Here is a 67,429-nt window from a genome sequence, read left to right as displayed (position 1 = left end):
ATAATTCTAGGATATGAGAACTGTGTTGAAATAGATTAGAAATACATATAAAGCTCTAATGTGGGAGAAAAAACTAAAAATTTATGTCCAATTTTTATTTTTGTTTAGTATTCCTTATTTCTGATTATTAGGGTAATGTATGTGTTTATTGATGAAAATTATCAAATGCCCCAAGGCATAAGAATATAATTCTCAATTCCAAACTCCAAAGAGAAGAGCTCCATGTTTGAATTCATTCTGTATGTATTTATTAATATCCTGCGTTCTTAGTTAACTGGAGTGTGAATTTTTCCATGTTCTTAAAATCATTTCTATTTGTCTTTATTAATGGTTGCATAGTACTACATTGTTTGGTGCCATTAATATATAGTTGATAATTCCTCTACTGTGTACATATCAATTGTTTCTAATATTTAACATTTTAATATATATAGTGTAACTATATATATTATATATGTATAAACATTTCTAATATAAATTCTATGATGGGCTCTCTATGATTATATCTATTTCTCTATATTATTGACACGAGATTATTGGCTCCGAGATTACGCATTGTCAGGCTGTCATGATCCATATGGCCAAAGTGGCTTCCAGAAAGTCTCTACTAGCTTAGACTCTCGGAAGCAGCACATGGGCTTGTCCATCTCACGCATGTTCACCAACATGCATTTCTGTTGCCTTGTCTCTGCCTGACATGTAGTTGTCCTCAATGTGCTGTAGCTGAATCTGTTACCCACGGCTGCAGCTTCTGCCTTGTTCATTTGTGCTTGTTCCTGCCTCTAGTGCAAGCTTTAATTATTGCTGATGTTGGTTTTCTTATCCAATGTCTTTTCTTGTTTTCATTCCTTTTCCTCTGTCTTTTTTATCTTTTCGTCTTATCCTGTTGATTTTTCTCCTTAGTATGTTCTTATGACATTTCTCACATCATTTTGCTTAATGGTAATGCTTTTGATAGTATGTATTGTTAGAACAACTTTCGGAGGTTCTCTCCTAAGACGCTGCTTCTACAGAACCTTTGTATAAGCCTGCTACTTCGGTACTTCACCTAGGAACAAGGGAAGATTCAGTCACTCAACATCTTTTATTCAAACTTTATGTGCTGGGCACAGTTGTAGGGACTGTAGATACAGCAGCGGATAAATACAAAGTCTTGGCGCTGATTAGGCTTAGATGTCTAGTTAGGGGAAATACCAATAAAAAAAAAATGTGACGTATATATTGTGATAAGGACATAGAAGAACAAAGGATCAGGGGAAGATGGACAAATGCGTGCTGGAAATAGAAGGTGGTCATGCTTTCATACAGAAGGTACCAAAAAAAATGTATACACATTTTAAGAAAGGAAAAAACTATTAAAATTGTAATACTCAATATATACTGATAACAACAGATGGATACAAGTTACGTTTGACTTCTTCAATTACAAGAGGAGCTCAGAGTGGTTACCATCCGCGTCCAGACACTTCTGATTACGGGGAACTACTGTTTGAGCAACGTTGACCAAAGTGTCCATTTGTATACATTTCTTTGGCACCCCGGGGATATTTGAGCCAAATCCTGAAAGAATGAGGGAACAAACCTTCCAGTTATTTGAGGGGGAAGTATTCCAGACATAGGGAACAGCAAGTGCAAAAATCTTGAGGGAGGAGAATATTTGGTGTGTTCAAGAAGTAAGCATGTGGTGGAAATGGAATGAATGAGAGAGGGTGGAAGGGGATGTGGGGAGGGGAAGGCACAGGTCAGCAGGCACTTGCAGGACGTGGCTCTTACTCCTGAATGGGACAGGGGACATTGGAGGGTTGGGCTGAGGAGTGAAATGAACTGACTTATGTTTTGAAAGGGCTACAGACCACCACAATAGATTGTAGAAGGACAGAGGGGAATGCAGGAGTCTTGGAGTTTGGAGTCTTTTGAGATTGTCCAGGCACATGAAGTCTCTTCAATAGGATAAGAGCAGGGAAGGTAATGAGGAGTGAGTAGGGGTGTGTGTGTGTGTGTGTGTGTGTGTGTGTGTGTATGTATTTTGAAGGTGAAGCTGACACACTTTGGTGATGGATTGGATGTAGTATGAGAGAAAGGGAAGAGTCAAAAGTGTAAAGGGTTCTGAGGAGCTGAAAAATGGAATCAGCATTTTCCAGAATAGATAGGTAGTAGGTAGAGCACATTTGTGGTGGGACCGGGAGATCGAGCTCTGGTTTTTAAACACGGTGAGCTTGAATAGTTTATTAGATAAATGACAGTATCCAGTAGGCAGCTGGCTATGCAAATCTGGACTTCAAGGGAGAATTCCAGGCTGGAGATAGAAATGTGGAGTCTTCAGTATATACATGTAATCAGGACATCATCTGGGTTCTGACTGGAGCTACAGCAGAGATAATGTCCAAGGACAGATGCTTTGGGGTCCTCCAGAGTCAGAGATCAGAGATGCAGAAAGTATCTAATGAGGCAGAAGAAGAACCAAGACTCTGGTGCCCCGAAAGTCAAATTAAGACCTTATTTCACAGAGGAAGGGACCGGTTGTTTCAAATATCACCCAGAGATCCAATAAACTGAGAACTGAGTTGACAATTGGAGATCATGCACCTATTGGTGTTGGTGGATTGCCTTTCGTGTATACAGTACTTAGCCCCATTTCCAGTGCCTAGCAACCTTTACAAACTCTAATATTTTTGTCCATTTTCCCAGAAAGATGAACTGAAGAAAAATGTGGAAAGCTGTTTCCAGGCCACTTTGTATCCTTCCACATAATGTGTTAGGAATAAGAATTGTACTTTCCAGTGTGTTATGATATGTATGGTTCTTTCCCTTCACTCCCTGTCCTGTAGTTTGAAGGAGAGTTTCAGAATCTTATGCAAAGAGATGTACTGGGTTTGGAGTATACTGGTTGCCTCCAGAGGCAGAGTTAGCCAGCTGAGTGGCAATTCCATTCTGCCATGTTCTGATACACAGACTTTGGGTCTCTTAGCCAATGCACAGGCTATGGTCACTCTGACTTGTTTCAAGCTACAAATAAGCTTTGGTCCTTACATTGTGATTCACAGTTCAGCTTCATGGTAGTTGATGGAAATCGCCCCCACCCCACTTCTAGCATTGGATTGCCAGTGTTAGGTCTCAGTGTTAAGGATTTTCATCATTTTCCATGTCTCAATACATGCTTTATGGAAAGCAGAGAGAGGCTGAGTCAGAAATTGCTGTCCAGATGCCATATTAAGACATAAAAAAGTTCCATGTTTTAATTTTCACAAATATTCCTGAAATGTACCTCTTTGTATCCTTAAAGAGGCAGAAGGTAAAATGTATTCTTTAGCTATTCATTTCTTCAGTTTATACACTTGAGAATTATGTGTGTGTGTGTGTAGGATCAATCTTACCCCTCTTTCCTCTGAGTGCTGGGTCAACTGAGAATCATTATAGGAGGTGAATATCAAAAATATCAGCTTCATTTCTTCTGAGAAACTTCCTACTTTTCCCCACTTGAATTGAGTTTAACAAGTGAGTAGCAAAGAGAAGAACTCTTTGTCCTCCATGTTTGTGGACTGTGTGGTGGAGAGACGACAGCACAGGGTCTGCACAAGCAGCTTCAAAAAACAAGATCAAAGAAGAACTGAGGGGCCAGGCCATGTATGAGTGGCAAATTCTAACATTCAGTCTGTCCCAAAGAGGGTAGTATTTGTCACTCTTCTCGCAGGAGAAGGGATGATTCTTCAATGTTTTTGAGAAAGTAAATGTTTTTCTTTTAGGGTTAGGCATGACTGTACAGAAGGGGAGAAGATAATTTTACCCCTTGTACACATTAAAACCTGAAACTTCGGTAGTGCTAAATTCAAGAAGGAAAGTAGCATGAAAATTAAATTTGTTCTGCTCAAGGATTTAATCTTGGCATTTTATTTGAAATTTTCATTTATATCATGGGGTGAGAACTGGCAACAAGCAAACAAACAAACACCTATCTGGATTCCAATGAATAAGCATGGAATACTCGTAATAACTACTTTCTGATTATTAGAGTTGAGAGACATGTCTAATAGGTTATGTCAGTGTTGGGATTTTACTTGTTTAGCACTTTAACATCAGTCCTTATAGTCTGGACACAGGGATTAAAAGGCATGCTAACACAAGTCCCAGTTCATGCCCATAAAAATAGCTTAAAGAAAACCTAATTTGTGTTTAAAATCTATGTGTATGGGACAGGAAAAAACCAACTTCCAAATTCTTGTCATAAAACATGTAGGCGCTGGGAGTATATTTGATGAATGTAAAACAATTCTTATTCTCTTATGAAGGAGAGAGGCACCTACACAAAGGATTCTTGTACGAGGTCGATGAGACCAGGGCTATGAGAGAAATACAGTGTGAGAATCCAGACATCATTTATTCACTAAGGAAGTAGAAGTGACTTCACACTAGAGTTGATATTTGAACTGCTTCTTTCCGTGCAGATACAATCTTAGCCGAGAAAGCATGCAGATCCTTTTGAGTTGGGATCAGACCTCCGGAGGTTCCTCTCTTAGTGTGTATGCCCATCAAAACCGTACAGTTGGCCTCTCTTGCAGAGGAATGAGAAGGAATTTAGATATGTTACGTGTGATAGTATATCCATGAAGGGGTGAGGATCTGACCTAGTGAGACTGCAAAAAGGAAAAGGAAGATGGATGAGAGATCACAACGCAAACACATGACAGGACCTAAACGTAAGTGGAAGAATAACTGGGGGACCTCAAGCCAGGGTAGTTTAGAGACTGATACCATGGAGAAAGGAGATAAGTTCTGTTCTGGTTATACTGCAGGGTTGACAAATGAGCAGAAGGATCTAAAGCTACCTGGGTGTGGGTGTACACAGGAGAAAGAAATGGCGTCCATGAATATTGGTTCATTTGCATGCTCAAATTGACTTGAATGTAAAGTTTATTTTCTCACCTGAGAGGAAGTCAAGAAGGTCGATTCATCTAGCAGTTCAATGATATGGTCAAAGACCTCTGTCAGTCACCTCAGGCAGTCGGGCCACCCACAGCAGTGGCCTGATACTAAGGTTAGTTACTACCATGGTTGCAAGCTGACTCACAGGCTTCATGCTTCCTTGTTAACATACGTACTCTGGAAGAGAGACTGACTTCTCATTGCTCTTAAGTGGGTAGGGGAACTTTCTTAGAAGCCGTTAGCAAAACCCATCTCTTCTCACTGGCCAGACTTGGGTCACTTGCCCATTTTTGAACCAAGGGTAATCCCATTCCTTGGCAACCAGGACCCCTTTAGTTGAGCTCAACTTCCAAATCATGCTACTGCTAATTAACGGGAATGTGATGGAATCATTGTTGGGGAGGAAACCACATTATTTACCATAGTTAGCCTGTATGAACGCTCTTGAAAATTATTTGAGTATTTGCATTATACAAGAACTTGCCTTGCTTTCATTATTAAAATCTTGTAAATTAGTGAGTTTCTTAAGGAACAATATAGAATGAAGAGGGAAGGGTACAAGAATATTTTCTTCAATCGGATGCACCAAGGATCATGTGAGGGCTTAGTTGATAGAACTAGCAAATATAAAAGATTAGCTCATGGTGGTGATGAGGTGAAAAATTGCGAACCAGGATAATCTGTGAGTACTTTGTGACTATAAAGTTGAGAAACAGTCTCATACTTTTTCAGGATTCTTTTTTTTTCTTAAATTTTTTTTTGGTTTGTTTTGCCATTCAATATTAGTTTCAGGTGTATAGCATAGTGGTTAGACAGTTATATGAAGTAATCCCCTGATTAGTCAGGTTTCTCACATAAAAATTCATGAAAGGAAATCATGGGTTGAGTACTCATCTTTTTATGATTATTTTCAACTTCTTAAGATTTTGGATTTTATGTACTATAATCCCGTGATACTGTTTAACACAGTAACTCTGTTGACGAGTCTGTTTGACAACTCTGTGTGAAACTCTTTAATGCTTACACTATAAAGATCTTCAAAGCTCTCCATGCATAGTATTTTTCAACTCTGGTTTTACAACACAATTCTGTAAGAGATTATTAAAACTCCTTGCTATTAAAATTAGCTGGAGAAAAAATAGGATTTATTTAAAATTCCATAGGAGAGGCCTATTAGAACCTGGAAAATAATGCAACAGTGTTTTCTAGGTTACATTTCAGGCTTTAAACTTACATATTTTTGCATGCTACTTGCTGTTATTTATTTTATTTTTGTAACTAAAGTGCTCTGTGTCACTTTAATGAATGAATTCAGTGTCACAGACCAGCACATGAGGCATTGATCTGCTTGTTGCTATTTCAGGGTAAATAGAGAGTTCCTCTTACATTTGTCAGAAACTTGTTCTCCCTTTCTGTTCTCTGGCAGCAGGAAAACGTCCATCAAAGATGGCCAGAACTCCCAGGTCAAGCTTACAAGTCAGGGTTGACACAGATATGCCTGTCTTTATGGCTATGTTAGTCACATGTAACACTGAGACCATGAGGTATCCTGAGGGCTGAATGGAAGTTCCACACTGTTGAGGGGTTGACCATGGTGCCTTCATTTGGCACGTTGTGATGTGTTAGAAATTACTACAATATCACCTAGCAAGCAAGATTTAAAAAAAAAACAGAACATGAAGAGCATGGAGAATCTCTATAATTTTTTTAGTGATGTTTAAAGTTAAGTCAAATTTAATCCATCCTTGGCATACTACATACAATGGAAAATGTTTACAAGAGTCTTTTGCAGATGGTAGAAAGGCAAATACCCTTGTTTTTCCTACTGAGGTGAAAATGGCTGTAGTAATATACTGAAAATACCATGGAAACCTACACAAGTGTATTCCTTTGTCAGCAAATATTGCTGGAAGAGACAGAGCAAACATCACTGAAGTCAAGAAGAAACAAGTATGAGAACACACAGTACAGTGTGGGAGGTTTGCTACTTAGTATAGGTGTCTCCATCATATCTCAGCTTATGGTATTTGCTAAATTGTTTTAGTGATGAAATACAAGAACTATTTATGAGTCATCAAAAAAACATTTTAGAAGACATACAACAGTAAATCACTTCTTTTTTTTAAAAAAAACAGGAATTTATTGTAAAACTACATGTTTACCCACAGCTAGCTATTTTGGAATAAAAGAGATTCCAGATTACAGTTACAGCAAGTCTCACATATTATCATTATTATTATACTATTTTTACTGCATTGTTTATTGCAAGTTTCAACTTCAAAGAAATTGTAGCCAGAAATTCGCAAATGTGGTTAATCTTATAAAAACGATCTTTTTTTCAGCGTAAAGATTGTAAGATATTTAAAGTATACAATGTGATGATTTGATATACCTATACATTGTGAAAAGTTCCCCCCCTTGAGTCAATTAATACATCCATCACCCCACATATTTACCCCTTTTTTTTTTTTTGGTGCAAATATTTATGTTCTGTTCTCTTAACAAATTTCAATTATACAATACAGTGTTATTAACTATAGTCTCCATTTTATTATACATTAGGTCCTCAGACCTTATTCATCTTATAACTGAAAATATATAACCTTTTACCAACCTCTCCCTATTTCCTCCACTCCCCAGCCCGTAGCAACCACTTATCTACTCTGTAAAAACAAGATCTTTACTAGAGTAGAAATAACTCTTTGCAATGAGATAGGGAATGATGATGAAAATCTTTTTTTGCTATCCTGATGGCAGCATGTTTGATGACTTTGACTTTGTTTTTATTATTTTGTTAGGCGGTAGTTGAAGATTTTATGCATTTTTTTCCTTTGCAAAAAAAGTGTTCCAAATTTGTTGACCTTTACCCTGATAAGTGGCTGTCTGTAGTTTTCCTAGTAGATATTTTAAAACACAAAAACAGAAACTTAATCTTGTAGAATAAATATAATAATTTAAAAATGAATAAGAAAGTAACTCCTTTTGAAAGAAACATATGCTATAGAGAGAAGTGTTGAAAATTCATGAATAAAACGTTTCCATTGTTACATGGTGTTACAAAAAAACTGTGTAAAGCCTTTGTGTTCTCCCTCTTTCTGCTAACATGGTGGCCTCAGCAAAAAAGACGAAGAGGAAGACTATCTCCCTAATAGACTTTCTGTCCGAGGATGGAGGGACTGGTGGAATAAGCACCTATGTTCCCAAACCAGTTACCTGGGCTGATGCGACAGATGACCTGGAAGGAGATATTTCCACTACTTGGCACAGTAATGATGATGCTATATATAGGGCACCTCCAACTGACCGTTCCGTCTTGCCCACAGCTGCACAGCTGCTCTGGAACCTCATATTGACAGGAGCTATCTTCCCAAATCACCACCCTGCACTGCTTTTCTAGGAAACCTGCCCTGTGATGTGACAGAAGACTCCTTTAAGGAATTCTTGAGAGGATTAAATATCAGTGCGTTGCATTTACCACATGAACCCAGCAATCCAGAGAGGTTGAAAGGTTTCGCTTATGCTGAGTTTGAAGACCCGGATTCCTTGTTCAATGCCCTGAGCCTCAATGAAGAGTTTCTAGGTAACAGAACTCAAGTGGGCGTTGCTGATCAAACACAGGATGAAGACAGGGGTGCTCGTTCTTTTGGCCAAGATAGAAATTGGGATTCTAGCAAACCAGATACAGAGTGCAGGGCCCGTCCTGCCACAGACAGCTTTGAAGACTACCCACCTAGAAGACATGATGACAGCTTTGGAGACAAGTATGGAGATGGTTATGCTTCAGACCAATACTGCGATGGGTATTGGGACAGTTATCATGATGGTCCGTACCGCGATGTAGGTCAATATAGGGGCTGGATCACTATGATGACAGAGGCAGTAGAGACTACAGTAGAGGCTATGATTCCAGGACAGGCAGTGGCAGAAGAACATTTGGTAATGGGTACCGTAGGGATGATAACTACAGAAGAGGAGGGAGCCTCTATGGAGACAGGTATGACAGACGTGATGATTGGTCACGGAGCTCCAGAGATGTTTATAAGGCGTGATGATAGAGGTCCCTCCCGAAGACCCAATTTTGAATCTAAAGCCTCAGAGCACTTCTATGGAAGGTGATTCCTCTGGTAGCAAGCACCTTCCAGTCCAGTCGAGCAGCCTCTATCTTTGGAGGGGCAAGGCCGATTGACACAACTGCTAGAGAAGAACTAGAAGAGCAGTTACAGAAGGAACAGGAAAAATTGCAGCAGCATCTGGATGAGCCAAAACTAGAACGACTGCCTTGGGAAAGACACAAGCGGGCGAAGTCAAGAAACACAGGACCGTCAGTCCTAGGTTAGACCCTGTCCAGCCTTGTGGGGGTGTTGGATTAGGAAAGCTGCAGCAGTGGGCATAATGAATCATTTACCCAGTGGACATAAAAGACATACCAAGTGAAGTAACTTTAACAATTGGTTTGGATGACTAGTAACTAGAAAGTGGCTTTTAGAGAGAGAAATACCCAAGATTGAAAGGGTTTTCTTTAAAACCATTTGCTAGAGATGATGAAAAGCTAAGGTTTGCCCTCTTTGTGTTTCCTTCCAAATATTAATAGTTGTATCCAAAAAATGGTATTTTTCTCACCCCCCACCCTGTCCGCCATTAAAACAGAAACGGATTTTTGTCCCCCTCCTCGATACATGTAAAATTTGTACAAAAACATATTCTGTGAAAATGATTTATAATCTGTAGACTTAATACCTGAGAGATGTGAATCCCATCTTTTGGGTTGTGAGGTTCTTTGTTTTCTCGAAAAAAATCTGATTTTTAAAGTTAAAAAAAAATCTGTATAAATATCTTATGCATAATAATTCTCACTGGAAACCAGTCTGTTTAAAAATATTTTCAAATGATGTATTTTAGCAGAGTTTGAACCAATCTTTTTAAAATATACACAAAAGAAAGAGTCAATGAGTGACTAGTGGGGTGGAAATTTACTAGCTCATTTTGAACAAAACTTCTGTCTAAATGGTAGATAGCATTGAGCAATGAGTGCCATAACTTAGGAAAACAGTCAAGGACAAATTCTTTCTACCTGCCCCTTTGTGACAGCTGTGCAAACCAAGGATGCCCTTACACTAGTCCACAACGAAATCTTCCAATCTTTCTGTCACCAACCAAGATATTTTGTAAAATTAGAGAATATTCAATCATACTGTTTTCATAAAAATATCTAGAAAACTACAAATTTTGAGGAAACTTTTTTATTCCAATAGTTTAAATTACTGCTTTTTATATTTATATCTTCTCCCCTTCTAGTTTTAGCACATTTTAGTAATAGTATACACAACTTATAGAGCTTTGTATGATTTATACATATATATTAATATTGGGGGCTATGTGCATCTCTTTTAATTTCTTTTTTTAAACGGAAGTGCATTATTTTAAAAGGTGAGATTAAAAATGTTTTCGGCCCTAGCAACTGAAACCCAAAGAAGTGAAGTGAATTGATGAAGGTGTCTCAGGCCAGAACTGAAACTTAGGTCTTTTCCTGCTTGTGGTTTTCCCATCTTACATCCTTTTAATGTATTTTTTTATTGCTCTAGGTGAAGGGGATTGCATTAAAACACATTTACTCTGTTAGAGAATTGGAGTGTTAGCAGTGGGTCTCACTCTGTTGTTTGGTTATAATACACCTGGGTAGAAACTTGAACTTTCAGAGACACAAATCTCCATGTGAAAAAAATGTTGATCAGATAAAACACTTGGTCTGGCTCTGAATTTTGCTTTTCCCATACAGAGCTGTTTTTGTTCCCCAGCGCTTGATGGTTGTGTCCAAGTTTTCTAATTATTTTGTATCACGGTCATGGCAATTTGCATTCAGAATGAGGGGCAGTTTGGTTTAGTGTTTAAGACAACAGTTTTGAAAGTCACACAGTCTGTGGATTGCTGGTTACTAGATGTGCAACCGTGACCGACTTGCTTTCCCTCTCACTTTTCTTACGCGTGAAATACAAATAACACAGGGATTACTAATAGCCTATATCTCATGAGCTTCTTGTGACCAAGAAGTCAATTCACGTAAAGCTCTTAGAAAAGTGGCTGGCAAGTACTCGTAGAAACAAACAATGCACGTTAACTCTTCACTGAATAGCGAATGCGGAGGTTTGAAAGAAAGAGTCAATAAACTATCTTCTAAAAACTTTACTTCAGCTTTTGAAATGATATATGATTGACACAATTTTAGAAAATCCACAATAAATAGCATAGAGTGCAACTGTGTTCCTAATTCTGCATTTTTGTAAGGATTTATTTGTAGCATTCGTTTTATGTATTCGTAACACTAGGTGGCAGTGTTGGCACAAGATGAACAAAAAATAACCACCATTTAGTTTGTTTTCCACCCTCCACTCCTGTTTCATAACTGTCTAGTCAGCTTTGGAATCACGGATCAGTCCAATATTAGTAGTCTGGGCACAGCCCTGCACTGAGTCCTACAGGAGACTGACTGAAGGATTAACAGGAAATTTAAATGATCAATGCCTCATATGGAACAAATCCGGCCTGTTGCTATGCAGAGAAGCTAGGACCTTATTTCTCTATCTGGTGGTTACACTCGGCTTTAGAGCTTTTTTTTTCTGCGCGGGAGTAGATTTAAGAATGCCTGAGCACGCTGCCAGCTTTGAGAGTCTGTCATATTTCAGAAATCCCCATGTTTCCTCAGCTAACAAGCCAGCTACACTTTGCGGTGGGGATTTTGCTGCAGCCATTTCTTCCGACTCTGGCAAGTATTTGCCAGGACACTTGGGTCTTGACTTTAAAAACTGCCAGTTTTTAAAAAAATTATTTTGTTTTAAAATTTTTACCTGGTGCTTCTCAGAGAAAGATGAGAGTAGATTGCTGGAATGATCACCGTTAAAATGAAAAAAATGCAACTGACCCAACGAGGCAAAGGCATAGGGCCTACAGAAAGATGATGACTGCTCCTGTTCCTCCTTTGAAGCGGATGTTCATAGTCTTAATTGAGTCCAAAGAGTTCCCATTAGGCAGATCAACTCTTCAGTGGATTTGGGCATCTCTCTCTCTATCTCTCATCTACACACACACACACGCGCGCACACACACACACACACACACACACACAATTTTTGTTCATTCAATCGACAAATATTGTTTGAGTGCCCACTATGAGCCAGGCACTTATCTCCATAATGCAGACAAAGCAGTGAACAAAGCAGATGAAGTCACCTTTCTTATGGAACTTATAGTGAGAGACAAATAGGGCAGGGGATAAATGCTGGGAAGTGAAAAGTGGTGTAAAGGGATACAGAGTGAGGGGAAATGAAGGAGGTTCTATTTTGGATGTGGTAGCCAGGAAAGGGTTCTTGAGTCTGGTGTTGTCTGAGCCGATACCTGAATTGCTATAGATGAAATATTTGTGTCTCCTCCCCGCCCCTGGACAATTCAAATGTTAAATCCTAATGCCCAGTTGTGATGCCTTCCTAATGCCTTGGGGAAGTGATTAGGTTATGAGGGTGGAGCCTTCATGAATGAGATTAGTGCTTTTATAGAAGAGACTCCACAGAGATCCCTTGTCCCTTCCACCATGTGAGGACACAGCGAAAAGACAGTCTAAGAACCAGGCAGGGGGTCCTCACCAGACACCAAATCTACTGGTGCCTCGATCTTGGACTTCCCAGTCTTCAGAACTATTAGCAAAAAATTTCTGTTGTTTGTAAGCCACCCAGTCAATGGTGTTCTATTATAGCAGCCCAAGCAGACTATGACCCAAATGAAATGAGGGAGTGAAAACTGCTACCATCTAGAGTAAGAGTACTCCAGAGGGAAGAGCACAGAAATGCTCTGAGGAAATTGGGGGGGAAGGCACGGAGGCACTCAGGAGTAGATGCAGACTGATGGGATCTGAAGCGGATAAAAATTAGTCATCCTCTTTGAGAGAGAACACAAAATTAGATACAAAAGAGAATATTTAAAATAGAAAAGTCCCAAGAAGTTACAAAATTTTAAAAGCTCACAATCTGTAAGCATCAAAGTCCAATAATGATATTTACACTAATTAACTGTCCGACACACTTATAGAATAATATTTTCCTGCAGTTTGGCTGCTTACTTTTTGCTTCTTCATATGCCTCTAATAATGTAATAAATTCTTATGGAGATAATAGAAGGATGACTCAGTCTTTAGCACGTTTAAGCAAAATATTGACAGTTTATAAATTTTTCAGCTTTACAGTTCTTTTTGGTTATGCCCTGTAAATTTCTAAGAATCAAGATATTGGAAAATCTCAAAACTTTCTTTCAAATATGAGCTGTAAGATTTGGAAGAATTTTCCACAGAGAAAATTCTGGTTTTGTTTATTTCCAACCTTGTTTTTCCTACTACTGAACACGTCTAAAGCTGGGTGCTGTGAGACCACATTCTTATCTCTTTTAACTTCTGCCCTCCTCGCTTCACATCATGACACTGACGGGTGGGTCAGCAAAGAGGAGCAGAGGCGTTTCCCAGAAGCCCTTCCTCTGCCAAGATAGCTAACAACACACAGAAGTGACTGCAAGCCACATGGGTATATATCACGGACACAAGTAATATAGCCTTGAATCAACGTCCCCTTTGCTAGATGCCCAAAATGACTAAGGCCACTCCACTGCCTTTTGACAAGAGGGGGGATGTAACAGAGGGGAAAAGTATGGAAAGAGGCAGAGGACTTAACTGATGGTGATCAAAATAGTTTTCTTTTGCACACTTTACAAAAATCTGATGACCATGTCAGCACATTACTGTATAAATAAGAGGCCTGAACCTTAAGCTTCATGAAGTCCATGGTAAATCCACCTCTTCCAGAACAGGAAAATAACGTACACCTGCCCTACTGTTAGGTCACTTAAGAAAAGAAGGTCCGGCATTGTAGGATTTGTTTGGGAGAATAACTTAATATTACTGAGTTCAAATACTCAACAGGCCATGTCAGACAGATTTCTCATTTTGTACAGTTGTGCTTCACCAATAGGGGTGACATGAGACCATGGAATAAGCATAGTAGCTTTTGGGATGGTGATTTTACTGGCTGTGTGGTGGTAGCTGGTGAAGGGGAGGTGAAGACAGGTAATTTTACTAAGTTACTAGTCATTTTAATTTTCAAATATTTTATAAATATGTAAATCCAATTTATAATGTATGCTGATAGCTTGTGAATTTTTAGGCTAAAACAAGCTTCTAGTAGAATTTCTCCCTCGCAGTGGCTTGCGTTAGGGACATTACCGTAGTCCTTTTTTGCAGTTAGGAAATTTAGAGAAGTGTATTTAGACTAAAAGGTTTCATGACAGTCCTGACAACACTGGAACTGTTTTTTTTTTTTTTTTTCCCCCCATAGTAAATGGTTATTCACACGATCTACATGTATGGATAAGCATTATAGTATAGGGGTAAGAGTGCAGGTTTGAGTACCTGGACCCCATCACTCACTGTCTGGGTTGGTTGATCATTCTGTGTCTGTTTCCTCTATAAAATGGGGATCATTAAAGCATGTAAATTTGCAGTTGTTATGAGCATTGACTGAATTTTGGGCCTAAGTCAGTACTTGACACAAAGGAAGTGTGCGGTACCTGTCAGCTTTGAGTGATTGCTCCATGTGACTCCTTCTCAGCCTCCTCCCTCTGTCAGCAGCAGTCCTCACTGGTAAGACAAGTCACTGGCATCCACACTGCCACTTCCGGAACATGTCAGAAGGCCCGACATGTTCCGAATGGGACTTGCCACCAAGTTTCATGAAGGCCATGGTCTGCTCCTGTCATATTTTTAAATAGTGTCTTATAGCAGAAACTTTACCCTCCAAAACAAATCATATAAAATGTGGATACTTAGGCTGAACTACACATGGGGTGCCCAGAAGCCTGTCTAGTTGTCCCCCTTGTATATTACTATCCCTCTCTTTCAGGTTCCTGGGAACCCTCAAAATCTTATTGTTTCATAGAACACAGTTTGGGAATTCAGCAAATTCTCCTTCCTAAATTTCAAAAGGAAAAGCAACATTTCTCTAAATAGAGCCATGCCACCCTGTCATGGTAACGGGGCCAGGTTTACTGAGGGAAATTTATCCTCAGTGTGCCAATCAAACGTGGGTGCCAACCAAACTTTGAACTAAACTGTCAAGTAGACTGACCTGAGTTGCTTCTTTGGTTCCTATCCAGTGTATTTTATGGTTGTAGAGTGAACGAACAATTAACAGAAAGAAAATCGAGTGTTGGCCGTTAGATTCAACTAACATTTATGTAACAGTTAGACATCATGCCACTTTTAAAAAACAAAATTCAACCAAGTAAATTTGACTTTATTAAGTCAGCATCCCACCTAGCAACTAGACGGGAGCTTCCAGGGTTTGTATAGTTTTTATAGAAAGATGAATGGGACAAGGAAGCTATTAACGAAAGAAAAAACTAAAAAAGATTCTTTTTAGACCAGTACATCTTTTGTGGGGAAGGGAGCAGCAGGGGTTTTATCATGCAGATCCCCTTTTCTTCCTATGGAGGATGGAGAGGGCCTGGGAGACAGATTACCTCATCTGATGTTGACTAGAAAATTCCAGACTGGTTGATTAAAATTACATTTCTGGGGAAGGTTGAAACTGCAGTTAGGTCAGGTATTGGGTCTAGATTTGGTATCATGGGCTTTAGCACAAGTGATGCCATTTTTGGCTAATAATTAGATCAACATGAGACAGTTTAACAAGAGAAGATAACCAAATTTAATTACATGTGTGTGTCTGGGAACCCCCCATACATGAGAAGTTCAAAGACAAAGTTAAAATGAGGTAGATGGCATTCTGAGCTAAGGATGAGGTAAGGTGCCTTGGGGCTTTGGAGGGGAGGAAAGTCACGGAAGGACTGTAGGAAGAGCAGATATTCAGTAATTAGATGTTTGCCCTGCCCTCTAGATAGGTCACAAAATGTTATCTCTGGTAATGATGCTTATTATGGGCAAAACCCCAAATTTAAATTCTTTAAGGGAGAGGTAAAAGTTTCTCATGAGCCTGCAGGGTCTTAACTGCCTTCAGCTCAAAATAATTCACATGCCAAAGTGGCACATCTTGGGGAAGTCTGTTCTGAATCCCTTCAGTACTCAAATATGGTTTTGTGTTTTTTGTTTGTTTGTTTTTTAATTTCCCAGTGATTGGTTTTCAGGCTCGGCTTTTACAAATGACAAACTCTAGTCTCTGAAGGTCAGTGTAAGACACAGAGCCGGTAAGAGACATAACCAGGATTCCAACCAGGTCATCCAGCTGCAAGTGCAGCATCCCATCCCCAGCCCAGCACCACCATCCCAGGAGAGGAGGCCCTGATCCCTCTATCCCACCCTGCTAGTTTCCTGGTAGAAAATGTTGCTGGTGGTTCTTAAGTCAGAATTTTCTTAATATGCTTCAATTTGGCTCCTTCTGCCCTTCTGAGCCCAGCCCAGTCTCATCACAAGCATCACAGGCTTCCTTTTGTTTTCCAACAACTGTTTGTGCTGGGCTCCATGGAAGGTTAGTCAGGTAGTGGAGGGTCTGGCAATTTAAACCCCTTGGTTACCAAAGGCAAAGAAAAAGCCTTATTTGCTTAAGAGAGCTGTAATAAAAGGAGATCAGTACTCTGTATCCATTAAACATGCAACTTAAACTTCCCTCAGCTCTCTCCAGCCCTGGAGTGGTTAGAAAATAAACATGAAGAGGAGTCATGAGACCTGAAGTCCAATTCTGCCTTTTAAAACATTGTGACCTTGGGGAAGTTGCTTGACCTCTCCAGGCTCTGGATTCTTACCAATAAAATGAGGCATTTTGCCTCATGCCTGAAGTGGGCTTGTGTTACCACTAGGGGGCAGGCAAATACAACCCCTAAGGGGCTTACGTATTTGCCACGCTGGAGTAGGCAATGAAGTTTCAATACAAATAAATTAAATTTTTTTAAATAAAATAAAATACAGGGTTTCTGATAGGGTCTTTGAGGACCATCAACTCTGGACTACATCCTTCGTGTTGTTTGGGATCAGTCACCTGTTTTGTATATCACAACATTGTCTAGCATTTAGTGAGCACTTACTATGTACAAGGCAATGTGCTATACATATTACCTTTAATCTGCATGACAGACTTTGAAGGTGGGCATTATCCATGCTTTCTTGAGAAGGACCCTGAAACTCAAGGAGGTTAGGTAACTTGCCCAAAGTCACTTAGCTGGCAACTGGCAAAACTAGGATTCTACATGGGTTTGAATTCCCCTAAGCCAGACCCTGCCTTTATCCCATGTTGGTTCTCAATGCTCCCTCCTCTCACAGCCTTACGAGTGTGTGCACGTGGCCCGCTCCATCAGTGCAGTCATCCAGAGGCATGATGTCATGGAGACACTTCTCTCTTTGTATGAGTGATTCTGATTTCAGAAGACCATAGACATCACTAGTATATAAGAGATTAAGTCATGACGTATTTCTGGAACATTACTGGATTCCCCTCTTCTGTCTCCATTCATCCCACATAGCTCTGAGGGCCACATTCCACGTTCCGACACAGGCTGACACTTCTCCAGCTTCTGTTCTGTTCTTTCTCCATGCTATGCCCAAGGGAGAGGTGAGCCTAGCTGCAAATGCCCATGGGATTCATCCCAAATTCTCCCATCCAGCCTTCACTGTTCTCCACCCTCCCCAATCTCTCCATAGCTAGACTTTTGCACGAACTTGCTATTTCCAACCATGCAAATCAATATATTTCCTAACACTATTCAGCATTTGAAATACCCTTGTCTCTTACCACATATAAGTTATTTCTCATTTTTAACATTAAGTTCAAAATGTCTCCTCCAAAATGCTTTCCTTCAATGTCACCACTCAACTCTGAACATATTTTTGTCTAGCTTTTAGGTTCTATTTTATTAATTTTGTCACCAAGTATGTTGCATCTCAGATTGCCCATTTCACGTGTTTGTGGTATGTTCCTAACTGGAGTGCACGTACCTTGAAATCTCTGGTATTTGATTTCTCCCAGGATTTAACTGAGTGTTAATAATAATAAGTACTTGCTGAATTGGATTCCAGCCCTGGTCCTCATTATGAGGCAGGGCTCAGGTCAGGTACATCATTTCAATAGCTCCCTGGATCATCAGTGCCCTTGGGTGGCAATGGTCCTAGTTCTGCATTTGCACTTTAATGCATGATCTGGTATCATTCTCTCAGAAACCCAGGGAGGTAAATACCATGATAATTTCTGGTTAACAGACGACATATTCAATGGTCAATAGTTTTGTCCAGAGGCACAGTGCCGCCCAGGGTGGGCTATGAATCCAGACGTTCTGACTCTATCTGCCTTGTATCCACACTTTGGCACTGCCTGGTGTTGAGGGCTAAGAGCTGGCTGTGGGAGGAAAGACAGTCACGATGGTAAGAATGATGAGCATGGCACGGAGTGGCCGGTGGAATTATTATTATTCCACAGTGGGACTCTCCCTGTAGCCTCCAACATCTTGAATACATTCTACTAAAATTCATAAAATGTTTGAGACCAGAATTCTTACAGCAACTCTGGGCAGAGGCGATATAGCTCTGGAAGATGCACGTATCATGGTGAGAAGGCAGATCTCTAAAAGGAGTGGGTATGTCACCTAATGTCTGAACAAAAGTTATTATTTTGGTCACTAATCTTGTAAACAAAAACAAAACACACAGCAAAGAAACATTTATCACTTTGAATAAAATGACTCAGCCAGGGGGCGTGCCTATATGAGGTAACAGTAAGTTCCTAGCTGAGGATGAGCAGGCTTCTGTGACTTTCCCAAGCACTCTCTCCTTCCTGTCACTGCTGCGTGCTCCCTGCGGGGACAGCTGCTCACCTTGGAAGTGCAGTCATGAGGGGAAAGCAAAGGCCAGCGCTGTCTCTTACCCCTTGGTCTGTGTCTTTGCATCTGTTGTAGGTGCTGCAGGATAGCAAGCCCACCACTCAGAATGTCCCCCGCCCCGTGACTCAGTTAGTACTAGTGTTAATACTGAACAGCTGGACTGGCCCAGGGAGTGACCATCAGAATATACGAGGTCAGACAATTAAGTTCGTGAACTCATCCTAGAAAAATTGCTATATACCTCATTGCTGAATATCACCTTCAAGGTACTCCCTGGGGAAGCTATGCACCCATGCCAGCGCCTAGGCCACCCTTCAAAGCAATTTTGGAACTCTTTTTCTGGAATGGCCATCAGAGCTGTCGACATATTACCCTTGATGTCCTGAATGTTATAAAAATGTTCTCCTTTCAATATTTCCTTTATCTTCAGGTAAAGAAAGATGTCATTGGGGGCCAGATCAGGTGAGTAGGGAGGGTGTTCCACTACAGTTATTTGTTTACTGGCTAAAAACTCCCTCACAGACAGTGCTGTGTGAGCTGGTGCATTGTTGAGATGCAAGAGCCATGAATTGTTGACAAAAAGTTCGGGTCGTCTAATTTTTTCACACAGCCTTTTCAGCACTTCCAAATAATCAAATTGGTTAACTGTATGTCCAGTTGGTACAATTAATAATGAATAATCCCTCTGATATCAAAAAAAGTTAGCAACATCGTTGCAACAAGTTCACGAACTTAATTGTCAGACGTCATAATTATAAACAGTTTGCATAGAGAGTATCTATGGTTAATCCAAGCATGTGCTTTACTATTACTGTGCTGGCAGATAAGGACGAGCGATAAAGTAGCTCCTGGCTGGACTTCAGCTGGCAGGCAAGACTAGGATTGACTAGCGCATGGGTAACTGGTGGGTGTTGAGGAAAATACTAGGGGATGATGATATTATTCACGGCATTCTAAAGACAGACGGCCAGGTAAGTGGTACCCAGACCTGGCTGATTATTGGAGTTACCTCATGGGTTGAAGAAATACAGATGCTAGGCTCTGCCTAAGGCCTATTGAACTGTTAGCCACGGAGGATAAGGAGCTGCATTCAAAACACAAAAATCCCCCAGGTGATTTTGATAATCGATTTGAGAAATGACTTAAGGGAACTTTCCATTATTGCTCTTTACTTTTTTTTAGACGTCGCCCTCATTTCCTTGTTGAGATCAGGACTGTTTCCATAGTTACAAAGATCAATTATCTGAGCAAAGGGATAAGTGGACAGGGAATTCAGCAGGATTTATGTCAGGCACGCGTGCAGGTGTGCATGTGTGTGTAATATGTTTGAAATATGACTTTTAGTCTATAATTAAGCCCAACGAAAATGTGATATTTTAAGCCTTGGTTTCATTATGTGTACAATGGTAACAGTTATAATAAAAATGATGACGCATGTAAAACATCCCAAGTGTCAACTGTTCATCACTGCCAAGTCAATCCAAGTCAGTAACTGTTGTAAGTGCACGTTTATCTAATCCCACAATCAGCCTTATTTTTTTCTTCTAGATTAAAAGAGTTATGACTTTGTTTTTCTTTTCTAAACTTTCAATCTCTCCTAGACTTCCCAATAATAGAAAAATGCCATACAATTCCTTTAGTCGCAATTGCTCTTTTTCCAGTTTTTTTTTTTTATTGTAGGACAGCAGTTTTTCAATCACTAGATGGGCCAGTGGGAAGTCTAGACTGAAATCAGCATTGTGTCTGTACGTTTGCTGGGGCATTGCCTCAATAACTTTGGGAAATAAAACTTTCTGCAGAAGAATCAATTATATGTATCTGGCTTGGGGCCAGTTCCAAAACAAAGGACTCTGTCACTGGTTATAGTACTATTTCTAAACTAGATGATGCAGGATGTTCTTAATTGCCAGAAAGTGATAAAAATAAATATGGTGATTAGACACCCATTGTGTTTATCAGAGAATCTAAACCAGAGAAACCAGTGTTGGAAATTCTGTAAGCATTATAAAAATAAACTCAAAATAAAACAAAATTTCAAAGCTGTAATTCCCAATAAGGTGTCTCTAAACTAAATAACGAATGGGGAAAAGAGACTCAATGTAAAAAGTTAAAAACCCTAATCCATATATTTGCTGTGAAAATATCAAATAAGAAATTACTTAATAGGTGTTTTTGGGGAACAAACTTTTCAAGAATGGGTGCATGAATGTATGAATGGACATAATAAAAGTAAGAAGAATAAAAAGGGTGAAAATTTTGCTTCATGGTATTAAAAAACAACAACTAGATTCTGTTTATCCCATTGTATTGTAACATAGACTTGAGTATATCGTTTAGGATAGTGGATCCCAACTTTTTAAATGCCTCAAACTTCCTTTTCCCCCCAATACACTCCACATAATAGTAGTTTTTATTTGTAGTTTTATCCTATAATAATTGTGGCAATGCATAATTACAAGGCCATAATGAATTTAATAGCACTTCAAATAATTGATTTTTCATAAATCAGAGCAGCACTTATAAACTATATAAGATTAAAAATAGCAGTACCTATACATATAAGAAATTTATGCAAGCTACAGATAGTGCTTTGCAAATATAGATTCTCCCACGTTTCTTTGTATCAGTTTTTTAATTCTCCAAATGATCCATAGCCCACATATTTGTGATTACTACTTTATAGAGCGAAAACAACAAGAGTATATAATTTATTAGCCTCTCCCTGACATGCACTGTCAAAAGTCTGCTGGCTAAAAATTACTTTCTCTTACCTATGTCTGTATTGACCACCATTTACCTCGGGTGGAGCTCAACTTGTTGCCTGGGATCCCTGGCAACTCTTGAGTGTGTCTCAACAATACAATGTGGGACTAGAAAAAGAGAACCAGGGGAGAGCATCCAGTGTCTTATACTGGGGTGAGACTTGGGGTTAATCATTTTGTCTCTCTTTTCATGTGCAGCATAAAGACTTCAATGCTCCTGTTATTAACTCAGCCCATAGGGGACCAAAAGGAATAAAGTTAATAAGAAGGAACAATCTGAAATATTTGGTTGAAAGGTATTATTTAAGTCACTAGAGAGAACTGTCCAATTATTGATAAGGAAGAAGGATTGATATAAACTTGTAGGGTTTTCCCATTTATGTAAATTAATGGTAAGAGGTGTAGAATATACTATTTTCTTACATATATTTTATTCTTTTGTTAGTAGACAGAAATAAAGGCACCAGCCTGCAAGAGAAAGTTGGGAATAGCGGGACTGAAACAGCTATTCTTGTTTTTCCTTGCCTGTAGCTGGCCAGACCTATAATTCATGCGTCAGGTTGTGGCTGAGCTCCTCCAGGGCCATGCAATATCCAAGACTCAGTGGAGTGTAAAGATTCTTTGGAAGTTGTTTAGAAACATACATAATAAATTTTTGTACATTCAAAATACTGTTTATTTCTCGAACTCACAAGAGAGAAACTCTATTAAGTACTGTAATGAACCACAGGGTAGATGGGCCCTTGGGTAAACAGTTTCTGTACTATTGATTTACTGATTTGATTTCCTTGTAAAAGTCCATAACCTGAACCATTGTTGCAGAATACAAATACAGGTTTCAATCTAAGCCAAACATTAAAATTCTTTTATTTATTTATTTTTTAAAAAAGAATCTGAGCATTCTCTGGAAAGTGAAAGGACAGCTGGTTAATATCTTGGGCCCTGCAAATCAGTGTTTTGTGGTTTGATCAGGTTTGTGAGAATGAATCCTCTGTAGAGAGTGCCACAACTTCTATCAAAACACCACCAATATGATTTCACTTCCAGAAACTTCTATTTAGAATTCAATATCTCCCTGGCATTCCACTGTATACTATCATGACATGAGGATGTTGAGATCTGATTTTTGTCCTCAAAGAAATACACAATATTTACAATATTCATATAATTCCTTATAGTTCACAGAAGACATATAAACACATAAGATATAAATTTAAATTCCTCAGGCGCCAGGTAGATAGTGTCAACGTGTGGTGCTGCCTATTGTAAGATGGCAGGGAATGGTGGGGACTGTGACCAGCTGAGCTATGCATTACCCTTTTAAGTTCAAACTGACATTTTAAAAAACTGCTCTGCTTGTTCCAATGAAATATTGTGTGGGATAAATTTACTTCTTTTCAGATACATACAATCTCATTTGAGCTTCTAGCAACTATTTGAAGTTGACTTTATTGACACCATTTTGAAAATGAGGAGACAGAAACTCTGTGAGGTAAAAGTTTTGGGCAAGGTAACTTAGCTAGTAAATGGGACGGCAAGGAGAAGAAATTGAAGTCCTGTGGACCCAAGCCCAGTTATTTTTATAAAAAAAAACAACCCACTGAGTTAGGAAGACACAGAAGTCTCTAGCTATTTTGGTATTTACTCACTCTTCTCATCTAACTCATCATCCAAGGGCTCCAACACTGATTTTTGATGGCTGCTTTCCCCATATTATCGTACACGATTAAAGAACATAATACGTGTGTGTCAACACCCAATAGTCAATGTGCCTCTGATTATGTCAGAGACCTCTGGGTTGCTATCAATACATTGATTTTCTCTCCAAAGACAAGAAGAAGTTGCTGAGGAAAATAGCTTGATGCAAAAAAGAGGGATGCTCTAAATACTTTGTCACTCTTATGCGGCAGTGAACTGAAAATAAGTTGTAAGAAATCAAGTGGAATTTCTGGAAACTTCTAGCATAAAGACACAGGAGCGGTCACATGCAGATTAGCATATTTTTTATTACATGTTCTATTTTTGTCCCGTGAGATTCTTATTTGGACTTCATCGCACCCATTGTGCAGCTTTTGTTCTGAGGCTGTGAGTTTAATTATTTAGTTGTTTATGAGTGCATCTGGGCATAAGTGCCACAGTTTTATTTCCGTGAGAAATTTATGGTCAGTGAATTTTAGTAATTAATGAATAAATTATTTTTCCTCTATAAATGCCTCTGCAACTTGTGATTTCCATAACAATTTATAATACTTAAGAAAGGTTCTTTATTAGTTGAAAAAGCCAGTGCTAATGGAATCAGAAAAGGGAGATTTTAAATTGCTTTAATTAACTTTGTTAATTAATACTCAGCATGTGTAAGATATTGAATTGGCTTTGGTTAGCTCGATTAGAATTTGGTTGCCTAAAATCTATCTGACATATGAATGTACTTTTTAAAAGGAAATTCTAATTATTTTGTGAAGTAAATGGCAGGAATAAAAGGTTTTCCTTTTTGGTAATCTTGGATTCCCAGTATATCCTTGAGTTCCTGAAATTTGCCAAAAAATAAATTTTGCAAATGCAAATAAATGCACATGTTGGGGTTTCAGCAATAACAACAACAACAAAAAGCCGTAAAGCCACTTTCTGAGGTGATTTCAGGGAATCAGGGCAGCTTATGGCAGTTTGTATGTTTCAAATCTTTTTCAAACAAAATCAGTACACCGAAAAACTTTGAATAAACTGTATTCTCCTTGAGGATAGTGAATGCCTTATTTTTAGATCTTTCTAGGCTTAGCATATGGTTTCTCAATGGAAAACACAAAGCATCATTATTGATTTCTCTGTTTCCTCACACCCACATCATTTCATCTACAATTCTCATCAACACTACTTGCAAAATATGTGCTGGATCTGGACCCTTCTTACCACTTCTACCAACACTAGACAGTCCAAGCCCTGCCCAGACTCCCCGTTTCCAAGCTCTCTCCAATTACTTTCCAGCCAGTAGCCAGAGTGCTTCTTCCTCTGATGCAGTGACATGGGCCTTCATATTTTTCCAACATGCTGACACTTATTTCTGATGCAGGGCCTTTGCACTTTGCTGTTCACTCTGCTGGAACAATTTCTCTCCAGATATTCTCAGGCCTCATTTACTACCTCATTCAGGTCTCTGCTCAAATGTTACCTCCTTGGAGACACTTACCTGATTATTCTATCTAAAATAATCTCCTACGCCCCACCAACCTGACTTTAAAAAAAAAAAAAAAATTAGTATGGCTCTCAGTCAGGGTTCAAGAACTGCCCTTTCAAACATACTCTATGGAGTCAAGACTTTTCCACTCCTGGACAAAACTTTAGGCAGGGCCCATAGCATTCCTGATATTCTTTAATCATAAGAGCAGTCTTATTTCAGTGAGGCTAATATTAAAAATTTAAACTTTTAACTAGGCTAAACCATCTCCTCTCCCCAGGTTGGTCCTGCTTCAGGCTTAGAAGCCCATGTAGCAAGAGAGGAGGGCATTGTCAACTTCCATCTTCCAGCCTTCATCTTCTACCTTCCTTGCGTGTCTCACCAGATGCTCGTTTGTCCCTCCAGCGTTGGGCTGCACCAGAGAGGGGATTAGGGAAGTAGGTCACAGTCTCCTGGGCTAGTGTAAGTGTAGGCTGTCCTTGATGCCCTCTGGATATATGAATGTGACCTGTTTCTAGTTCTTTCTCTCATGGGAGCTTTGAGGGTTCTTGAGCTGTTTCTCCTTCCTGGAACCCCCAATAAGTTCTCCTAATCAAACTAGGTTTTCTCTAGTTTTGGAGAACTTTGCTCACCCACTCACGCCCTTCAGCCTCAGACTGCAGAAGTGAGTCAGATTTATGCCTCTATGGTCCTCTGACTCTGGAGATCACACCGAACTCTCCAGATGGAATGCTTTCATGACTGGAAGTTGGGGAAAGCAATCTCCTCTCCTCCCTGGGGCTGGAGTTGTGGAAACACCTAACCCTCAGATAGCTCTCTCCAAAACAGCCCTCTTTTCTAGAACCTTCTCCCTTGCTTCAAATATATATATATATATATATATATATATATATATATATATATATATATATTTTAATATAGTCTGCAGACTGGTGGGATAATGCTGGTGTAATTGGTTTCAAAATCTCTTCACACATCTTTCATGTATAGTCTGAGACTTGGCTTCAGGATGTGGAGGTAATTGTCACTTACTTTACTGTTCTTGGGAACTCTGCAAAAATCAGAGCCAGAAGAGTCCCATTTTAACAACCTGTTATAAAGGACAGGATATTAGCTTTAGTTTCAGATACTTTGTTTATAGCAGAATATTCCTAGATTTTTACCGCATTTCCAAACATCTGCCCCCATCAGCCTGTTGTTATTGCCTAAAATAATATTACTGATTCTTTCCTTGGTGTTATTAAGAATTTGTCACCAATTTGATAATGCCAAAATGACCTCCTCATTCAATTGACTAATGTGACAACTTTTGGGTTAAGTGCCTAAAATATTTTATTCAGTTCTCATAACAACTTTGAAAGTAGATGTTAATATCTCCATTTCACAGCTAAGGAAGCTAAGACTTAAGGAGGTTAATATGTATGTAAGTTTACGTAGTACCAGAGTCCTATAGGACTTGAACCCAGGTCTCGTTAAGACAAAGCCCATTCTGTTAAATTCTGTATGTGGGTAACTACAGTATAAATGTACTAATTTAGATCTTTGTTAACCTTTTGAGAAGCAGGAGTCAGCCACCAGTGTCTGAGTCTGTTCCCTAGGGTGTGATGCAGGGTGAGAACAGAATAGAACCTGGTAGTCACAATATTTAGCTGAAGCTAAAGTAATTAAAATCAAAGAGAGGTGGCAAAGTCCAGAAGATGGAATAATGCAACACATGTGATCAAATAAAATGAACAAAAATGATTCAAGGGATTGGTTCCTTGGTAGGAATTAGCGATATCAGCTAGGAGAAAGTATATATATAGATTTGAGGGCAAATCTAAGAATAGGTTCCAGGCAACCAGAAAAAATGGAGATTTGGAAAATGGGTAGATAGCGTTCATCTTCAACAATATCTAAGCTTTTTCTCTCCTTCCAAGACACATGGCTGAGCTACATTTCCTAGATCCTTTGCAATTAATTTGGGACCATTTGACCTGGGTCTGTCTAATAGAACGTAAGTGGAAATGATGTCTGCCACATCCAAGCCTGGCCCATAAAAAGCTCTTCCGCATAACTCCCATCTCTTCTCTCTTCCTGCATTGCAGCCTTGGAATTCTGTGGTACTTTAAGACTGAAGGAGTCTGGGTGCCTGGGTCCCCCTATTATCTACTGTCCCTTGCTCCCTATTCCTCATGCTGACCCAATGACTCATGTTAGACTATAGCCTGAGAGAGAAATAAACCCTTCTTGTGTTAAATCACTGAGAATGTGGGCTTTTGGTGAAGTAAGCCAATGTTACTTATCCTATAAGAAAAGCATGCACAATGGCTCAAGCTAAATTCTCTCCTCTTATGCTCATTACCAGAACATAAGGGTGTTCAAGTGGCTAATGATAATCAAAACTTGGACAGCAGAACCAAGAGCTAAAGCACAAGCTCCCCGAGTCTAGGTCAAAGCACAGCTCAGATTCAGTTTGTGTCTGTTTGGGATCTTGGAAAAAATAGTACAGCTTTGATGGGAGAGAGAATTATAAATTCTGAGAGGTTTGGCATTGGCTATAGAAAAGATGAGAGAGCTGAGGTGGCAAATCACACGACCTGAGCTTTCATATCTTGTGTAAGCTATGCTGATGGGTGAAGAGTTGATGAGACAGAAGACAGGGAAACTTGTGGTTTTGAGAAAGAATTGGCACAATAAATGTAGTACATAAAATGTGTGGGTTCTGAGAGGTACCCACCAAGGATGTAAGAGTTAAACTGTGAGATGAAAATGAAAGGACACAGTGGATGCAGAGAAAGGAATAGATCAAGAGATGCTTTGCATGAAATAAAACAACTAAATTTGGTAACAATGAGTTCGGCATAGAGATAAGTCATAGATAACGCAAAAGTTTCAAGACTTAAAGTTCTGGGAAAATGAATGGCAGCCCCATTGGCAGTGATATCAAGTACTTTGGGACAAGAACACTTTTTGATGGAAATGTGATGAATTTTGTTTTGGATAGGTTGAGTTACAGAGATTAGAAACACCCAGAAAGGTCCGGTGAGCAGTTGATAAAGTACTTTTTAATCAGGCTGACTTTCTTTTTTATTTCAAGCACAGGAAGAATTAGGCTTCTGATTATTGGAGACTTTTTGTTTTTTTGTCCAAATAGGAGTCAATCTAATACGTTCCAAGCACTTGATACATATCTTATGATGCTGGAGATGCTTAATACCAGCACCATTTTACCGGTATCTCTTGTTCTGTTTCCCTTCCCCCCACAATAACCAAGGCGACGGCACTAGGTTCACATGGCTAATGCATTTAGGAAGCAGGGTCTGCTGCTCTTTCATGCCCTTGATAGTTGCAATTTATTTCCTGACTTTGCCTTTCTGAGTTGGCCACTGCATGTGTCAAATTGTCTCATACACATCCTTGATCTTTTGTCCTGCTAACATTTTGCATATGATTACATTTCAGATTTTGCAATTTTCAATCATGCAGTAAACAGTGATGCTGCATTCATTTTAAATTCAAGAGATTGAAAAAGAAGTCAACTTGGTGCTGGAGACTGACTGAATTTCTGCAGGGGGCAAAGCATCTTAAAAGCCTGCATTTCAGCCAGAGGATTTGTGAGTGACCCTTGTGTCTGATATTCAGGAGGAGAAATTATTGATTTGAAGGTGATAGTCGTGTTAGTACATCGCTGCTGGTCAGTTTCCCATCTACCTTGGAGACCTAAAGCTAGAGAATATCAAGGACTACTTGGATCAGAAAAACCTGGGAGTTTAGCTACCTACTGGATCCCCAGGTTGTGCCAGGAGAATGTGTGTCCTGGGGAAGCAGTTAGTACATTTTCACTTCCGTACACATAGCAGAAATACTTGGAAGCAGCTCCCTCCTCTCTCTGAATCCATCATGAGACCAACGTCACTGGCCTTAGTGTTCAGTAGTTCCTTTTCTTCAATGCCTTTCACATAATCAATGTAAATCCAACTGTACCACCTCTCACTGAGTGTGGTGATTGTCAGGGAGGTGGGAGAAATGTCTTTTTGATGTATGTATTTGATGTGCTTATTCAAATATGCCCTCCGTCCACTGATGCTTGCATAATGACCTTTCACTGTCGCAAAGCCTGGGATTTCTGCTTCTGCGTGGGAGGCAGCACTGTGTTCTTAACTCCTACCATGTCCTCATTTCAAATCCTGTCAAAGAAAACATAGAGATGAAGGTTTCCCTTTTCTCCCTCCTCAGGCCAACTCTGCAAACTGGTAATGTTATTACCCTGGACTGTATAGATTAAAACTAAAAAGATAAAGTGATGATTAGGACTAAAGAGCATAGGGCAAAATAGCATATGCCAGCACTGTGAGCTAAGCTTTGCGCAAACAGGTGTACAATAAGGTTCTCAGGTGACCTCAGTGGACATTGGGTATATCAGAATAAGTAGGGGGACTCTTCTTCAAAGATACACGCCTAGCATACATTTCCTCTATCTCCATGGCAAGTAGTGACAGATGTTATAGCTAGAAATGTACCATGTGTATGACCAGTAGAGGAGAAAAAAGTTGACAACCAAATCCTGAGTGATTGATTAGAATAAGGTAAGAAAAGCATTGTTCAGTTTGAAATATTTACTGGTAGCAGATCAGAAGCTGAATATGAAAACCAGAGCAAACCAATCCCTAGAATTCAACATTTCCAAGTTACATGCACTTGGAATCAGATTAGGCTTCTTAATACCCGAAGTTTATAAGATTAGAAAATCGCATTGGCAGTTGTGCATGTTTGGATGGGAAGAGATATTAATACTGACCACTTGGCTTAGAATTCTCGTTCATGGAGGAGACTTCTGAGGCCCAGAAAATGATAATTGTCCAATGTCAGTGTGCTATGATGGCAAAAAAATCTAGACTTTACAGACACAAGAGTCTAAGTTTTTATTGTTTGTTTGTTTAAATTTTTATTAGGTTTAAGTGTGTTTTTCCAGAACTCATCAGCTCCAGGTAGTTGTTTCAATCTAGTCTGTGGACGGGGCAGCTCACACCGGCCCATGTGGGGATAGCACCACGAGAAATGTGCTCTAAACAACTGAGCTAACCAGCCACCCCTAAGTTTGGTTTCTTGATTTGCCATTTGACCTTCAGCAAGTTTCTTCACTTTGCTTAGCCTTGGTTCCCTGATTTGCAAAATCAGGATGTTAATACTGGTCTTTCAAGTTTATGGTAGAGAGTAAATAAACTAAAATCTCCAAAACAGTGCCAGGCATGTAGTAGGCGCTGAACAAATGGGGCTGATAGTATTATTGTGTTGGCTCAGAGAAGACAAAATTAGGAATAGAATTGCTATCCTCATTCTTGGATGCAGCTTTTGTTTTTCTACCTCCTATAGCTCTAAATCAAGTTGATATTAATAAAACGAGCACTTATAGAGAGTTTGCAAACACTTTCACATCTGCTACTCATGACGGAAAGGAGAGGCCAGTATTATAATTCAGCTACAATAGTAGGGGAACATTGATTTGACAGGTCACATGACTTGCTCAATAATGCTAATAAAGAACAGAGTTGGGACTGAATCCAAACTCAGGGCTTCTCCTTCCCCAAACCACTCCAGCTTTATTTCTTTCTAATCAGTGCTTAATGTGTCACCATTTCCTCCATTCCCTAGTTAAAGGTCAGTATTAGTGCTCTCCAAACATATTCTCTTTCTTCTTCCATATATTTATCTCTATCTCTGTAGAATGGTAATATAACTGGTATATTGAATTGTTGAACTCTATAGGGTGCAAATAGAAAACCAATTTATTATTTCTCATTATTGTCCTTTCAAACATTGCGGATATTTTATTCCTGTAACTGGGAGGAAATCTCAGCTAGCTTCTGATGGCTTCAGGAAATCTTAGATAATAAAATGTCAACTGACCTTCCAGCCATGATGGTAACTGGTACTTGACTAGTTCTTCCAATATAAATAACTATAAAGCTAGACAAATATATGTGGAGCAACTATTTTCAGATGCTAGACAACAGGCAGCAATGGATGATAATCCCCGAGAGAAGGAAAACACAGGAGCCCTTTGATTACTCCTCCTTTCTTACTGGAGGCTCTTTGAGACCACGGCCCAGGAATTTGAAACCCAAGCAAAGCACAATAGTTTCACTGAGCTAAGGAGGCAGAGTTTGGGGATGCTGAGGCTGTACCTTGCAGTGATAGACACCTGAAAGGAGAGAGCTGGACAGAAAAGGAGTTTCAGAAATCTGCGTAGGGGTTTCCTTGAATGTCTGGCCAAATACTAAGCTGGGAGAGGCTCTGTAAGGCCTAAGGGCAAACAGCTACTTAGACAGGGTGAGATGACCTCAGACTTTGGAGATCCCAGGGTTCAGGGTGGCATTAGAATTCTGACCAACCAAAGTAGACAGACCTTGCTGAAACTTCAGGCATTCAATTGAAATCCCAGAAAGACCACGACTCAAATGTTGGACTACTCTGGCCTTAGAGAAGAAGTGGGAAAATGTGTCCTATAACCAGTAGAAAAAATAATCAATGGAAACAGAGATGACAAAAATCTTGGAATTAGCAGGAAAGAACTTAAACAGCAATAATAAATATATTCAATGATTTAAAGGAAGAAAGATGGTCATTCTCAGTAGAAAAATTGGAATTATAAAACAAGAACTAAATGGAAACACTAGGATATTATATATATATATATATATATATATATATATATATATATATATATATATATATATAAAATGGAAAATTCCCTGGATGAGTTGAATAGGAAATTGAACACTGTACAGAAAGGATCAATGAACTATCCAAATTGGCTCAGAGGAAAAGAGCCTGAGAAAAGGAATAGCCTTAGCGACTGTGGGGCAACATCACTCCATCTAATTTATGTGTAATTGGAGAGCCTGAAAGACGGAAGAGTGAGACTGAAGCAGAAAAACAAGGAAGAAATATTTACCAAATATTTGAAACTTGATCCCTACATTTGGGAACAAGACATTTTCTCTTACAGCTTCTTTTCAACGTTGTACTAGATGTATACAGTATAATGAGGTATAATAAGTGAATTTAGCAAGATTGCAGGATTCAAGAATGCAGGATTGCAGGTCAATGTATATAAACAGTTGCATTTCTGTATGCATTCAAGAAACAATTAGAAAATGAAAAGTCAGTTTCATTGCCAATAGCATAAAAAAGTAAAACATATAGGAATAAGTTTAATGAAAGGTGTGTAAGATCTCTACATGAAACACCATAAAATATTGCGGAAAAGAATAAAAGAAGACCTAAATACATGGAGAAATATGCCATCTATGGATTGCAAAATTTAATATTATTAAGAAATCAACTCTTCCCAAATTGTTCTATAGATTCAATACAATTCCAGCTGAAATTCAAGCAGGTTTGTTTTATTTATTATTTTTTTCATAAAAACTGACAAGCTTATTTATATGGAAATATGAAGGACTTAGAATAGCCAAAACAATTTTAAAAATAAAGAACCTATACTCCTTGATTTCAAGACGTGCCTTATATTATCATAATCAAGATGCTATTGACGTAAGGTTGGACAAACAGGTCAATAACAGAGAAAAAAAGAGTCCATAAATAGACTCACATCTAAATGGTGTTATGGTTTTATAGGCAATCGCAAATTCTTAGATATACCTCCCACCAAGATCTCTTGAATATGGATGGGCCTGTGACTGCTGTGACAAAAATAGTATAATGGAAGTGACACTATGGTTTCTGAAAGTAGGTTGTAAAAGGCTATGCACTTTCTGCCAGTTTCTCTTGGGACATTCCTTTTGGAGAAGTCAGTCATTAGGTAAGACTGCCCTATGATTGCTTTACTAGAAAGGTCTCGTGAAGACATTTTGGTTGATACTCTCAGCTGAGCTCCCAGCAGACAGCCAGCATGCCAGCCACGTGAGTGAGCCCTACTTGACATCCAGCCTAACTGTGCCTTCAGATTGCCGCAGTCCCACGCAAAATCTGCATGTAGCCACGTGAGGAACTCCAAGGTAAGAACTGCTCAGAAAAGCCGTTCTCAAGTCCCTGACCCACAAAATAGTGAGCAAAATAAAAGACTTGTTCTAATCCATTAATTTCTGTAGTAGTTTGTTATGTAGCAAAAGTATTTCGATAAATGAATGGAAAAATGAGTCTTCTCCAAAAATGGTACAGGCACAAGTGGATATCTGTATGGAGAAAAAAAAAATTCAATCCATACTTTGCACTATACATAAAACATTAGTACAAATTGGAGGACGGCCTTAAATGTAAAAACACAATATAGAACTTCTAGATAAACACATTATAAATATAACAAATGTTATATTTATGCAATGGAATGTGTTCAGAATTAAGAAAAAAAAAAAAACCTACTGATTCATGCAGCATCATAGATGTATCTGAAAAACATTATTCTGAGTGAAGTAAGCCAGAAACAATAGAGCATACATTTACTGTTATAAAGGTTTAGAACAGGTGAAAACTAATCTATGGTGATGTTTAACCTGCACAGGGGATGAAATTCTGGTACTAGTGCCCTCTGTCTATGGCAGGTTTCCAGTGGCAATTATTTTTTTTTTTAGGTTCTATTGTGGCTTCCATAGAAATACTCTGGTGGGAGCTCTCTAACTGTAATTCTGATATTTGTGTCTCAGGCTCTGTGAATCCAGCGGCTCATTCCACGCTTCTGCTTTCTTTAGAGTTTCCTTTCTACAGGCAGGAGGATCGCCTGAGCAGTCACTTGAGCACTGGTACCAGAATTTCATTCCCTGTGCTGGTTAAATATCACCATAGATTAGTTTCACCTGTTCTAAATCTTTATATCAATAAATTTATGCTCCAGGTTGGCTTTCTTCACCATGTGGCACATCTCCCCATAGAAGACATTCACAAATTCTCCCATGATAATTTGCAGTTTGTTCCCAGTGTAGGTTTTACTCTGTAGTCATGGACTTTAGCCTCTTGCCTCAGGCATTTTCAGGCATGGTTCTGACATCAGGCTTGGACCCCGCCTATGTCAGGCAATCAAGGTCAGACTCCCTGAGCCATTCACTAGGAAATTCTTTTACTTGCTCTCTTCTTCTCATCTGCCTATGATGGGAAGAGACAATATAGCCCTCCAGAGCTTGCTGCAGTAATTTTGCGGTGGAATCCCTTTAAAGTTAATCTTTTTATCCCCTGGATGGTTGATGAGCAAATCACGGCAAAACTGATTTCTCATCATTTGCTTTGCAAATTCTGCATTGGCGGTCTTGCTCTGCACTTTGTAATGTAGGGGTATTTAGTACCTTCTGTTTGCTTTCTCCAGTGTTAGACTAAGGCAGGAATACTCCAACTTTAACATCTTGTTACAGAAAGGGGGCATTTCAAAGCCCTGGGTGATGACCTTTAACTGACATTCTCGACTTTCCAAAACAGAGCCCTTTTCCTAAATTATTGGCTGCAGAAAACTTGTCAGAAGATTCAGTTTGCCCACAATGAACATTAATGTCAAGAGTAATAGTTAATTTTGTGATGCTTTCAGCAGTGAAAGTTCTCTTGTCTCACCAGTCTTTCTGCCTCCCACAAATAAAAAAACCTGACTATTAATGGGGGTGTTAGCTAGTTTCCCTCCATTAAATAAGTCTGTGTTCTCATTTTATAATTTTATTTTTAAGTAAAAAAATCAATATATTCACTACTATGATGTGATAAGACATAGTCTCATTGCTATTTCAAAAAGCTTTGTTTTATTTTATTTTATTTTCAGGTTTATTGAGGTGTAATTGATATATGAAAAAATTCACACATTTAAACTATACATCTTGAATTTGGACTGTGATACCATTACCGCAACCAAGGTACAAAACGTGTCATCCAAAAATGTCCTAGTGTTATTGGGTACGTGTGTGTATTTTAAGAACACTTAATGTGAAATCTGTCCTCATATTTTATAGTGCACATTACTAGATTAACTATAGGTACTACGTAGTACAGCAGATCTCTAGAACTTATTCATTTTACATAAGTGAAACTTTTAACCTATTAGGCAATAATTCCCACATTTCCTCCTACCCCCAGTCCTTGGCAAACACCATTCTGTTCTCTGTTTCTATGAGTCGAACCTTATGGCAATGGTTAGTGGCTTGTAGCATCTGTTGCAATGACCACTATTTGGTATTGAAGTAAAAATACCTCCTTGTTAACAAGTTATACCAAATGGGTGATTTAGTTCTGGATTTCCTGATAGAAATAGTAACCAGTGTGAAAAGCAAATCAGAACCTGAGAATGTATAGTGACAAGTATGGTTTTCTGTACGAAGAACAGATTTTCTAATGGGAAGTTGAATTTTCTTCTTCTTCTTCTTCCTGTCATTCTATTGCTGTCTAGACGCCATTTTTAGTTGCAAAATTCATTTTCCATTTTGAAGATGATGATAGAAAGTTGGCATTTCCTTTTCTCCTTTTGGCTTATCCAAAAGCACCAGAAAAGAATGAGTAATGGAAACACAATATATCTTCAATAAAAGTGGGAGATAGTATAAATTTTGAACAACAATGTAGGTAAAGTAGTAATAATAATGGTGATGATCAAACAGAGGGATGGGATGAATTAGAGAGTGTCCATGTAGGTAGATCCCAGAAATCAGTGTGCTTTTCTAAGTAGGGGCCTCACTTAGAGGTGTAAGATGAAAGACCTTGCTAGGAAATTGGAAACGAGGTTTACTGGCTGGCATGGAAGTTTTCCCTCTGCTTGCTTTTGTCTGAGAACAAAACAAGTAGTTTCTCAACTGATGAACTCCGTAACTGTGGAAAAGTAAATTCTCAAAGAGATCATGAACATTACAGTGAGACACTAGGAGAATCCCTGTCATTCAGAAACCATGTCCTGGCTCCTTTTCACATGACCCTCATACACATCATTGGTTCATGAAAAATTTACCTCATTCAATGATGAAAATTAAGTAAAAAAAAAAAATCAGCATATATATATCTATATATATATATTAGACGTATTACTAGAAAAAAAGAAGAAAAGGAAAAAAGAAAGAAATTGCTGATAAAGAGTACCCACTAGAAATACATTGTAGATAAAAATTGTAACCAGCTATTTCACCATTTATTAAAAAAAAATAACAAGGCAATTGCTCTAATACAGGAAAGAGACAAAGCAGGGATATAAGAGGGTCAGGGAGAGGTGGTTAGAGAGAGTACGAGGAGATGAATTGTAAGGTGGAAGAGTTCAGGAAATAGTCAAAGCAAAAATGAATTAAAAAATACCATAAGATTAAAGGCAAAACTATTAGTATCACAACAGAAACTAGACATTGATGAAAACATAGTGAGAAGCATGATAAAAATGAGTGCACTGAAATGGAAGCAAAGGGTTAAAAAGATTAGAAGAAAATAGACAGGCAAAGGTGATGTCCACAATTGGTGTCTCAAAGAGGAGAAAGGGAGATAATCATTCAGAAAACTATTTACAATATAGATAAAAGAAGAATCCACAGTTTGAAAGCATATGCTATTTCCCAGGAAAACTGGACCTAGAATGATAAATGCGAACTTCAAATAAAAGAAAAATTATCATAAAGAACAACAGTCCAGGTTCAGACTTCTCCATAGAAAATAGTGGACAGTGCTTAAGAATTTCATACCCAGCCAACACATTATTCCTCTATTAAGACAACATTTTAAAGCATGTTAGAATGCAGAGAATTTTTATCTCATGTTTCCTTCTTTAAAAACCTGCTTAAGAATTATTGTTGTAATCATTTCACAATATATAAAAATATACAATCATTATTTTGTATACCTGGTACTAATATAAAATTATATATCAATTATACCTCAATTGAAAAAAAAAACCTGTTTAAGGATAAATGTCAGCCAATCAGGAGATAGATGGGGAAATGCAGGAAAATGGTGGTATGTACTGAATCTACATAGTTGTACAAAAACGAATATAGGGAATGTGGCTATAGAATACAACATAAATATTATAAACCCTGACAAATATTGGAAAGGGGTAAAGAGAGATAAAAATGGTTTATTATTATTTTGCTATTTTTTTCATCTTTTACAGTGAAATGTTAAATGATACTATATAAAGCTGATAAAAACAACAGAGAGGCATACACAGGACATCGGTAGCAGTGAGAGTGATCTCCTCTTATAAGAATACTTTATCACTGATATTATATCCTGGTGCATGGTGGTGATAATGGCAAGATGGAGTTGAAGTTGGTTTTATTATTGTCTTAAAATTTTCTGAAGAACAATGCACATCCATAATGCTAGCACCTGCATAGACTGCTCCCACAGCCTCGCCCTTGGTAATCCACTGGATAAGGATAGAAGCGTATTTACCATTACAAAGGCAAACGCGGAAAAGATAATATCATCAGCTAAATGGGGCAGCAGAGTAGAGGGAGGTAAAGGGAAAGGAAAAATATATGTGCTCATTTCAGTTTCATCTTTGGTCAAAGTATGGATTTAATCCGTATTGCAAAAAAATACACCCCTGTGACTTTGAGTAGGCAAGGATTTATTAAATAAGGATCCTGCAGCACAAACCATAAAGAAGTTATTTATAACCTGTGACAATTCTAAAAAACTTCTATTCCTTAAAAGAAACAGAGGATTAAGTACATAAGGTAAAGTCATAGAATGTAACTAAGAAAAAAATTCTTCCAAATTTTCAGAAGAAAATCAGATACAAAACTAAAGACCACATAGGGAAAGATTAAGGAAAAAAAAAAAAAAAAGAAGAAAGTATACGACACTATTTCTCTTAAGAAAACAAAAAGTTTTCTTCTTTACAAACTGTCTCTTTACTTCCTGACTCACTTTTCCTACTTTGTTCTTTTTTCCCCTCCATGTTTTGCATGCATAAGCCATGAAAAATACCCCTATCTCTTTTGGAAAGGCTTGGGGTAGAGGAGTGTGCTAGACCAGAGAAACACAGGCTTTCATAACTGTAATTATTATCATCCACTGTTGCTATTACTTTGCCTACCTTTAATTATGCCCAGGAGTTGATCAAGGCTTAGAACAAATGCCTAGCTGTGAGTGTCACTGAACTGGGCGTGGTGTGCCAAAAGCTAAGCTCTGGAGAATGACATCTGTGAATTTAAAATGCAGCTTTGCCACTTACTCTGTGTGTGACCTCATCACTTTTCCAGGCTCAGTTTCCTCATTTAGAATATTGGAATAACACACACCTTGCAAAGTTGTCATGTGGGTAATAAAGGTCAATGTTTATTGAACACTTACTATGTGCTCGGCTTTCTCTAAGTATCTTACATTGTGTTAACTCATTGAATTTCCACAAAAATTTAATGACGTAGGTACTAATATTATTCCCATTTTACAGGTAAAGAAACTGAGGCATAGAAACATGAAGTTGCTAATTCAAATCCACACAACTAGCTAATGGAGAAACTGGAATTATGAGCCCAGGCAAATTGATTCTAACGCCTGTGTTTTTAAACTTTTTGCTCTATTGTTTGTTTCATTCAGAGAATTAAACACATCATGTGTCTCACAGCAACTAGTAGGTGTTGAAGGGCAACAGTATTCCTGACAAGAGCTGGCTTCATTGGTGTTTTAAGCCAGGGCATGGATAGATCAGGCAAAATGTTATTTGCAAATCACCATGACGGGGAGGAGAAATTTCAGGAAAAATGAAGAGATAAGAGGGTGATAGACAGTCCAGATAGTTAGTTTGCCTTTGGATACCAAAACAATGAGCAGAAGATGTGGAACAGACATCCTGGCATCAGCAGTATCATTTCCAAAGAAGAGAAGTGGTCAGTCTTGAAAAAAAGACTTCCAGGAAGGGAGACTGGAGTATCCTGGGGAATGGCTTTGAAGTGGTTTTGTGGGGCACTGAACAGATTGAAGGGCTTTGTAACTTTCCATTCTGAGCCTCAAAGGACACACTGTTAGTGTCATCTGTAGTAAATGGAGTTAACAGTCATTGCTCTCAGCAAGAAACTTTCAATACTTCATCAGTGATCTGAACAGATAAGTGTCTCTCCTACTTCAATAAAGAGAGTGGGGATACGCACGTAGACTCACACGCATACACACGCACACATAAACGCATTCACAGTGATATGCACATGCTTACACACACACACACCACGAACTTTTCAGGTTGTGGCTCCCAAACTCCACCCATCTATTTAACTGGCTTGTGTCTGAGATGAAAACTGTATTGATCTACCAGGGGTTAAAGCTTCCTTCTCAATGGGTGACTCCCACACTTCAAAGAGAAACTATAATGTTCTGCAGGGGTCAGGGGAGATAACTGGACATGGAAAGCAAATGTTCAGAAGAAATGAAGTTGCTAAGTGCACTGCACCGTGAATGCAAAGACTGACCTTTGGGTTTGGAGAGGGAGGCCCCTCCCTCTGCCCCAGCCTGGGGCGCAGGTGCCTGCAGGCAGCATATTGGATCTGGCCGTGGGCAGAAAGCAATGACGTTGGCCTTCCTGTGGCTCCTCTCCTACAAGGCTTCCCAGGAGGAAAAGGACCTTATGGAGCACTGCAGAAGATAGGCCGTTCAGCTCACCTCGTTCACTGCTGCCATCCATTGTCAACGACCAGCCTCTTTGCAGTTATGACTCTTGATTTTCAAAGTCCAAATAATGTATTTGTGTTGCTCAAACACTACAGTAGTCCCCTCTCACCCTGTTTTGCTCTCCAGTTTTGCTCAACTGCAGTTAAAAATACTAAATGGAAAATTCCAGAAATAAGCAATTCATGTTTTAAGTGTGTGCCATTCTGAGTAGAGTGATGAAATCTCACAACATCCAGCTCTGTCTTGCATGTGAGGTGACGCATCCCTTTATCCAGAGTATCCACACTGTACTCCTATACGTACCCCACCCGTTATTTACTTGGAAGCAGCCTCAGTTATCAGATCGGTTGTGGTGATAGCACAGTGCTTGTGTTCAAGCAACTCTTATTTTACTTAATAATGGTCCCAAAGTGCAAGAGGAGTGATGCTGACAATTCAGGTAAGCCAAGGAGAAGCTGTAAAGTGCTTCTGTTAGGTGAAAAGGGGAAAGTTCTCGACTTACCAAGGAAAGCAAAAATGGTATGCTGAGGTTGCTTAGAAAAGGATTCTTTTATCTGTGAAATTGTGAAGGAGGAAAAAGAAATTTGCTCTAGTTTTGCTATCTCACCTCAAACTACAAAATTATGGCCATAGTGTGTGACAAGTGCTTAGTTAAGATGGAAAAGGCATTAAACTTTATCATAGGTACATGTAGGAAAAAAAGTGTATAGCTAGGGTTTCATACTATCCGTGTTTTCAGGCATCCACTAGGGATCTTGGAACATATCCCCTGTCGATAAAGGTAGGGGGTTGGGGGTGGGGAACTGCTGTATTATGTCCCTGTGTGGTAGCAGGGGTTGTTACACTGTTTGCCAAAATACATTTATCTCCAGTCATGCTGCCATGCTGAGCTGGTGAAACAGATGCATTCACAATGTTTGCTTTATGCCGGGAAGCTCTCTGCTCTCTGGATCCCACAGAGGCTAACCTGGCAGGGGTGCAAGGCCATAACAACTAAAAGGAAAGTCTTAGGGTCCTCTCCCCCGCTGGCCTCCCTAATGGTGCAGGCAGTCGCTGTGTGGGGCCTGCTCCTGAGCACTAAGGATTTACAGACTCAGGACCACCCCTATTGGCTTCTGCTCCTCTGTTCTTCCTGGGGCAATGGGTGTGAGATGAGTTGTTAAAAACAGTCCTGGCTTCCAGGGCCCAATGTGAGCTGCTACCTTTCACTGTAATTACCCATCACACCATTGTGCCCTTTAGCGGGGCAATTGACTGGATAAAATTAGATTCTGAGTTTCAAGCCACATGGGCATGAAATTCTGGTCTAAGGGGGCCAGGGGATTGCAGCTAGCCCCTGTCACCTCTGTACCTCAGCTCCCTGAGGAAGATGCTGTTGATCTCCCCATCTGTCAGTGTTCCCTGGGAGACTAAGTTAGAACTGGCTCTAAGGCATAATGCCATGTGGCTGAAACTGAAAACCTCGTGAAGATAGGGCCACTGGATACCTGACTTGAAACTCAGGGAAGAAGAACAAGCTCCAGAGATGTGTACAACATTGCGCTATGGTCAGCAATGCTGTGTTGTACACTTCAAAATGTGTTAAGAGGGCACATGCAATGTGTGCTTACCACAATAAAAGAAAATAATACAAGAAAATAAAATCCAGGAAAAATGCCAGAGGAACATTAGGAGAGAGGATATGAGATCAAAGATGACTTTTTCCTAGAAATGTCAGCCCTAATGCTTTTGGTGCCTCTAGCCTAGACATCAGTGCTCCGTGAGAATATCCTGCTCGTCATCAGTGTCAGGGCAGGTATAGGTTCACTGTTGTGTCTCCCTTACCTACAGGCCCTCAACTAATATTTGTTGAAAGTACATGTCATGCAGAGTGTCAGGCAGGGTCTCTGGTCCCGCTCCCCACATAGGAATGCAGGATATGGTGAGGCCATAAAGGAACACCCATGGAGCCATAGATAGGGGAGTTATACTACTATAGTCTCACTGGAGCCTGGGTTGGAGACACAGGAAGCAGGAGGCACATGATCCACAACCTGCCATCCACTTGTCTCTGCCAACCAACCTCACTTGCTAGCTGCAATCCGCCTCTCCGCAATCCACACTCCACCACGCCACCATGCCACGCCACGCCAGGAAGCCACACCGCCATGCCACACCTCTACACCACCACCTTGCTAATTTAGCCACGGCAGTCACATCAGCAGCCAATGGCTAACCGGCAATAGCCGACGGCCAACCAGTCACAGCTGATGACCATCTACTACCTGAGCCAGCACCTTTCTATGTGAGGCCGAGAGCCTGAAACTGCTCTCTGGGGTTCTGTCCCCACAGTACATGTCAGTGGAATTGTCCTCTGCTGAAGATATATAGCAGTGGCTTATTTTCCCTCAACGATGCACATGATTTTCATGGATTTCTGAGTCAGTAGAGGGACCAGCACCCTCTTTATGTCAGGGAGAAGCAATGGTATTAATCCACTGATTTACTGACTCTCTACATTCAAGTGTAGAAGTTACTGACCTCTTGCTTCTAGTCTGCCCAGAGTTCTTAGTCTACTCAAGAGGAGGGGAGAACCCCAAGAAAATACCAGCTTCCCTGATAAGATGAGGCTTGAGTCAACTTTTGTATGAACGATTAAAAAGCAGAGATGCACTCATATTTATACCCAAGTTTCTGCAGCAGGTCACTCCATTCACATGTAGAAATCAATTCATAAGCTCAGTACTTTGCATTAAGACTTATACAAAGATGCTGACTTAGTAATAAGGGCCTGTGATTAAGAAACAGAGTTTCCCACAAGGAGAGCATGGGACAACAGCCATATGAGACATGGAATAGAATTGAGCCTAAGGCAGATACAAGTTTTTTTTTTTTTGAAAGTTATCTTTAATTTCATAGTAATGAGAAATTGTTAACTCATATAAAAATCTACTCCATGCCTTACAAAATTCAAAGATGGGGACTCAGTTATTCTCAAGTCAACCTTCAGAAGACCTCGTTTAAGGAAAGCCCTCTAGGTTTTGTTATAAGTACAGACACCATCGCTTCTCAGCCTTTTGGCTAAGATCAAGTGTATAAGTACAGACATCTGGGTCTCACGGGCTACTCTGAGATACTGAGTGGGCTGAACAAGGTAAGCCGGTCTCCTCACGGAATTTTATCTTTAAACAGCTTCTTTTTGGATTGGTGTGGTACTCATTAGTTTAAAACTATAGAGGAAGTAGAGTAAAACTGTAGGGGAAGTAGAATAAAAATGCTCGCATGTTATTTACCTGCAATCCTTTAAGACTGATAGTAAGGGTAGCAATCTTCAGAGAGGTTGACTAAGATGTTATTATTTCTGGGAGAAGGACGAAGGAGTTACATTGGGACGGTGGGGGGCATTGCTCTTTCTCAGGAAAGATGGTTTTGGAGGAGAGTTGGTGGAACAGTTCTCCCACGGCCTCTTTGTAATTTGGTCAGGAGGAGTTGATTGATATCAACAACAATAAAAACACTTGGTGTTCATTGAATATTCACTATGTTTTTGAGGGTCTGTGTTAAGTATTTTACACAGATTGTCACATTTTCAATCTTTAGTATAACCCTATGCATTTAATAGTAGTGTGTTTATTAGGTGGATGGGAAAATGGAGGAGCTGAGAGATTAAGAGACTTGCCCACAGCTCTGCTGTGGTGGTATGGCTGGGGGTGGGGGTGCAGGGGCCCCAGCCGAGGAGGTGGAGGACCCCAGAGACTAACTCTGTAGAGTTCATTGGCCCTGAGCCTGCCATGTCTGCACCACAGGCTGGTTTTTCCAGGCACTGTGTGTGTGTGTGTGTGTGTGTGTGTGTGTGTGTGTGTGTAAAATACCTGGTTGTTGTTTTAAGCACATTTGAGAGAGCTGAGGATGCATTACAAAGGCTAAGTGGAATGATGCACAAGTAGAAATAAAGGACTCGTGGGTAATTTCCCATCAAGTTTGATAGCTATCAAAAAGAAATGATTCGTGCTGCCCACTGGAATGCAGGAGTAATTTGATAATAGTACCCAGCACTTGCTTCACCGAGTAGCACTTTTCCAAAATGATCCCCTGAAACCAACATTATAGCAATCTCCTTTTAAGTCCACATGGGGAAAGCACGTCCTTCAAATAAGACTCTTGAAATCTAGGACTAGGGTTTGAAGCAGCTACCAGCTTCACCTGCTCTTTAGCCAAGCTGCCTGTGTATTATTCCATAGTGGTTATTTTTACCCATTCTCTGAAACTTCACTGATTTGGGAAGTCGAAGAAGGGAGACTAATGAGGGCTGTGCCAAGCAGACATAAACCCTGTTTTAGAAATCATGCTATAGTGGTTCAATTTCTTTTCAGGTTCACTAAAGCAAATCAACAAATCAACGTATACCCAAGATAGTCTAGGTTAAAAAAAAAAAAAAAGTACAGCAAGATGAAGAAAAGTGTATTTGCCAGAGTTTCTCTTGGGGAGAGCCCTGTTGCGGGAGCAGGGAAACTTCAATAAGTTGCTTGTGATGGAAAATAAGACCCAAAGGGCATGCCCAGGAAGGAGAAGACAGTCCCTTAATACAACATATAGATGAGAAAGGAAATTTCTGTGTAGAAAAGGAGTGAGGGTGGAGGAAATCTCCAGAGCTGGAAGCTCCAGTGGCAGCCCAGTTGTAGGAAGGGGGAAGAACACCACAATATATATACAAATATATATATATATATACAAATATATATATATATACAAATATATATATATATATATATATATATATATATATATATATATATATATATATATATATTCTGAGTGGTGAGCACACAATGTATATATAATCACATTGTGTGCTCACCACTCAGAATCAGTTCTCCTTTCATTGCCATATATTTGACCCGCTTTACCCTCTTCTACCATTCCCCTTCCCCTCTTCCCCTCTGGCAATTCCATATTTTTAAGTTGATTTTCATCCCTTTTCTTAACTTCTGCCCTTGGGCTCCCAACAATAATCTTCAGTGAAATTTCTCACTCCTCTTTTTTGGGGGATATGAATGAATTCTTTTGGGCAAATTTGAAGAGATGCCTTTCTGTGTTTAAGTCAGGATGTGCAAAACAGGGGTAGCCGGTGAGGATACTGGGGGCAGCTAACATCTGTATTACAGAGTGACAATAATTTACATTAAGTAGCAGCCTTCATATTTTTGTAATTTAGAATACTGCATTTTATATTCAGAGTATTTAATTTAATTTTGCCTTGCTTATGATTCTATCTTTTCCTTTTTGTGTGGTATCTCTTTGGCTCCCTCTGGGAAAGCTAAGGTTGATCACCTGTTGGCAGGTAATGCCATTTGTGAGTAATCTTTTGCTCTCCCTAATGAATTTTTTAAAAGCACAATTCATGGCTTGACAAGTTGTCAAAACCATCTCCTATAGTGTGAAGTAGTACAATACACTCTCCTGGAGAATTAGTTCTAGATGGAATTGGTTCTGAGTTGCAAAAATGAGAAAATCAGATTACAAAAGAGAATAAATTGTTCCTGGTGACAAAAAATAAATGCAAAAGCAGGTGGGAATTACGAGCTGTTTGCCCTGCCTGTAAGAAAGCACTAGAGAGATTTTTGGAGATAATATCCTTAACATTTATACAGCTCTTCATATTTTTAAAGTGCTTCCTGGTAATTAAAAGTCATTAATCAGATATGAGCCTTAGGTCATTCAATGAATTAGCTGCTGATTTAGACTGAGAGCTGTGCATAATTCTGGAGACTAGGAACAAACATGATTCATTTTATACTTCTCAAAAATGTTGACTTTCTTGTGCTCATTGAGAGTTACTTTGTGTGAGTTGTCATGAATACCAGTAGGCACTTTTCATTGTGTGAATTCATATTTATACAGAATACGAATTTATAATGTATTAGTTTGATATTTATAACACTTATGGAGACAAAACTGGGTAGGGAAACTCCAAGTTGTTAGAACTGTCACAGTGAAAAGTCATCACTGCGTGTCCCCCAACACAGGGGACATGTTGACACTGAGTATCCAGTAAAAACACACAACAACGTCTCCTTCCTTTTCCAGACTGAGCATGCCAGCTTGGACGCACTAAATAATTGTGCATAAGGGGATCTGGCACCGATACCATTTTTACTGCAAGAGGATGCCTTATCTATCTGGCTATTTCTATGAATCATAACTCAGTTCATCTTCAGCCGAACCTGAAAGGAAATTATACATATAAGGCTGCAGTGCATTTGATACACTTATGTCTAAATATCAAGAAATCCTTATTTCCCCTTAGTGTTTCTACAGGCCTGTTTCCAAGCAATACGCACAAGTGATTGAGGTCTGAGGGAAGTCATAGCTCTTTGGAGCTGAGTTTTGCATAAATTAATGGGACTCCTTTGGCTTTGATGCTTGAATATATTAATATTACTATGATTCTCATATATTTTTTTTACGAAGGCTTTCAAACTGGTTATTTCTCCAGCAGAGCCTCCACATTTCCCTCCTTCATACAATCATGCAGTCTCTGCAGCCAGATGGCCTGGGTTAGAATCCTTATTCTCTGGCTCACCAGCTGTGTGACCTTAAATAAGTTACTTTGCCTCTCTGACACTCAGTATGCTCATCTGTAAAACAGAGAATAATTTATTCACTGCCTTCAGTTGTTAAGAGAATTAAGTGAGTAAATATTTGTAAAGTGCTCAGAACAGTATCTGACATTGGTAATACACATGAATATCTGTTAAACCTATTAAATTTTCGCTTTTAAAAATACTCTGCCGAGTTGAATATAGAAGATACTCTATCACTGTTTCTAAGTCTTTTTAAAATTCACATTTTAAAATACTTTGCAAAAAAAGTGAGTTCAGATTTCTTCACTTAGCAAAAACACATATACTTTGTTATTGGTCAACTTAAAGGAAGAAAACTTGGCTAAACCTGAACTACAAAAACCTGCATCCTTTGAAAATACCAGGGGTGTGAGGGTTGGGCAAATGTTGTTTGGTGGTGGCTATGAAAATTCTGGATGAGATGGCAAGAAACTGAGGGCCTGGGATAGCTTTGGCTTCTCATGAGCCACAGTCACTCAATGCTTGATCGGTGGGTTTGAGGTAGGCAGCTTGGGAGGTCTTGGCAAAGTTTATCTAGAGTTCTTTGGCTTCACTTACACCTTATTTTTAGTGCAACGTAGTGCAAGCCAGCAGCCAGAAAAAGAGAATTTGAACAGAGGAGTAATTTGTTCCAGGAATGTTTTAAAATTCCAAAAATTCTCAAATGGAGCAATTTTCATTAAGTAAAAATGTTTTAATGTTATACAATAAACTTTGGAGGGTGAGTTTTGTCCATAACACAATAAACAGAAAATAACAAGCTATTAAAATTCCTAAAAGATTGCATTATAGTTAGAACATTTTTTCCTTGGAGGTCAAAATACCGGAACAGTAGTAGGATTGTACAAATGAGGTCAGGAAGCTAAAATGCATATGAAATGTGAATCCATTATAGAAACAGCTGCCCTTATCTATATTTCATAAGCTAATACGGAGCTGGTATTTCTTCCCAAGAGTGGCTCCACAGTCCCTTTTTATTCATAATGTTGATTCCTGTAGGAGGATGATTAAGTTAGGGTAGGCTAAATTACAGTTCACTAACAGATGACCCCAAACAGTATCTTGCATGTGTGCGGTGTCTTGGGTGGGAGACTGTTCTTCTTTCCCCTCCCACTGGTAACCGATCTCTATTTTGTGTCAGGTATCCCGGTACCAAGGATCTGTCCTCCTCTCCTGGCAAGACAAAAGGCTTCTGGTTCTTTTACTCCTTCTTCTCTGAGCCCTGCTTCTCCCTCAGCTATAGACCCATATTACTTGTTACTCAGGGCAAGGCTTACAGTGCGGACAGGGAAAAATACCTGCCCTTCAATCAGGGACAGATGACTCTGGCCTCGAACTCTCCCTGAGAAATAGCAGTTTTTACTTGGGCCCCAGGGATGAGAATGTTTCCTTTCCCTTCCCATGGCACTTCAGGCTTTTGTTTCTTCTGACAGAAAGTCTGGTGAAGTAGACCAAGTTTCACCCCTCAGACAAGGAAGGGGGCTCTCTCAGGTCTCCTGCCAGCTCCCAATCTTTGTGAGAGCACAGAGGCGACTTGTAGAAAAGAGCTTGTGAATTTCTGCAGGTTCCCCTTGTGTCTGGGACCCCCAAGGATCCTAAACTGGTCCTGGTAGCCTACGCTTGGTCTTGCATAATTCATCAACATTTGAGGTGTTGTTTTTCCTTACCTGCTTGTATGGTAGCTAACTCTTCCTCCCAGCTCTGTGAAAGGTGAGAGCCATGCATCCCTTCCTCCTTGGCGGAACTTGCCACCCTTTGTATTTCACGTGGTGCCTTGTAACTTCAGCTCGCGGATGGCCTCCAGAAAAGATTTTGTAGACTATCGGACTTCTTGTTGATAGCGTGGGAGTGATAATCTTCTCTTGCAGCTTTCTGCATTTTAAACAGAAGCCAAATTAATATTTGAGCCCTTAACACACCGTGGTCATCTATGCTTCTATAGGCCAGACAGGAACTGGGAAAATGTGAGTGCCAGAAATTCAGGGGAAACAGCTGTGTTTGAGTCTGTCAAAGGAGCATACTCTTGTTCATATTATTAATGATATAGAGAGTTGGTGACTCGATATGTTCTATGATCTACCACGTTTAAAAAATGTTCTCCTTATCTAGCTAGCTCTATTGTGTGCAGTTCATCACAATCCTTCTTATAATCAAGGCCGCTTCCATTTGTTCCCAAAGGCTTTTCTCCACATCTCTCACCACTTCAGCTGCACCTTGTGTTTTAGCCACGTGAGTCGACAGACCTTGGAGTGGGGTCAGACTTGCTTCATTGGAATCCTGGTGAGTCACTCAGTTCTGTGGCCTGGGCTAGTCGCTTAACCTCACCATGGATCAACTTCTTCATTTGTAAGATGGAGAGAGAAATGGCTTGTTACAAGGTGCCTAGTCTGGTCTAGACTAATATTCCTATTCCTCTCAGAACTCCATCTGCAAAAGTAGAATATGTCAAACACTAATGTTCAGTTCAGGTTCAAATTGGTATCACATTTCCCCCTGTCTTTCTTAAGATTAGCTTTTGTGAGCATATAGGACATGTGAGCTCTTACATTTGGGATTGTAGGAGGGCCTTTTAATTCCTTTAGGGAAGAAGGTGAAGATACCCAGTTTGATGAGTTCTCAAATCTCATCACTTCCAGGTTTTCACTTCTCTCATTATCCTTTTAGCATGTAATCTTGTTATTCCCACTGAAAGTATCTGTCAAGATTAAACAATAATTGACTTGGGTTCTAGGTAACTATGGAATTTTGAAAAACACGTTTATTCTCTGGCTAGTATATATTCAGAGAGTCATTCATTCATCCAAAAACATTTATTGAGCTCCAACTATGTATCAGGAATTATTTTATCTAGATATTAGCATGGGAATCTAAAGCTTTTGCTTTATGAACTACTCAAAAGGGAGAACAAACTCAAAAGTCTTCAAAATTCACTGGCAAATAAAGTTATTAGCACTGAATCCCATTATTACATTATTCTATGATACTTCTAATAATAATGGGCATCCTCAGCCTGATATTGGTGATTTTGATACATCTCATGTTAGCATTGGAGGTGAAGAAAAAATAAAAGAGCCTCCTGGATGATTTACGAAATTTAAATTACTCATTCCTGCTTTATGTCAGTTATAATCATTTTTTTACTTGAATGCCTATAGATAGTTCAATCATATTTGTAAAGAATTGCAAGCTACAAAATTACAGCTAAATCTTTATTGTTAGAACTCTTGGTTAGTTAAGTGTTCTGGTTAAATGAATTTTCTTATTATAATAAAAGATTAAATTGAAAACGCTTGTTTCAAACTTTCTGCTGAAATGATCTCATTTTTCTTTTCTAATATAAGAAAAGTTGTTGTAATAGGTTTTTGGGGGGACTGTTTTATTTTATATTATCTTATTATACATATTTTTTTTAACACTGAGGCTCACTCAATGTCTCATGGTTATACTTAAAAATTTTAATTATCATTTTAGAGCACTGATAATTAAGACAAAATTTGGATTAAATTTACAGTGACTTTAAGATGTACCTGTGAACAAAATAGACAGTGTGATTTAGTGGGACATGCATCAAATTTGGGGCCTGAGAGACATACGGTAGATGTAAATTTGTGCTCACCATTTACCATATGTGCAATCCTGGGAAATTTGCTTAATGTTCCTAAGTAGCCTCAGTTTCTTAATCTTAAAATATAAATATGTGATGATCTAAAGAGATATTGTTTATGACGGACCTGGCACACAACAGTTACTCAGTGAATGATTGAGGGCTTGTTATTGTTGCTACCCCCACTATCTCCTGGTTTATTTTGCCATTAATTCATTTTATAAAAGTCACACATGACTTTATAGTTTAACAAGGCAGACTTATCATATGTGTTTATCTCCTTTTGGTCTTTTCAGATCTTACTAATAAGATAGTAAATGGATAAAAAAGAATACAAGGACCAATAAAATAGAAGAAGAGATATTAGTGAAATAGACATTTTAACAATTTTTTGCACAGAAATAAGATAGAAGAGGATAGTTGACTGAAAAGGGTAGAGAAACGACAGCCTGAAATGTATGCAGGGAAATAAACGTTTTAAGGAAATACAATTATGCCTCCCAAATATAAAGAAGTTTGAGATTTGGAAAGCCTCACAGAGATGTGGGGCGTCAATAGTGGAAATCAACTGGAAGTCGGTATCTACTGCCTCCCTCCCTTCCTGGAACTTAAAATTCAAAATACCAGCAGTGAGGCTGCCATACATATTGACCTGGATGTGCACTGTTAGATGTTAGGAGCTGCCATTCACATTATTGTGTCGTATACTTATCATGATGATTTTCAGCAGATAATAGTAAAGTGCCTTATTTTACCAAATCAAGTCATTATGGCAGTTTTCCAACAAAAAGGATATAAATTGTCTTGAGGAAGGTGAGCTTTTTGCTAAATCACAAAAATGCGCTCAATGGGCTGGTGACCATTATCTGTCATCATTTGCCTTTGAAATCCCCCTACCTATACCACATTACACAGATAGAAGATTAGAAAGTTCTCCATAACTGCATGACCTCAGGGTGGAAAGAAAACAAAATCTTTACAAAACGTCATTAGGAGTCCCCATATCAAAATAGCCAACCCTCACCCCCTCAACCTAATTATCCCAAAATGAAGTCCAGCTCAAATGCACGATTCAATTACTCATATGTGAGCAACAACCTATGATCATGACATATTTGGAGAATTACAGATATAAAAGAGAGATCTAAGTAAGCAAACAGAAAAACAAATGTATCAATCAGAGAAAATTCAGGGAAAGAAGAAAACGGGAACAGCAACAGCAATCACAAAACTCTCAAAATAGATATATGAGAATATAACTATAAAATATGAGCAGAATGAATAAAAATGATTAATGAAGTTAAAAGAAAAGAATACTGAAAATTAAAACAGAAATTTCAGAAGAATTAGAATGTACTAGAATTAGAATGTTGACCCAGCCTCCTAGAAAGTAGAGCACAAAGGAGGAGAGGAAAGATAAACTGTCTATGAGAATGAATCTAAGAAGTCTAACCTTATAAGCAAGAAGCTCCAGACAGAGAAAGAAGAGAAAATAAAGGGGATAGACATTACAGATTAATGACCAAAAAAAAGTTAAATATAAAAAACTGAGAATTAGAATGCATGAGCTCTTTCAGCTGCTACAACTATATGCTATAATACAGTGGAACAAAGCTTTCACAATTGCAAGGGAAATAATTATTTACTTAGAATGATCTCACCAACCAAGCACTTAATAAAGTGTGATGGAGAATAGAGATATTTTCAGGGAAGCAAATACTCACATTTAAGTTCCAACTACTCTTTCTAAGGAAGCTATTTGGGAGTATGCTCCAGAAAAATAAAGGAATAAAGCAAGAAAGAGGAAGAGAAAGGATTCATACAATGGATCAAACCCAGGAGGAGGATGAAAGAAAGTCCCAGAAGAACAACTGTGCATCAACCTTGGTGAGCCGAAGACTTGATTGGAACAAAAGGATAGAAAATTCCAGGACGTGGATTTCTGAGGAAGAAAGTTAGTCAGTAGAACAACAAATGTATTGGTGTGATTGATTAGAATTAAAAACATGTGTAAAAAGGGTCGGGAGGATTGAAGAGGGAGTAAATGAAAAGCCAGAAAAAAAGAAAAGCAATTAGAAACTTCAGAAAAAACAAAAATCAGAAAACTCTCCAAGATATGCAAAACATTCACACTATATTACATGATAGTGAAAAATATTTACATAGTTACAATGATCACTTATTAATTTAACTAAAATAATATAACAGCAATTTGGTAGGGTGGGAACAGAAGGTAAGAGAAGTAATCCTAATCAATCATAACCAGAGTCAATAATTAGTGATATCTAAAATTGATAAATCAAAAATAGTATATAAGTCTATTATTTGAACATATGGAAGTAACATCAAAAACTATTTTTGGCAAGCATACTTGGTTATTAGGGAAGGATGGGACAGTAAGTATGGTTTTTTATCTTAAATTCAGTACTATGTAATCTTTTTTCCTATTGGTATGAATCAGGCTGATAAAATGAAAACAAAATGGTTAGGCACAGGCATGATTTCCATGTAGGACAGTTTCATTATTGTATGAAATTCTGTGATATAATTGAGGGCATGTGTGTATGTACATATGTGTACGAGTGATTTTATGACCTTTGATAAAAATATAGAAAATATATACCAGGTTCTCAATGTGAATTATGTTGGGGAAGGGAAATGAAATACGCAAAGAGAAGAGAAAAGAAGAACACAAACTCTATCCGTGTAAAGTGCAGAACTTTAAAAAAAAATGGTAAATGACTGTAGTCACTTAGAGAAATCTAAAAAGATTTAGAGGAATAGTAATCTTTTTTGTGCATGCTTTGCTGCTGAGATATATTTAGTTTCCTCTAATTGGCACTACACACAAATCTCTCTTTCCATTATTTCAGGAGTTAAGAGACTTCTATTATTCTATACACAGAATAGGGATTAATTGTATTGTTCTATTTCTGGTTTCATTCAAACTGGTCAGTTATTTTATGCAACCAAGTATCTCACTGTACTGCTTTTTGGAGTGATCCAAACTTCTCATTCTTTCCCTGTGGATTCTGCTTGGCCAATGTACTTATTTCTTTCTTGTTAGAGTTCCTTATTAGTCTGCTTTCCCACTTCCTAAATTGTTTCGTGTTTTATTCTGAATTATTTTCAAAGTTTCACTTAGTTATGGTGAGAAACTTTCCAGAACTAAATACAATGTTTACTAGCATCATACAGAATGGGGACCCGAGGAAAGCCTAATGTGCATCTTTCATTTCTGTTTTCTTCCTCAGGGACTGTTGGGGGGGAATTGTGTCTCAAAAAGAGCTATGTTGATGTCCTAACCCTCTGTACCTGTGAGTGTGACCTTATTTGTAATAAGGCCTTTGCAGAGGTAATCAAGTTAATATGAGGTCATACTGGGGTAGACTTTTAATCCAATAGGACTGGTGTCCTTATATAAAGAGAAGAGACACAGAGATAGGCGCAGAGAATGCCCTGTGATGACGGGGGCCAAGATTGGAGTGATGTGTCTATAAGCTAAGGAATGGCAAGGATGGCTGGCAATGCCAGAAGTGAAGCAGAATTCATGAAGCAGATTCTCCCACTAGAGCCTTCAGAAAGAGCGTGACCTACAAACACCTTGATTTCACACTTCTAGTCTCCATACCTGTGAGGCTATACATGTTATTTTAAATCACACAATTTCTTGTAATTTGTTATGGCAGCCTAGGAAATTCATAAAGAGACTAAACCGTTTTCTGATGTATCATCCTCCTCACCTTAGTTGTGTTGGTAATAGCGTCAATGTACTGAGCGTCCAGTATATTCCTGGCCCCAGGCTCCGTTTAGGCATAATGTCATATCTGATTTAATCCTCATATCACTTTGATGGTTTAGAATTATTTTCCCTCATGTACAGATAAAGCGATTGAGTACTGATCAGGTTGAATCTACCCTCGTAAGAGGTGGACAGGACTTGGAACTGTTCTGAAGCAGTGTGATCATTTTCTTCGTTTTCCTCCCCTTACTGAATTAACATTTTGAGGATTATATTCTCTGTATAGTATTCTGACTTCATTTTGTAACAGGATGAAAGTCATTGCTATTCTTTCCTCATACATCTTTACATTTCTAACACTTCTGGCATCCTCGCTTCTTGACAGTACTGCTCACTTTTCTTTTTCAGAGAGAATTTGGTCACTAGTAAAGGTACAGAATCAGATCAGGAGAAATCTTGTTATTATTTGTTTATATCTCTGAGGAAGAGCACCGATCAGAACAATTTCTATGAAACTTGTGATTCAGAAAGATGTGTGTCTAGCTATTTGGACATAAATATGCTACATCTGCCTTTCCTTCAAATTATAATTAGGTAAAAAAGTTATTCTTGGCTAAAACAAGGACTAATAATCAAAGATTCCTTGGCTTCGTACCAGTCTGAGGCTAAAACCTTTTGGCACGGTTGAGAGGAAAGTCTGGAAAGGAGAGACCCCTGTAAATGTTCTCTTTCATTTGTTTACTTGATTTACAATTTAAGCCTTTATTGTTAAGATATAGGTTAACAAAAAGATCTTGTATTTCATAATCTATAAAGGACTTTCATATATATTATTTCATTTGATTCTCACAACACTCTTGAGATACAGGCAGGACAGTTATTATTATTCTCATTTTAGAAATGAGAAAATAAACTTGCAGAAATGACATGTTTTGCCTAAGGTCATATAGACAGTAAATGAAAGTGGGATTAGACTTGTCAGTATTGTGGTTTCTAACTCATCCAGTTAAATTTTCATAAATCAATGAAACTTAATAAAAATTAATATTTATATTGTGTATTTAATCTCATAGTCCTCATGCCACATTATTGTCCAAGGTCCCATGGGTTGTAATGGTACAGAGGATTTGAATCTACCACAGAGCACACATTCCTAACTGTTTTACTCCATTTGTTCTCCAAAGTAAGCATTTGTTAATAGGAAGGTAAGGCTACGGAATGGTTTACTAAGTGATGGTACATGAGGAAGGTCAATCTCAGCTGGGAATCAAAACCAGGCTTTCAATTCAATGGGCTACTGGAGGGGTAGTGTAATTTGAATTAAAAGGCATGTATTTCTTTTACATTGAAGCTTTAGTTAGGTCCCGATTCTCTTGGTTTCTCGTTCACATCATTTAAAAGAATCTCTATTTTGATCAAGCATTTAAAGAAATTATTTGAATTTTAAAATGTGTACTCATAAACTTTCTTCCCTTCTTAACATTAGGTATCCTAATGAGATTTGAAGTGTTGAAATCCTGAGTAATGATGGCTCTGCAGATTAGGTGACAGCTTCAGAATCTCACAGACAATTCAATTGGTATAACAGTGATCAGGCTCTTGAGAAATTAAGAACCACCTTCAAATCACAATAAGATGTAATGGAGAAGTTTGAAAAAACGTAGCATGCAATTTCCTTTTCCCCTACACTTTATTGTTACATGTACTGATCACATTTTTTTTCACAGTTAAATCTTAGAGATAAGCATTTTTCCTTTTCCATGAGGAAGGCTGGGTTAGGAACTTTATCTGCATGTTGCATATTGAGCAAATTTCTTTGGACTCATTAAAAAAAAAATAGAAATCTCTTATTTAAGAAGAGATGATTGACATAGAGAGTCTTCGCACACTCACCATAAAAGTATTGACCTCACTATAAAATATTTAGATTGGAAGATATTGAAAGATTTCCTTTAAATCATTCATTGAATGGCTTTAAAGTAAACTTAATCCTCAGAAATATTCAGGACCTTTATTTGGAATGAAGGCAACAAATTCACTGAGACTTGTTTGTGTCCAAATATCACTGTATCTGAATTGTGTTGACTTTCACATATACTATCTAATGAAATATTTAGAGTAACTTTTCATTTTTCAGAGATAAGTAATCTTAAATGATTTATTCATCTATAGAATCAGGCAAGCATTAAACCACTTTCCAGGGTATTAATAAAAATCTGTTTTCTTCTCACTTTCAACATATATTAAAATCCAAAATAAATTCGACATTGGAATACATGATTAGACTAATTTGTACTACATATAATTATGTAGTTAAAAAGCCTAATGTCCAGGAGGTATATAAAATATTTTTTTCTTTGAAATCTTAATGACTTAACTTTTAGGATGTTTGGTGATTTCTATCGGTTGTCCTTTGGTTGTCCTAGCAACCTGCTTTCCAGATGTGCTGGATTGACTGAACATGCCTGGTGCATTGTATATGACAGTTGATTTCAATATAATTGCATGCAGTTTTACAGCATCTCTTTATACTGAGGAATTTGTTAACCGTCATGGCATAGTGATGGTTTTTCTGTGTCAGTTTGGTTGGCTTTACTTGTAGATAGAGGGCCAATTTAAATGAAAAGACATACCTTTGTATTTTGTCAGTCATAATCTCAGTTGAAGAAAAATAAAAACACAAATCAAGATCTTGTCATCAGTTCATGACAACATAACTGGAACCGTATTCTGACATTTCCTTGGGGGCCCTTTTATGATATGTAATTTTCCTTTCTCTTACATAAATTATTTCTAGTTCTTTCTCTTAAAAAACAAAACAAAACTTTTATTTATTTTAAGTGTGTTTTTCCAGGACCCATCAGCTCCAAGTCAAGTAGTTGTTTCAATCCAGTTGTGGAGGGCGCAGCTCACAGTGGCCCATGTGGGGATCGAACCAGAAACCTTGTTGTTAAGAGCACCGCACTCTAACCAACTGAGCTAACTAGCTGCCCCCTAGTTCTTTCTTATATAAAGCTAACCAAATGCCACATTTAGGTTTAAGTTCCTTATCTAATACGGTTTTCCAGGATTATTCCTAGCAACCAGTTGATATGGAGCCTGAGTGTTCCATAGTAAGGATTAGGAGAAAAATGATGTGGAACTTTTGGCAATGCTCTGAATTACCTGGGTTTGGACACCTCTACATGGTATATGCAATGTTGGGGTTGCTTTTTAGGGACTATGGCTGCTTACCTAAACTGAGTTACTGCCATGCAAGTAGTTGACTTGTGATTCTAGGCATAGGTTTCATCACAGTATTGATCTGAATTTGTGTATTAGTTGTGTGACCTTGGGCAAGGTGATTGCTTAACCTTTTAAACCTCGGTTTCCTCATCTATAAAATGTAATAATAAAAAACAGTATTTGCCTTATAGAAATGTTATAAGAATGAAATGACCTAGCAACATACTTAGATATAGTAAGTGCTAAAGACAAAGTACTGTTGTTATTCTTATGTGAACTAACTAGGTAGAGGGGATAGTAGGAAGAACATAAGATATTAGCTAAAATTTTGTTCATCTTTACTGAGGACCCACTGCTCCAGGGACTGGGTTAGGCAGTTGGACATACATTCATGGGACAAGGACAGGGAAGAAATATAGCCAAATAGTAATTTATGTGCAGTAGAATTAGAACTGATTTTGGTTTCTTCTTTATGCTTTTCTGTACTTACTGCATCTTATACCATAAATATATGTTACTTTTCCAACCCTAAAATTTGTCTTAAAATAATATCAAACTATATTGCCCTTTGTAATTTTTCTTCCTGGTAATACAGCTCTAGGAACCTTTACATGGAGTCCCTTAGAGAGATTTTGTAGGATGATAGTTGCCATTGGTACTGAAATAGATTTCAGATGTGGCCTACTCTCAGGAAGATGGAAACACAGCGAAGGAGTTAGACAAACCCAGGCTTGGGTCCAACTATATGAGTAACAAGCTGTGCAGTCTTGGGAATGTTACTTCATCTCCCCAAGTCTGTGTCCTGATCTCTAAAATGAGCGTGACAGTGTCTCCTTTGCAAGGTTGTTGTGAGGGTTAAATCAAGCGAGAGTTCCTATGTAGTGCATTTAACACCGACTGACCCATGAATGTGTTTAGCTAATGGTGGCTATTATTACTTACGAACGATTGTTTAAGATCAGCTTCTTCTTTCACTAGTGAAGCAACTGGAGCACACAGAAGTTACATGACTTTTCTGGTATCTTCCAAGTAGGAAATGATAGGGCCTGCACTCAAAATCAGGCTTACTAACATCAGTACAATGTTTTTTCCATAGACAGATGTTTCCAAAATTTCAATGATTGAATGCAATCCTTACAGTGTTTTCCATATCCATATAACACCCTGCTATTATGTAGTTAATATTTATATTTATATTAATTCTTTTTCACTCAAAATTGTTTAGAAATTGTGTATCATTATTTTAAATACAAATTCAGTGTAATTTTGAGTGTCATAAAGAAAAAGTACTTATGAAATAAACTCAATAACAAAGAACAATTTTATTATATTTTAGTTTGATACGGTTAGAGACAAGTTAAATGCCAAAAATATAATAGCTTGGGACAGGAGACATTTTAAGAGAATAGAGAACTTCGTGGCATTAAGGAATTGGTGCTCTGTAGTAAGAAATGAGAAAGTAGAAAGATGTTAAGTTATGGCACATAACTGTAAGAGACTGGCCACTTGATCTTTGGATTTCAGACCAGATCAGGATGGGTGATGATAACATACAGATTGGTCATGGAGTGAGTGTTGCACCAGAGTAGGATATCATTTCTTTTTCAGAAAGGTCTGAAACCATCAGATTTCCTAAAAGGATCTTACTTGTTTAAGAAACTGCCTCATTTATTCTAAATGATTCTTCAGCCGTCCATCCCACTTTCATGTTGTCTCTCACTTTTTAAGATGGTTTTATATCAGCAGTTACCGTTACTCTTATGTTAATGCATTGAACATAAGTTTTGTAGCAATGAGGTGATCCATTTTCAGTGACAGGTTGTAATGAACTGAGAGAGGGTTATACTATCATCTGCACTTCTGGTAGGAGTGATGGGAGTACAACATATATATCAGTCAAAGAGCCAAAAAATGGGCTTTTGTATGCTGGTTAGGAATGTCAGTAATGCGTCCCATACAGAACAGATGGCATTAGGCATGTTGGAAAGAAACCTTCTCACCAGAGGATAAGACTCTAGAGTTTTCTTCAGCAATGTGTAGGTAATTACTCTCTGTCTCAATTAACGTTTGAAGGAGATAATTAGTGAAGTACATACGTGAGGACAGCACTATTTTTCTAGAAATGAGAAAGAAATGAAGGAAACCCAACTCAGAAAGTAGCAGAAAAATCTCCTTCAATTTAAAATGTTTCTTTTCTAATCCTTTCACTTCAATTTTCTTCCTCATTTTTCTTCATTTATCTTCTTTATGTTTTTGTCTCTGGCAGACCATCCTTAAGTTTTTCAAGTACCTTAGCTCTGGATCCTCCTAATTTCATCTTATTCTTGTCTGAGAAAAATCTATAAAGAGGAAATTTACAGTTTGAAAAAATAAAGGCTTAAAGAGATTGTAATCAAAGCTCATGAAATATATGAAGAGGGTAAAGATAAAGCAGGTCATCCCCAAGTTCTAAAATACCAGTGCAAAGTTTTTCTGTGAAGCTTAGAAATGGTAGATATAAGATAAAAGAAAACAAAAATGGTTAGTTGACATTTAAGAGATCTATCCTGAGATTTTTCAAGTCTCTCAAATTATAAATATCAATAAAGTATAAAGTTTCTCACAGAAAATGCAAGAAAAGATACTGAAGTGTATGTGCATTTCCTTTAGACTCTTAATGGGTTCTTACATTATAAACTGGTGCCAAACTCCATGAAAGTGGAAAGTTGATTAACTGATGCTATGAGGATGAACAGTTTGATAGATATGCAGTGTGGGGGAGGGGAAGCAAGAAAACTGTACAAACGTTTTTGTGAAGTACTTGGTGGTAATTCATTGGTAAAGTTACACAGTCTATAGTTTTATCTCTTACTTGTTGGGTAATTTTCTCCCTGGCTGGACCACTAGCCAAAACACTGACATGCATATCTTTCTTCCCATTTCTCTATCATATATATTATGGATTTATTCACCTTAAAGTTATGAGCTCTGCTGAACTAAACATTCTTTAATTTATCCCAGAATTTTATGCTGAGCTTATTGAGTTTATAAACCATCACTTTCTTAATCTTAAAATTCTATTAATAACACTGTCATCTGTGATTCTCTACAGAGTGCCTTTTTCTCAAGGAAATAAGTGTGTGTGTGTGTGTGTGTGTGTGTGTGTGTGTGTCTGTGTGTGTGTGTGTGTGTGTGTGTGTGTGTGTACTTTATATAATGTCCAGAAATTTTCCAAAGCACACGTTTGTATCTTCTGGGTTTGGAAGATATTGATGACCACATGAATATGAATTTCTTTTCATATCCTTTTTTTTGCCTATGACATAATTGTATACTTGAAAAATCCTAGAGACTAAAGGTAAATCTAACTTAAACAATAAAACAATTCAGCATAATAGCAAAATATAAAATTGATATGCACAAATCAGTAGTGGACATGTACAAAAATAATTACAAATTATAATGGAAGTGAAAAATCCTGTTTATAATAGTGACAAAAAGATAATATATATAAGAATAAACCTAAAGAAGTATTTACTACTACTATGAAACACTCCTGAAAAACTCAAAAGCAGGCTTGAGTAAATGGAAAGACATCCTTTGTTCTTGGTTGACTGCCTACACATCATTAAGATGTCAGTTCTCTTTAAGATGATATAAATTTAATATGATGCCAATAAAAATACCAATAAGGTTTTTTTTCCCCTAGAACTAGATATGTTGATACTAAAATTAATTTGAAAATGAACCTGCAAGAATAGGTAGGGAGACATTGAAAATCAAGATATGTAATTAAATGTGTGCTGTGTTAGTACATAAATAGACCATTGGAATGCAAATTCCAGAAATAGAACCAACTTCATGTGAAAATTAACTGTCTGAAAAAGGTGATGAATCAAATCTCTGGTGCAAAGATGAGTTTTTAAAATAAACGGTGTTAAGACAAATGAATAACCATTTGAAAAAATTTAAGTTTAGATCTGTTCTCATAACATATACAGGAATAAAGTAAAAATGTGGAGGAAGTGGCGAAGTTGAAAAGAATCATAATTTTGACCATTATCTGGAAAGACTGATTCAAATGAATATTATCAATGGGTATTAAGGCTAGGGAGGAAAGTTTAAGAAAGAGCAAGATATTTCCATAATCTCAATTGTTTCCTCACCGATTGCTTATGATGTAGCTACACTGTCAGAAACTGAAAAATGCCTGGACTTGATGATCAGAATTAACGGCACTAATCAATCACAGATTGACATCTTGGCCTCCAGATACATTACCCTGATAATGATACAACATCACCTGGGTGGTATTCAAACCAGCAGTGCTCAAATTATTCAGATGGAAATAGCAGGCAAACCACAACTGAGTAACCCTAAATAAAATACTTGTATTGTTCAAAAACATTCATGTCATGAAAGGCAGAGAAAGGCTAAAAAAATGTTCTGCATTGAAAGAGACATGGCAACCGATTCAGTATATGATCCTGGTTTCGATCCTGTACTGAAGGGTCAGTACACTACTGGGTCAGTGGATACAATTTGAGTAAGGGGTGAATATTACATAAAAGTATTATATTAGATAAAAGCTAAAATTTCTGAATTTGATAAACTACTCAGATTATATAAGGTGATTTCTTTGTTTTTTAGAAGTAAATATTTAAGTATAAAGGGTGTAAAGGGGCATGATGCATGCACTTTCAGATGGTTTTGAAAAAATAAATTATGCACATATCTTTATTTATACCTATATCTATCTATCTATCTATCTATCTATCTATCTATCTATCTATCTATCTATCTATCTATCTATTGATCTATCATCTATCTATTATCTATCATCTATCTATCTAATTATTGAGAATGATAAGTAAAATGTGGCAAAATGTTAAAATTTGGTGAATCTGGATAAAAGGTAAACAAGAGGTTTTTTTTAACTATTCTTGTAACTTTTATGCAGAAATTATTTCAAAACAGAAAGTTAAAACACAAATTACTCAATTAAAAATAAAGTTTATTCCATGGCTATACCACTGTACTCTATGCAAGATAGAAAATAAGAAGAAAATAATTTTTAAAACTTTTTCATCCTCCATGTATACGCTATGGTTTCAGGAAGGAGCAGAGGTAAATGTGCGTCCTGGCTGTCCTTTGAAATATAAACCTTGAAAGACCAAATTTAACTAAAATGACAGAAAATGAATTAAAAAGGCAATAATATATAAAGACAAGAGAAGCGAGAGGAAAGTACAGTATTAGGATTCTGGATGTTAGAAAGCATATGGCGGAGTAGTAATTAATTCAATGACTAGAGAAAGTTGCCAGTGAGAGAAATTAAGATTCAAGTAGATTCATGCAGCAGGACCCCAGAAATTCCCAGGACTTGAAAGTACAAGGTACCACTAAAAGTGGGGTTACAGGGGTCATGGAGGGGCTGAGTATAGGAAGACTGGTTGCAAGTTTGTACAGAAGCATTTTAGAGCCCCCAAACCCTATTCCACTCCACAAGCTGGCTTACTGCTTCTCCCTTACCCAAACAGTAGACTGGATGTTTATTCTCTGTAGAGGTTGTTTCAGAGGAACTCAGGACTTAGGGGATGCAGGCACAGCTGGGCTTTGAGCAACCACGTAAACAGCAAGGAATGCATTGGAAGTCTGCGCACTGAATGGTAATTACTTCATCCAACTTTCTCCACTTGACTCTGAGAAAGCAGGTGATCAAATTTAGGTAGTTAAGACAGGACGTTGGGATTTTCTTCTGAAGAAACTGATCAGATCAAGAACAAAAACTTAGGTACTGAGCATTAAGTATCCCTAGGAAATGGTTTAGCCCAGTAATTCTGAAATAAAGGATGCCAGTTGACGAGCCCTGACTGTACATACTTTTAAAGGCATTATGGATAGTTTCTAACACAAAAGACAGGACAAAACAAAGTAAAGAAAACCTCAGAGAAAGATTATTAATACTTTCAGATGGTAAAATAAAATATAGTCTCCATGAAATAAGAACTGGGTAATAAAAAAGGAAGAGTTAGAAAAAGGCTTTTGGAAACTAAAAATATTATAGTAATTAAATAGTTTGGTGGTTGCCAGAGGGTAACGGGGGTGGGGGGTGGGGGGTGGGAGATGAGGGTGGGGGGGATCGAATATATGGTGATGGAAGGAGAACTGAATCTGGGTGAAGAACACACAATGGGATTTATAGATGATGTGATGCAGAATTGTGCACCTGAAATCTATGTAATTTTACTGACAATTGTCACCGCAATAAATTTAATTAAAAAAAAAAAAAAATTGGAAGATAGAGTTGACTAAGTTTTCCAAAAAGTAGAATAAGAAGACAAAGAGTTGGAAAATATGAAATAAAAGCCATTAAAGGGTCAGTAGAAGAGGTCAAATATCCAGATAAGGAGAGTTTTAGAAATTGAAACTAAATTTAAAAATATTGTACTCAAAGGATGTAATTAAAAGTTATTGGACTTCTGAGTAATATCACTGATGAGTTTAAAGCCAGACCTAAGTTTTCTATTGTAACAAATGGGCATGAAATAGTATTTTTGAGAATCAAATGAGAAAAACATATGAAATGTTAGTATACCTGGCATTACATTGGTTATTATTAGTAAATGGTGAGAAATTTGAAAACAAGAATTGTATCTTACTCAACTCCATGTCTTCCACTGGGTCACCAACATACAAGAATAGTCATATGTTAGCACTCACTATGTGCTTGATGTATCCAGTGGAAAGCATGTAATTGCAGTGATGCAAGTGATGGCCAAAGGGGATTCCCATACAAAAGGTAAAAATGCTCCTTGGTTTTATGTGGTAGACTAAGTCCCTGGGCGGGGGCTGTGTTTGTTTTGTGCACAGTCCTTGCAGAAAAGTTCCATCGTAGTCTCTGGTCAAAAGAGCAGTTGGAGCTGGACTGGAAACTCTTTATTTGTGGAGCTTTCCTTGCTCACGGTGCTGATGATATGGAGCCTGCCAAGTTTGTCCTTTAGGGTGCCTGGAAGGAAAGTATATGTACATTCGCACAGCAAATAGACTTCAGGAGCACGTTACTCATACGAATAATTTAAATGATCCTTTCTTCTACTCTATACATACATAAGATGATTAGTATTCAATATCTTGACTTCTAGTCAGCATAAAAAGGGAGAAAAAAGCAATAAGCTGTATATATTGGAAAGGAAGAGGCAAGTTTTTTTATTGCATCTGACATGAAAATTCACTATTTTTAGTGAGTTAATAAAAAACTATTTTATTGCAGGTGACATGTAAAACCATTAGAAATAAAAAAGATTTTAGTAAATATAAGATTAATATATAAAACCCAACAGCATTCCCTTATATCAGAAATAACCTATTAGGAAATATACTAAAAAAGAAAAATCTTGCCCACAACAGAAAATACTTGGAAATAATAAATAAATGATAATAAACGGTAAAACCTAGGAGGCTTTCAATTTGATGTCAGCTTCCCCCTTTACTCTTAATCCAGAGAGGCCCCTTGCTACCCCTCCTCTCAAGCCTCAACGGCTTTCAGCATCGCGCTTGAGAGCGCACCCTCAGAGAGGCAGCCAGCTCAGTGGTAAGGACGTCCTCTGCAGATAAGCTGCCTAGATTTGATGTCCAGCTTCAGGATGTAATTAGCAGATCACTGGCAAGCTCTGTTCCCAATTGTCTCATCTGTTAAATGGGATTAATAATTATATTTAATAGGGTTGTAGTAAATGAATTAATACATTTAAAGTCCTTAAAACAGTATCTGGCATATTGTAGCCCACACAAAAATGTGAGCTGCTGTAAGGATTACCACTGTGTATCCTGCCTGATGTCATCTACCGTGTGCTCCTGTGAAATTTAGTTTCCACTTCAGGCAGTCGCTCAATAGTTACACTGACGTTAGTCTCATGACCATTTTCTTCCAAACCGTTGTTAACAGGGAAATGGTAGATGCATGCATAGCGAAGATGGGTCAAGCTCTAAGGTTCAAGGGATTTAGGCCTGGTCTCCTGAATGTGCATTTCATCTTCCTATCTCACAAACCACTATGAAGAAAACTATAAAACCTCTTTGATGGTTTTATAAAATTATAAAACCTTTCTAATGGAGAGACATGCTACATCCCAGATGAGAAGATTCAATATCATAGATGTCAAGTCTTCCCAAACTAATTTATACATTTAATCTAGTGTAATAAACGCTCCCCGTCCGTTTCGCTAACTTAGTAAGCCCATTTGAAATTTTGATTGGAAGACTAAGTGCACCACAAAAGCCAATAAAAAATTGAGAATGAAAGAAGAATAATGATAGTGTTTGCTTTACTACAAATAAATCAAACAGTAGAGCTCGAAAGATGGAAGCAGTCTAGTGCTGGTAGAGAACTAGATAGTCAATATCTGCATAGACCAGTATGGTAGCCATCTCCATGTGTGGCTATTTACACTTAAATTAATTAAAACTAAAAAGGATGAAAAATTTAGTTTTTGGCCACACTTTATTTCAAGTGCTCACTATAGCAACATGTGGTTATTACATTAGACAGCAGAAATAAAGGACATTTCCATCATCACAGAGACTTCTGATGAACAGTGCAAATCTAAAAACAGATAATGATAATATAATACAGGATAAAGGTGGCAATTCAAATAAATGGGTGAAAATTAATTGTTTTAAATAATTTCCAGAGACAATTATTGACGGTTTTGGAAAAATATTTAAATATCATCACTATTCTGTATAAACATAAATTTCAGGCAGTTTAATGTTTTAACTATAAAGATTTAAAAAATAAGTATTGGAAGAAGAACAGAAGAGCATTTAACATTTTTTTATAGTTAGAAAACCCTCTAAAAGAATAATAAAATTTTCTGAAGCCATAAAGAAAAATAAAACAGGTAAGATTACATTAAAAAGAAACTTTTATGTATACGATAAAGAAACTAAATTATAGATGACAACTGGGAAAATTTTGCAATCTATTTGACAAAAAAGGCCTATTCAAAGGACACTTGAAGATTAATTTTTTAAAAATGTTAAAGCTTCAACAGAAAAATAAAGTATTATACATTAAAAATCAGTTCAAAGAAGAAATAATGCCATGACCACCCAAACTATGAGTGGAGGCTGAATTTCTCTAGTAAAAAGACAAGAAAAAACACACACCAAAATGCAATTAAAGCAATATTGAGATATGATTTTTTACTTGCCCAAAGTGTAAGATAGAGTAGACATGAGATTTCTCCAAGCTATTGCATGTAATAGAGATGGGCATCACATGTTTGGCAAGAAATTTAGCAACAGTATAAGCATTTAAAATCTGCCTACTTCACATAAAGCAATTCCACTTCACACAAAGATGTACTTCTATGTAGAGTTAATTGCAGGATTATTTATATTTCAATCCAAATAGAAACAGTAGAAATGTCAATCAATAACAGATTGATTAAATAAATTATGGCACATATACATATACATAGTATTTACAAGTTCTGACAATTAAGTTCTTGAACTTGCCACCATGTGCTTACATTGGCAGCACTGTGCAAACAGCTTGGTAAGGTTTCGTAACCTTGGTATATCAGGGTCTCACAGCTGTGTTCGTGTCAACGTGTGGTGGTGTCTTGCTGAGTGGCGTTCATTATTGTTGTGTGTTTTTGTGTGCAATTGCAAAAATGTCTGAGCTTGAATTAGAGCAACGAACAAGCATTAAATTTCTTGTTAAACTTGGTGAGAGTGAAAGTGAAATCAGGTACATGTTAGTCCAAGTTTATGGTGATAATGCCATAAAGAAAATGGCAGTGTACAAATGGATTAAACGTTTTTCTGAGGGGAGAGAACACGTCACTAATGAAGAGAGGTCAGGGTGGCCACTAACCAGCAGAACTGATGAAAACAGTGCAAAAATTCATCGAATTATGCGTCAAAATCGTCGGCTGACTGTGAGAAGCATAGCAGACCAAGTAAACATTGATAGAGAAACAGTTAGGAAAGTCTTAACTGAAAATCTTGGCATAAGAAAGGTGTGTGCAATAATGGTCCCAAAGGAGCTTACTGATGAAGAAAAGCAAAGGAGAGTCTCAGTTTGCCAAGACATTTCAGAGAGGCAAGACTATGTTTTGGGCCTTGCTATCACTGGTGATGAAACATGGGTGTACCAATGTGACCCTGAAACAAAGCATCAAAGTGCACTATGGAAGTCAGCTAATTCTCCACAACCAAAAAATTTCCATCAGTCCAAATCAAGAATCAAAATGATTTTACTAACCTTTTTTGATATCAGAAGGATTATTCATTGCGAATTTGTACCAAATGGACAAACAGTTAACCAAGTTTACTATTTGGAAGTGTTGAAAAGGCTGCCTGAAAAAGTCAGATGAAAAAGACCTGAACTTTTCGCCAACCATTCATAGCTCTTGCATCATGACAATGCGCTAGCTCACAGGGCACTGTCTGTGAGGGAGTTTTCAGCCAATAAACAAATAACTGCATTGGAATACCCTCTCTACTCACCTGATCTGGCCCCCAATGACTTCTTTCTTTACCTGAAGATAAAGGAAATATTGAAAGGAAGACCTTTGATGACATTCAGGACATCTAGGGTAATATGATGACAGCTCTGATGGCCATTCCAGAGAGAGTTCCAAAATTGCTTTGAAGGGTGGACTAGGCGCTGGCATCGGTGCATAGCTTTGCAAGGGGAGTACTTCAGAGGTGACTGTAGTGATATTCATCAATGAGGTAGGTAGCACTTTTTCTAGGATGAGTTCGCAAATGTAATTGTCAGACCTCATAGGAGAGATTCGAAAGATAGATTGGGGTCAGCATGAACAGGGCATTCTGTTGCTTACTAGAGTTTAGACTGTATCTGCTAAGCAATGGAGAGCTAGTCAAGGGTTCTGAAGAGTGACAAAGTAAGATGAAATGTATATTCTAGAAAGACAACTTTGGTGGTAGGATGAAGGATCCTTTAGAGAAGGAGACTAAAAACTCCATATTATATTA

General features: G+C 38.1%; 1 pseudogene; it reads left to right on the top strand.

The window, feature by feature from the left end:
- The first annotated feature begins 7,529 nt into the window (after window positions 1–7,529).
- Window positions 7,530–10,987, top strand: LOC109450632 (eukaryotic translation initiation factor 4B pseudogene; annotated as a pseudogene).
- The last annotated feature ends 56,442 nt before the right edge of the window (window positions 10,988–67,429 follow it).

Source organism: Rhinolophus sinicus, chromosome 16 (assembly GCF_057876585.1).
Source record: "Rhinolophus sinicus isolate RSI-liver-muscle chromosome 16, RSI-T2T, whole genome shotgun sequence".
NCBI classification, from domain to species: domain Eukaryota; kingdom Metazoa; phylum Chordata; class Mammalia; order Chiroptera; family Rhinolophidae; genus Rhinolophus; species Rhinolophus sinicus.
This window is presented reverse-complemented; position numbering and strand designations above follow the sequence as displayed.